Source organism: Colossoma macropomum, unplaced genomic scaffold (genome assembly GCF_904425465.1).
Source record: "Colossoma macropomum unplaced genomic scaffold, Colossoma_macropomum, whole genome shotgun sequence".
In the NCBI taxonomy this organism is placed as follows: domain Eukaryota; kingdom Metazoa; phylum Chordata; class Actinopteri; order Characiformes; family Serrasalmidae; genus Colossoma; species Colossoma macropomum.
Window position 1 is genome coordinate 3,406,431 of NW_023494788.1, and position 72,089 is coordinate 3,478,519.

The 72,089-nt window shown below is 39.9% G+C and overlaps 1 protein-coding gene across 1 annotated transcript; it reads right to left on the reverse strand.

The window, feature by feature from the left end:
* Window positions 1-1,604: 1,604 nt before the first annotated feature.
* cry2 (cryptochrome circadian regulator 2) lies at window positions 1,605-31,882 on the reverse strand. The gene is made up of 12 exons (XM_036568076.1): window positions 31,515-31,882; window positions 27,384-27,492; window positions 20,838-20,980; window positions 16,574-16,758; window positions 14,910-14,998; window positions 14,691-14,831; window positions 13,322-13,633; window positions 11,704-11,855; window positions 8,170-8,372; window positions 7,696-7,773; window positions 5,821-6,061; window positions 1,605-3,850 (listed from the first exon to the last, which is right to left on the reverse strand). Exons 1-11 carry the CDS (start codon window positions 31,670-31,672, stop codon window positions 5,829-5,831), a joined length of 1,803 nt encoding a protein of 600 aa, XP_036423969.1. The 5' UTR covers window positions 31,673-31,882; the 3' UTR covers window positions 1,605-3,850; window positions 5,821-5,828.
* Window positions 31,883-72,089: the final 40,207 nt, after the last annotated feature.

Here is a 72,089-nt window from a genome sequence, read left to right on the forward strand (position 1 = left end):
TTGAGTTCTGCTCAAGATTGTCACCACTGAAACAGTCACTACTGAAACATTTCGTAAATATGATGTTCAATCATTAATTTCAATAAAATAAACATAATTAGGGTACAGGGTCACTCAAAGCCAAGGATTTTAGTTTAAAGGTCAAGTCAGTTAAAAGTCTGAAATGTGATTTAAACCAGTTCAGTAAAATGATTCACACACACTAAAGGCTTGACCAGGCCACTGTGTAGCAGTGCTCTCTTTAAAGAAAACCTGAAATCAGCGCTGACCTTTTGTACCTTCTTACTTCCTGTCAGTGCTCGTATTAAACACGATTCATCATATAAAACTACTTAAGAGACAAAATTCTTGTTTTCCCTTAATCTTTATTCAAGGTAGTTACTTTTGCCCCGCTATAAAAGGTCATCTGATTTTTGATGACATCATTGTGCGCCAGCTCACCAGCCCACCAATCATGGAGAGAAAACACTCAGCTACCTCAAAGACCCTTCCCAATACAGTGTTTCACTCCAAAATGTGTCATGTCTGGAAGATGCACCACTATTTGCTATTCACGCATACTTTGAAGGGGAATTTCACCGATTTTCCAAAATTGTTCAAACAAAACAAGGTAAACAAAGTAACTCAGAGTGGTTTGACATGATCACGATATCTACAACACAAATATAGTAAAACAATAGTAAACCTGAAAAAAGAAAAAAAAAAAAAAAACAAAAAACTTTTCTTTGGGGACTATTTTGTCTTACAACACCCTGCATGTACCCCTCCACCATGACTGTATATAAAATATGTTCTAGTCAATGTACGTAACATATTCCTAACTTTTTCATCTAATCATTTTCTGTAAGGGGGCTTTTAGAGGTGGACGCCTGGTTCCTATCACCACCACTGTTCACAATTCTGACTCGGTTAGTTTCTCTGGAACAGAGCGTTTCACACCAAACTGCTCTGAATGACTTTGTTTACATCTTATTGATTTAATTATGCAAAAAGATTGAGAAATTTGTGAAATTCCCCTTTAAAAGTGCACCTATAATACCTCAATAATAGGGGATGGTCTAATTTAACGCATATATTTCTTTGGAATCTCACATTACTGTTATTTTATACCTTCTCATTAAACACATAAGTATTAATGTAAAATGAACAAATCTATATGTAAACCAGTTTTAATTGAGATCGATTTAGTGCAAAGAAGGGGAGGTTATGTACTGTAGCCATTAGTCTTGGGTGCAGGGCTTTGAGAGCCATTATCAGCTCATTAGAAATCCCACACCACACCATCCACGACTGCACTGATGAGCTCTATTTTGCTGTAACAGCACAGGACTGAGAGAAATACGACTGCATAAAAAGTCATAACCCCCCCCCCACAAAAAGGTATGAACAGCACAGGCCTCATTTAATTTGTACCGATATGTTCAACGTACAGTGTATTGAAAACCTAAGGTTTAAATCTGAAATCTTCATAAAAGATAGATAAAGGGAGAGCAGGGCGAGGCAACACCTTATATGAAAAACAAGCACAATGTCGCCCTCTAGCGTGGAAAAGAGTGCTGCATTAAACACACAGAAGACTTAACTCAGAATAAATACACATCAAAGTGCGTTCAGAAAATTTATTTGGATATATTGTAATCTACAGTAAAACAATGTAGACGCAATATATCGTGGAAACATTGTCTTTGTCGCTGACAGAAACATGCAGTGAGGAGGCTTCAATAAATTACTGCCTACAAACAGAGCAGCTCGCCATCCCAGCAGCGCTTCCATGAAAATAAACTCTTTTGTACAATACAAAAAAAGACAAAATAAATAAAGCTATTCCATTTAGCTCAAGGGAACTTAACTTATCATGAAAGTACATGTTCGCGTGGAATGTACAGGTTTTTTTTTGTTTTTTTTTAACTTTGGGGGCTAAAACAGCCTACAAATGGTCAATATCATCATACAGTAATAGATTCAGTCTTACTGGAAAACGTATATGATGGTTTACAGACACTGCAGTGCGGTAGTGTTTCAGAACGGTCTGTTGGAGTAGTTGAGACTGCAGAGTGGCTTTGGGGGAGAAACAACAGGTTGTGTGGTAACACTATAATAACGGGCCCTAGAAATAGCAGCATAGTCATCATGCAATAGTTTGTTAATGACAGTTAATCTAGAATTGCGTCCTGTGCATTAATAAGCGCTACCATTTGAATTACTACTCACCACTGACGAATCGACACAGTTAGTACTATAAATGCATTTTATAAATGTATTATGCAGTCGTAAGTCTTATGCAAAAGTTTACGCACCCTGGTCTAATGATGTTTTGTTGGTTTTCTAAGTGAAAATAAGTGAACACTTCCTCTACAGCAGGGTGTTAAACTCAACCAGTAAAAGGGCCAAATTAAAAATCTCAACAAATCCGTGAGCCAGATTTTATTTTTACTTTTTACATTTTGCCGTGACCCCAACTGCCCACTGTTTATTTAAAATATGCCAAAACTACAACGGCAAAAATACAGGCACTGGATAACTTGAACGATTCAAAAATAATTTTATATAAAACAATTTGCTTTTATTTAAAACAGACTCCATTATCTGCAGATCACTGTTAAACTTCTTTAAGTGTCCCCAATGTACTGTGGTGCTGTCCCATAGATCGTTGTTGGGGAGGGGGTGGCAGCACACATTACGCTGCAGTGCATGCTGGGAACTGTAGTGCAGCTCATGGTTAAATGGGCTAATATTAATAGAAAATTTAAATAATTTTGCGGCCCGAATAGGATTGGCCCACGGGCCTCGTGTTTGACACATGGGCTCTACAGAGAACACACTTTTGCACAATTACTGTTTATTTGGTGAATTTAAATTATAAAGGGGAAAAAAACTAAATGTGTCATACAAAGTTTATGGTACATTTAATACTTGTTTTTTTTTTGTTAAATTCAGCAAACTGTGCATTAAAATGTGCAGAAGTGTGTTCTTTGTAAAGGATGCGTTTACTTATTTACACTTTTTTTTTTATTTCCACAAAACGTCATTTGACTTGGGGTGCCTAAACCTTCGCACACGGCTGTAAGGCATAAAAATTCAAATGGTACCATTTATTAATGCATCTGACTATTATATAAAACTATTAGCTAACGATTAAGATGCTGTTTATCAGGGCCTGTTATTATGAAGTGTTGCTGGTTGTCTTTCTTTGTTTTCTTTTTTAAGAGCTACTGACACAAAACTTATGAACAGGCTGAAATATTATTTCCTCAACACTGAATAAAAAAACAAAAACAAAAAAAACTTTTTTGCTGCTTGTGTACACGGCAAGCATTTACTGACTTCTACTGTGTATGTCTTCATACATTATTGGTGTCAGAAAACGGCACGACAGCTTCCGAAAGCTCCCTATCTGCAGTTTGAGACAACGATTACGCAGGACGAGTCAAATCAGACTAAAGGTCATAAATATTGATTCACACCTCAAGCTGAATGACAATCAGATCTGTTTAAAAAGCTCTGAGCAGTTGCTGTATTTTGAGGAAATGCTAATATATGATGAACACAGAAACTCTTGAGCATCAAAGTCATGAAGACACGTTTGCAGCTGTTTCAGACTGGAAAATAAATAGAAAAGCAGCCTAAGAGACGCTGGGAGGAGACCAAAGGAAGCTGTAGCTCTGTCTAACGTACTGAACGGTAACAAACTGCAGTCTTTCAGTCACTTCATCAGTTTGTTTGCTGATCCTGTGTGGGTAGCGGCTGTATAGCTGCTGCTGTCGCATTTTCGGTCACGTTGGATGGTTTCGAGCTTCCTCTTTTTTCCCCTCTGTTCATGTCTGGTAGCCACTCTACTATCTGCATCTGCCTGTGTAGAAAAGAAGCAGTTTTTATTATAATCATAAACAAAGAGATTCTCCTAAAGAGATCAGCCTTCAGGAACCCCCAGCCAGCACATATGTCGGTTCATAAAGACAGAAAACCTTAAACAATTCAAAAACATATTAACCCTGAGAAGGGCTGATGCTGTTTTCCTATACATTTGATTTATGTTACATCATTATTTAACATTATTTATTAATTACAAATGCAACATTAGAATTACACAATGAGCTACGTGACTGATCATACAGTGATGCATTGAAATGGAAATACTTGGCTGATACCGAAACAGAAAATCGGGACACCGTGGGCTAAAACCAAATCCAAAAATCATTATTTTATGTAAAATTCTTTTTGATTTAAACTTAATAAAATGATTTGGAATCTACAGTATGTGTCACTAAATCCAACATCCTCAGAAACAGGGAACGGTTGGTCGTCCAAAGCAATTAATTCCATTATTTTTAGTGTTATTTTGCACTTTATTTGTCGTTTGTTAATTTTTCTGTCATTTTCATGAACTGGGGCTATATATTATGTTGCCAAGCTTGCAGAGACTTTCCCTTCTGCTTCTGTTCTGTGTACTGAGTGAGATGTGTTTCCAAGTGGTATCAAACCCTTTGAGCAGAAGTTCTCGGGTGTTGTATCTCCTCCTGATACTCGGCATGAACAGTGATTATAAATCTTTATAATGTGTCTCACAGAAACTGTGATTTAGACACACATGGCTGGTTTTTCACTGTTTATCTGCTGCTGCTCAAACTGTTTGAACCAGCGCAGGAGGCTGAAAGGAACAAAGAGCGTTTATAATGACTATTTCTTGTTTTCTTTACCATTCACATCATTTGTAAACTCTTAGATTTTGATAAATCATTGTAGGCCCATTCAATCTTTTAAACACACACACACACACACACACACACACACACACACACACACACACACACACAAAGTCGCTTATCTTGAAGTCAGGAAACACCCTGGAAAGGTTGCCAGTCATCTAAATAGGGTCGTTTTAAAATTTTGGGCTGTTCAGTTCATTCCTAGAATTATATTTACATTTCAACAGGGTAAACACAAAAAAACATGGCAACAAAGATCATATTTCAAGGAATTTTGGACCATTTCTATTGGTCCATTAATAATGAATTATTTATATAATGTAAACAGCAGCTGTTATTTTGGTGTAATGAATATTTTAAAACAAGAGTCAAAAAGAGTTTTGATAAGACGGCGACAACGGACTACCCACTGAATATCAATAATATATCTGAAAAGTTGGAAATATATTACGGCAGGCCTCGTATCTCATTAACATTAAAAATTGCATTACACTTGAGTGAGCAGCAGTGTTGCCAAACATGTGGCCTGAGGGCTGTGGAAGGCCTGATAAAGCAGTGGTTCTCAAACTGGTCCTCAAGGGCCCTTTTTTGCAGCTCATAGTGATACAGCAGAAATGTGGACTGTCTGGGGGTCCCTGATGACATGCTTGAGAACTATTGCAATAAAGTTTCTAATCCGGCCTGTCAAATGAATTTAGAATCCAAGTCCTAACTTAAAACCATCTTGTGGACAACATAATTGAAATAAAAGATCTTACATTAAAAATGGGTAAAATGACAGCACGTGTTATTCCACTAGGGGGCAATGTAGAGCATTCATATCAGATTTATGTTGAAAAATACAGTGATTTGCAAAAACAACTGAGAATGGCTAAAAACAAAAGTCCTGGCTGCACAGTATTCATTTTTAATCGTGGCTGAGACACCAGCGATGCACATTTAGGAGGAGTCGATGCGTTATCGGCCTACAAAACTGACTTTTAGGTCTGACCCACTCGACAACGTAATGTGGTCCATGCGAGACCCCTGGTGTACAGAGACACAATATAACCCATGATATCTCATTCACTCTGGTAGCTGAATCAAATGCTCTTTGTCTTTTTTGATTAGGTACCTGCGTGGTCACTGCTTGTCGGTGGTCTGCGGCGGCTGTTCGCTTGCTTTGGCCTGGCTGGTGTGCTGGACTTTGGGGTTCAGCGAGGTCCGGGGTTCTGGGGTCCGTCCTCGTTTTCTCTGGGCAGGGGGAACTGAAGCTGTTGCTGGAGGCTGGGGGTCGGGGTCAGGAGGCTGAGGCTGGGGCTGGGTTTGGGTTTGTTGGGACTGGGGCTGGGTTTGGGTGGAACTGGAGGGGACACCTGTAGAAAACACATCTGAGTGATTATAGTTGCACATACACACTACGTGCAAAAAAAGGGCACATCAAACACAATCATAGCAGTGGTTTTCAACTGTTTGAGGTAATCAATGCTCAGTGGAACAATACTGACTTTCTTTTAAAGCTTGTCTGGAAATTTACCTACGAGACTTCACTATTTAAAGAAGTCAAAAGGAAAAGCTCTCCCAGAGCAAGAGAACAACAACATAGTAAAAAAAAAAGCAGCCTTAAAAATAACACATAATACTGGTCATCATAAAATAAATAAATGAATAAACAAACAAATAAATAAATAAGTGAATAACAATTGTAAATAATGAAGACTATTTTGATTAATGTCATAATAATAATTGTGATTATGATTTTTATGTTTATAAAGTTCATGATTATACAACTGAATGATTATATGATTATAATATCACTGCTACTACAATAAAAAAATATTATTATAATAATTTTTGTAGTAGTATTGTTATGTGAATTTTGAAGCTATGCAATGATGATTGAGTCTGTGGATAAAATGCTAGACTTCAGTCTCTTTAGATGAAAACAGGGCCATAAGGTAATCTAAAAAGCTGTGCCTTAATTTTTGGACTGAAATGAATGGAAGTGAATGGAAAGCTTCTCCCAAATAGTCCCTCAGTGCCAAAGCAGCTCCCTTCCAGTGACACACGTTAGGAGGCAAAAGCTGAGGGCCTGGTGTACCCAAAGACGTAATAAACAAAAAGATCAATAAGAGCCACCATCCTTGCATTGTACTTCTCCAGCATTTTACAGGAAGGCAAGAAATGGTATTCTGTGCACTGGCTCCCTCTAGAGGCCTGAATGTGCTAGAACCACACTGCCTCATTGTCTAAAAACCATGTCTCCAGAAAAAAAGCACTCTTAACTTTAAAGTATGTTAGTGTGGCAAAGTTTTTTAGTCCAAGTAATTTCAAACCATTTCTACTGGTCCATGAAATGTTCACATAATGTAAAATGGTGTACATAATAAACTGAATAAACAGAGTGAGGAGGTTTTGAATCTAATGTGGCAGTGTGGTTATTTTTAAGAGGGCGTTATAGAGTAGGTACTGAAAGGGCTGGGTGTCGTTCAAGAAAGTTCAACGTTGATGCCAACAGACATCGATGCTGCATCCATCGCGTTTATGAATGTGGTCAACCACACTTTTTCATGTCTTTATTAATTTTTGACTGAGTACAGTCTGTGGCCAACATGAAGACGGGCAATTTGGAAAGCGGAGAGATTTAAAAAAAAACAAAAAAAACAAAGTTCACTGCTCATCTCTGCAGCACAGTGAGAAGTTTCTAAAAAATGCTGGTAATATCACTGAACAGAAGGAACTCATTCAGATTTCCAGTTTGGGCCGAGTCGTCTAGCTGTTGTCAGATTACATTACATTATCAAACACATGCAAAAGTTTGAACACTCCAGTCAGATAACATGTGAACACACTTAAATATGGCATTTTTCTGCCCATTTAGCGCAAAATTTTAATGATCTATTTATCTTTGGGTTTTCTCAGTTCGGAGTTTAGAATATTGGATTTTACTGTTGAACAGCTTCCGACATTGTATAAAAACAAACGTATGTGTGAAATGAGGAGATCTTACCGCTGCTGCTGGCCTGAGAGTCATCTGACAGCGGGGGCTCTGCCTCCTCCTGTATGGTGGGCACAGATGCTAGCAGACCTTAGAAAAAGAGAAACACAAACAAAAATAGGGATGCATGATGATATCAAACATACTGGTATCAAATTTGTTCAATTAGAATTGTAATTGTACAATTAATTGTAAATAATTGTAATGGTAATTAAAGTTTGTCCAAGTTTCCCCGTCTAGTTTTTAAGTTGGCTTAACGAAGCTATCGCAATAAAATCCCAGGAGATTGCGAAGGTGTTGCTAGGCCATTGCTATGGAATCCCAGGTGGATGCTAAAGTATTTGATGCGAAATCGTTTATTGTAGAGAATTTTTTCGTCATGTCTCTGCACTGCTGTCGCCATAGTACCATGGCCATTGTACATACATACAAAACAAGCAAGCACTGTGAAGAATTAACTGTGTTTGTGTGTGAAGAGTCACTCACTAAGGCCTCTGTAGTGGGAGAGCTGTTGGTAGACCTGCTTCATCCTCTCGATGTTGAGGCGGCTGCTCTCGGCGTGGTTGATCATGGGTTTGGGGTAGTCCACTCCCACCACGCAGTTGGCCGCCTTCTGAATAGACTCTGGCGCGTTCCAGGGCTCGTAGATGTAGCGGTTCGGATAGTCCTTCAGCTTTGGGATGTATCTCCTGCAGAATATCAGAATAACCAATAAATATATACGAGATACACAATGTTAACCGTTAAAAAATGTTATATACACACATAACGTCAGTGAAAATACTGTGAAATCATTAAGGCAATACTGTTTTAATAAAGTTTTATCCTACTGTGAAAAACTACAATACACCATAATATACTTTTCTGAATGTAAACACATTGAGCCTCATCCACCAACCACTTTTAAGAAGAAATTTCTTCTTAAAATCCACTTACGCAGTTTTCACGAAGATCCTGATGTTCACCCATGTTTTCTTATTTGGGAATTGTTCTTGGCTAAGAACAGAATCTACACTGTACACACTAGAAGGAACAAATGGGAACAGTTCTGCGCTCTAAGAATACGTCATGAATCTAACGTAGAATCTTTCTTAGGACCTTTCTCAAAAACGAATTAAGAAAAAGCTTGAGAAGATTTTGGTGAATGAAGCCCACTGTGATTTTTCTGTCCAATACAAAAATGAAGCTGCAGTTAAAAACATGTCCAGATGTGTATACATTAGAACAGTTTTTTCTTCCACTGAACAAACACAGAGATACAGCACAGCTCTTTCTTCCAGCTTTGACAGCGCAGTTTAAAGATGTAACGCAGCAAAGCGAAATCCAGCCTGTGAATGTTTACATTAGTGCTTATGCAACCCTGCATTGTTCTCTTAAACAAATCTGCAGCCCCGTTCTAGCATCAGAGCTCTAAACCAATTGCAGGACATCAGCTACCGACGCGTTTCCCTTCCTTTAAATGACAAAAGAAAAAACTTTATACAACCAGCCAATCTATAAACCAGGCATTGTGCAGTGTGTTTATTCAACTGACACAAAAAGGCAGCCAACAAAGAATCTATTAGAACAGTCACAGCAGACAGTTAGTAGTTTGCTAGAGTAGGTGTGACTCAGCCTCCTGCAGAACTCACTTCCAAACCTAGTTCAACATGACTGCGTTTACTATTCAAACGCTGGCAAAGATTCTGCTGGATCTGCTACGTAAGAGAGAAATTTTAACGAGAAAATGTGAACAATTTAAACAAAAATGTCAAAAAATAAAAATGCATGACGTGAAATTATACAATCGTGTGCAAAAGCTTGAACACTCCCAGTCTAACTGCACGCTTTCCCAAAAGTTTGGCTGCCGCCGATTAAATTAGGTTTTGTTGATTTCCTAAGTAAATACTAGCTGACACATGTGGGTCAGATCTGTCCATCAAGACCAAATTGAGTGTTTTGATGAATTAACCCTTAACAAACATAAATAACTGTGGTCAAAATAATACAGATCAGTCCTTCCCTGTCAAAGAAAGACTCACGACTGTGTTTTTAATAATCGCAAAGCATATTATTGTCTACAATCCGATATTTTGTCCTAGTCTTGTGGGGCCAGAATACATGTCGTAATAAGAATGACCATCTGGGGACAAACTGTTAAACTTTCAGGGCTGGATTTTGCCACAAAGAAGACTCGGCCCTCTCTAAAATCCACCACCTAACCGTTGGGCAGCGTGCTCTTAACGTCTGTTGTCCAATCAATAACACAAGTGATGCAAACTAGTGAGCAAAATGCCATCATTAACTCACTTCACTCTTCAGAATATTTCAGAAACGCCCTTCAGTTTAGTTTTGCTCAGTGCATAAATTTATTTAATGAAACTGCTACAAATACTTTGTTTGAAAACGTTAACTCGAGAAGAGGGATTTAACTTCTTTGCCAACTGGATATGGAAAGAGTGTAGTTTACCAAGCCTGTCTGGATGTTTACAACTTGTTTAAAAACACAAAAACTAATGGTCTTAGTGATACGTCCATTACTGTCCGTAATAAAAGGGCAAGAAAATTTTTAAATGCAAAGGAGATTCCAGCTGCTTGCGGGTCACAGCACGGAAACGGAAAGGAAAGTTGCTTCAGACGCTTTCAGACAGACGTTTAGGCTTTGTTCACACAGCAGGTAAAAGTGGCCCAAATCTGATCTTTTTCTTCATATGTGCCACAGGTGTGTGTCTGTGTGGCAGTGTGAACAGCAAAACACACCCTGAACCTGACATTTTCAATTCCGATTTGGGACGCTTTTCTATGTGGCACTGAAATCCGATACGTATCCGATAGGCAGCAATGCGACTCATTCTGAACAGCCAGACTGGAACTTATGCAATTCTGTACTTCAATCCAACTCAACATTCGCCATAATTTAGCGCTGCTGAGACTTGGGGTGATGTTTCTGTACAAAATGTGATCTTGAACACATTCTGGGTGATGAGCCCAGCTGTCAGTCAGTGAAGCTTCACGACGGCTGCTGTGATGCTGGCGAAGTTAAAACTGAACCCGCCGGGAGCGACTGGCGTTCGTTGGCATAACTGTTTACCTCTGGATGAGCCACGTGAAGCATTGTTCTTTTGCGCATGCGGGTCAGTTTAGGAGCTGATCTGTTCAGACTGATGTCGCATACAGATCACATTTAAAAGATAAGGTGAACAGCCAAACAAAAAAATCGGATTTGGTGAGAAAATCAGATTTGGGCCACTTTTACCTGCTGTGTGAACGTAGCCTTATTCTATCAGTGGCTTGATGGAACAGCTGTGGACGAAGTTCATACCACTGCTCAGTGGTGAGTACATGTAGTTATGTGTTTTTAAAGTTATTGTTGTTTTGCTGTCATAACGGGTGTTCTTGTAGCACGCTTATCAGTTTTAATGATCATTTAGCTTCAATACAATTTTTTCGTGAGCATCACTTTGTGTATCGTTGCAACTGTGAACAACAGAGGCCACATACAGCTGCCGATAACCCAGCGTCAGCCCAGTGATCTCTTCTAAAGCCAATCAATAGTGTAGTTTAAAGGTTTTTCTGTTGCAAGAAATGTAACCGCATGTAATGTGTCGTCCGCACATGTGAAAGATATGTACATGCTTAAAGTTTTGGGGGCACATTTCAGTGATTACAACTTGCATACATTCATCACGCTAGCAACAGACTTGTTTTCCACTGGACAACATCGAACGAGTGCACCACTGCCCATCATGAGGCGTTGGATTGGTTTAAGAAATTTCACATTCACTTTGTTCCACATCTAACCCAAAATTTCTCATATTTCTCATAGTTGTCCCCAGACATTCTTGATACGAATCACATTTGGCTCCACGAGACTACGTGCAGCCCTGCTGTAAACTTTGACATAATCACTACCAAACGTATCACAGCTTTGCTCTTTTTTTATCTCTGAAGTACAATAAATCCTTGCTAAGGCTGTACACTAAAAGCACTGTTGCTGTATGCAGTCCATCTTTGAGGTCTGTAGGCTAAAGACTGGTTTACCGTATGTAGTCCCCGCTGGGGTCGGTGCGGCGGCCGAAGCCCACTGGGCAGTAGCAGTGGAAGAACTGCTGGAAGAAGGCGCTGCATGAGAGCCACATCCAGCTGCCGGCATTCACACTCCAGTCGGCGTCCAGCAACAGCTCCTCAAACACCTGCCAAGGAGGAACACAACTCAGTCAGGTCCTTGCTATGAATGGTGTGCTTATTCAAACACTTGGCATGTGGCTTCCTTTATTGTTGGGTTTTTTCCCCACAAGTGAGTGCAGTTCAGGTCAGCAGGCACTTGTTATTGATTTATTTAACCAACAGTAACAATTAGGCTCATCTGATGCGTATAGTATATGACTAGTTATGTCTTTTTTTGGTTCAAAAAGGTAGTTTATGACACAAACTGAAATTGCAGCTTTGTTAGATCATGTTTGTTACATACTGAATAAATGCAACTGCAGCATTCAGGAACCATGTTATTGATGGAAATATTTTAGAGGATAGCCCAGGGGTCGGCAACACGCAGCTCTTTTACTGCCCTGTTGCGGCTCCACGGCAGAATTAGATTTGTAGGTAAAAATAAAATAATCCTCCTTTGCAGTAAAATAAAGCTTTGCTGATCGTTCAAAACTGTTTTAACAGTAAATGGTCTTAAACGCTGGAGTTAATATAGCCTATATCTACTAATTTACCCTTTAACCCTGAAGGTTCGTGTGCAGACTGCTGGCTCAGAGAAAGATTTATAAACGCACATCGATAATTTGGAGACGAATTAGCTTGTGTGTGTTTACAGCACTAAAAAGTAACAAAGTTTTAGTCTGTTTCTCATTTGACTTTTCCTGTCCCACCTTAAATGGTGCTGCAGTTACATACGTTTAAGGTGGAACTGGAAAAGTCGAACAAGAAGCTGGCGAATGGGATGCTGACTTCAGGCATGTGAAAAAATCTAACGTTAAAAGACATTTTACAAGAAACTATACTACTTTGGCAGAAATGTTTCCTGCTGGAGATGCCAGAAAAGTGGCTATAGCTGAGCTAAAGCTTAAAGCAGAGCAAAGCAAGCTTGTGTTTTTGTTTCTAATATATTTTTCAGTCTTAGCACATTAGCACAAACTGAGACATATTTACAGCCAAGATGTTAAAATGGACAAAGTGGTTTGATTTTTGTTGAAAGGACCCGGTATAGCCAAATGGCCCCAACTGAGCAAAATTAGAGAGAGAATTTGTACGACTTATCGTAGTGTTAAAGCTGTACTATATACATTTTGGGGATTTGGAGATCTCCTTGGCGGAAAAGCGTAACTGCACGCAACGTCTGGAAGAACGTATAGTAGTGTGGGTTGGGCTTCGGACCCTTTTCCAGAGCGAATGAATCTGATGTTTGCGGGAGTCTAGTTCTAACCACAATCTACTCCAGCAAAGTGACTTCTTAACTGTGAGTTCTTAAAGTGAGTTCTTAACTGGCTGCATCAGATGCAGTCATAAAAAATGGGGGTAAGGAAGAGGGGCAGCATGTGATTTGCAGGTTGAAATAAAGCAGGAAAGTGGGTTTCCAGGAGGAGGGTTAGTGACCACTGCATTATACAGTGCACCACATAACCCTGCTGTTTGCCTCTGAGCCTTTGCGTACCTTCGTGCCGCTCTCCCAGCTGATCCACAGGTCACCGCGGGTGAGGAAGCAGGCCACGGCGTGCCGCGCCAGGTGATGGATCCAGCCCTCCTGCCTCAGCTGGGTCATGATGGCGTCGATCCAGGGGAAGCCCGTGCGACCCTCTGCCCACTTAGCCAGCGCCTCAGGGTTGTGGTCCCAGGGAATCTGCACGCAGATGGGGTTCCCCTCCATGCGGTCGAAGTTGGGGTTGTTGGTGGCCGCCGTGTAGAAGAACTCCCGCCATAACAGCTGCCCGAAGAGCGAGAGAGGGGGGCTGGATTTTCGGCGCAGCTGGAAAAAGGAAGATCACAGGAAGACACATCCGATTCAACAACGAATGGCTTGTTTTAGAAGCTGTGTAACATTGGGTTAGAACGGGGGTGTCAAACTCAACCAGTAAAAGGGTCATATTAAAAAAAAAAAAATCTTAACAAATCTGTGGGCCAGAGGAAAAAAAATATTTTTATTTTATTTTTAATTAATGTTGTGCTATAACCTAAACTGGCCGTTGATTATTCATAATATGCAAAAACTTCTACAGCAAAATACAGACACTTGTAGACGGTGAAATATTACATGGACACTTCAAATATCCAAAATTTAAATGTCCCCAGGAGCTCAGTCTTTTAAACCTACCTGTTTGCTTGAACTAGACACCTGGCATCTTTTCTTTGCTGCGAGTTCATCAAGATTTGGGCTCAATTTCTGAGCTGCTGAGCTGACGTTAAGTGTTTATGTTGAACTGCAGCTGAAATGCATTTGGTGATAGGACTGGTGTGGAGTGTAGAATTGTGTAGAACTGAGGTGTAACCGCTGTCCCATAGACTGCTGTTGGAGTAGGACAGTTGAATCGCACACTGCGTTGCAGTGCATGCTGTGGACTGCAGCGCAGCTCATTGTGAAATGGGCTAATGTTATTAGAAAATTTAAATATTTTGTGGACCAGACAGGATCGTCAGATCAGGCCTGCGGACCTTGTGTTTGACATATAGGGGTTAGAAAAGTCAGGTCTGTTCAAAAAATTGGAAATGAGAAAGAAGGCTTGTAATGTGAATGTAGCCTTAATTCAACCCTGTCCCAGCTTTTTTTGGAATGTGTTGCAGGCATCAAATTTGGAAAATATTCTCTCTTTTGTGCTATTTTCAACTGAATACTTGTAAAAGAGTTTACAAATCACTGCTTTGTTTTTATTAACATATTACCTACTGTCCCAAATTTTTGGTTTTGGGTTAATACATCACAGTACAGAAGGGGAATGAGTTACCATTCAATCCTACCAACACACTATACAAATAAAAGTGAAGTAAGTTAAATGAAGCAGGTTCACGTATTAAAACATTATGCTTACCTTCATGTAGAGCTCTCGCAGGTGGTAGTAGAACACTCGACTCGACAGGCAGCCGAAACAAAGGTACGGACTCAGACCGGTGGGGTTAGCGAACAGCGAGTGGGCATTTATTCGAGGCCGCTCAAAACTCGCAACCCAGGCCTAAATAAACAACAAGCAAATACAGATTAAAACTCTAGGTTTAAATAACAAACTTACTGGATGGACAAAGTGACTCACCTTTCTGTCCAGGTGTTTATTAAGTCTCTCCAGAGCCTCCGTTTCACCTCCCTTCCATACTGGTGTGACGTCTCCCTGATTCTTAAACCCTGAGAGAGGAAACACCACATATTGAACACACAATTCATGTATTATCCAGGAGGAGTGTATTTTTCATGTGTGATAAAATATCCCACATATTGATATATCTGCAATAATAATCCACAATCAGGATCGTAATGAAATATAGCCCACTGCCGGCAGGAAAGACGATTATGATTACGCAACCTTTATGTAACAAGGTTATCACACATGTAGCCGGTTCAACGGTTAAAAGGAGAACCTGTTAATTAAGGCTGTGGGTGAAACTGATTCTGTCTATTCAGTGTGCACTCAGCACTGCTCATATACTAACACTTTACAACCTGCTCAGTCAGAATGGGCTGTGAAGGCCTTGAAACTCACACCTGCACCTCCACGACTGCAGGTGTATTTGGTTGATTATGTCAGAAGACACATGAAAAGACACGATGGAAAGGAGAACGTTCCAGTTCAGTCCCACCCCGCCCACATTTTTCTTCAGTCCCAGCACAGCTGATCCAGTTATCAGGTGGCCATTTTAACAGCCGGATAAAGCCAAAAATGTGGACTGGATCTGAAATCCCTGCACACTGGGACCCAAAGGTCTGCCTGCTTTGAGAAAAGTATGTAGTGAAACTGTTTTTAATTAGAAGTCTAGAAATAAACAGATCATAATAGGCCTAAAAAACAGGGCGATGTAACCACTCCAGTAAAACAACCAAGCTAAAGTGACTGGGTTTCATTCTACAGCAGGCACCTCTGCTCAGATCAGAAAAAGATAACAAATAATACTGAACATATGTACAAAATGTTTTATGCATTTTTACTGTTAAAACTGGGTTATTAGGAGCTGTAAAAAGCTGTCAGGTTGTGCTAAAGTAAATTCCTCACCGTCTCTGCTGCAGCGTGCGATTAACAGCTCAGGAACTGATCTTAACCTGGTGGTTAAGATCAGTTAAATTACAACACTATTTTCAAAAAAAGTTGGGATTTGGTGCAAAATGTAAATGTTTTTAGCATTACACAACTTTACCAGACTTTGTTGCCCCTGTCCCAGAATGATTTGCACATCATTGTATTCTGTTTTTATTTACATTTTGCACAGTGTCCCAACTTTTTTGGAAATGGGGTTGGATGAAATTTTAATGAAAATATTATATTTGTTTTCCAAAGGCCTCCACAGCTAAACTATAAGCTATAAGGACAAAAAAATAACTTTTCTTTTTTTTTTTTTAATGAAACACGTAGGCATGGCTTTGCAAATCACTCAGTTACAATTTAATGTGATTTTTCTTAAAGACTTTCATTAAAACAGTATATGCTCACAAAAAAGCATATAAACTACAAATATAAAAGATTGTTGGTTGGGGTGGGCATATAATTCATATAATTTTTTTTTGAAAAGGAGAAAGTTCTGTTCTTGTTCCCTGTATTATATTTATTTGTATTTATTCTAATGATATGCAGAGGTTTTACAAGCAAAAACGCACTTACTGGCAGGACAAATGGTTTTAAACAGTTTGCTTAGGTGCCTTTTGCACAGTCCAGTCCAGCTGCGGAAGGAAATTTAATGTGTAAATGAGTAAATGTAAATGCGGTCTCACCCAGCTCCTCCAGTGAGGGCACGCTGTAATGCTCATCATGATTGTCAGCGATTTGCGTCCGGCAGCTGGCCATCTGCTCCTGTGTGATTGTGGGCAACGGCTTCTTCGGAAGCTCCAGCCGGTTCACTATGGCCTGAAAGCGTTTGAAGGTGAGTGGAGGGCTGTTACTGTTCATCTCGATGATCCTGAAGAAAACACACAACAGCATTAGTTGGTACATTAGTCAGTTGTACTTCCAATTCCTGGCCACTTTATTAGAAACTCCTACCTTGTGTTTTCACACACTGGTCACTTTATTAGAAACACCTAACTTGTGCTTTCACGCACTGGCCACTTTATTAGAAACACCTAACTTGTGCTGTCAATAAACTGGTCACTTTATTAGAAACACCTACCCTGTGCTTTCAATAAACTGGTCACTTTATTAGAAACACCTACCCTGTGCTTTCAATAAACTGGTCACTTTATTAGAAATACCTACCTTGTGTTTACACTAACGAGCCACTTTATTAGAAACACCAACCTTGTACATCCACTAACTGGGCAATTTATACGAAACACCTCCCTTGTCTTTCCACTAACTGGCCAATTTATTAGAAACACCTGTCTTGTATTTCCACTCACTGGCCACTTTATGAGCTATACTGGTAAGAGTATCAGCTGGGGATTTTACACACGTCAGTGTCCAGCCAAGAGCAGCTCTGAGGTCAGAAACTGACCACTGATGAAGGGTTAGAGGACAGCAAACTGTGCAACAACAGACGATCTACAGTCTCTAACTGTACACCAGGAGGTGGAGTTACAAAGGAGAGGTTTTAATAAACAGCTGGTGAGTGTAGATATTACTGTAACTACAGTTACTGCAGTTACTACTAATAACCTCAACAATGTGGTAAAAATACAATCTATTACCAAAATAACCTTCAGGCCAGTACATTCTTACGGGACACGATTAATGAATGCATTTTCACTTTTTACTGCATTTTCCAGTTTGACCAGGTCACGGCACGCCATTCATTATCTATGCTGATAGTGTCTATCACACATTCCTGCATCTCTCACCCTCTTTCATCGACCAGAACGGCCACTGTCGGCCTCTTATTTATAGTCCTGATCTTATACAACGCCCCTCTATATCTGGGCGGGAGACAGCACGTGTTATTGGCTGATTTCCTTGGCGCCGTTTGGAGTCAGGAGGCTGCCATGTGTCTGGATGCGCCCGCGTGCAGGCAGCACATGTCCGCGACTCTGGATTACACACACTGTTATTCCACTCTCCTCCCCTGAACACGCCAGCAACCCGCCCACGGCACATGCGGCTCAGTGTGACCTGCAGTTACACCCGTCCGCCACCCGGTGGCGGCAGTGTGGCTGAGAGTGAGGACAAAGTGCTTCAAATTACACACACACAAAAAACCTGTTGGTGTTACTATACTTCTGAGTACTTCCACTGGATTCAAGGTTACTATAGCTAAATATTGCTGCCCATAGGCCTAAACCTAAACCTGATCTCAGCCTCAGAAACCAAAAGGGAATCTTTTGGCTTTTGTTTTGTTTTTTTAAAGGCAGTATTTGTGATGGAAAACACATGGATTGAGCAATGTCTTTTAATAAAGAGTGATATTTTTCTGAAGACATCTGGTCCTCACAAAAACCCCAAAGACACACACTCTGAGCTGGATATATTAAACACATCAATCACATTTATATAATAGCAATCACCTGCTATAGTTCAAGCATTATGAATACGCTAGTGCTCTCTCTGGTCTGGACAGTGCAAAGCAAGTTATATAAAACAGCCACCGCTGTTCGTCATTCCCTTTCATTGAGTAACACTTTACAGCAGCACGTGCCACTCCTGGCGTTACGCGTCACTACATCATGCTGCTGCACACTGTGATTCACTGGCAGGGCTGAAAAACATAGCTAGAAATTCATATCACAGTTATTCAGCCACTTCAGGAACAGCTCTACTTCATTTTACTGCCATTTTATCCTATTCCTTCAAGTGTATACATCTCAGAATCAAAATAAGACGAATACATAGTGACAATTTCCCGAAGGATTATGTTTAACTGTGGAAGCCAAAATTCGTGACCACATTTAAAGGAGAGAGAATTCTACTAATTTTTCAAACCTTCTGCATAATTTAAACACTTGTTGCACTGTAAACAAAGTCATATATTAGTTTTGATGTGAGGCAGTTCATTGTAGAGACTCTTACGGACTATTTCTTTTTACTACACTGTTAGAAATAAAGGTTCTCTGCAGGTACATTTTTTTGTTCATCAAGGTACAAACAATGTAAATGTTCTCTCAAAAGGTACAACAGTGGTTTTAAGGTCCAACTGTGAACCTTAAATAAGTTTTTCCAGGTGAAAAGTTCGTATTTGTACCTTTTCATAACCGAATGTTTTAAAACAGAACAGTAAAATAAAAGCCTGGAGACGAGACGGGGTGTGTGGAGTCAGTACAGCTTAGAGAATATCATTTCAGTGGATTATGGTACAGTTCTGTTCCCTGACTAAAGGTACTGAGATGTACCCTTGAGGGTATCACCACCCCAGTGACAAGAGGGGGACTGCCCCAGTGACAGTTTAGTACATTTATTTCTATGAGTGTGGTTGTGACAAGGGGTTGCCAGATCTATAACACAAATACAGACATTTTATTTACTATCCAAAACAACCAGTGAACCTACACGTGCCTTCTCAGCTTATATATGTAATGTTGATGGTAAAATAGTGGAAACTCTGAAAGTGCCAAGTTTGCTTCAGAGACTATTTTGCAACAAAACACCCCTCACAATGCTGGTGATGGTAAAATAGGGATAAATCTGGGGACTATTTCGCACTTTCTCTCAAACTGCTGAAAACAATGTCTCAGTCTTCAGGCAGAGTATTCATAACCATTTTGTCTAATAACTTTGTGAGGGAGCTTTTGGAGGTGGACGTCTGGTTCCCATCACCACCACTGTGAACAATTCTGAAGTTTCTCTCGAACGGACCATTTCACACCAAACCCCTCTGAACAACACAGTTTACATATTATCTAATTAATTATGCAGAAATTTTGAAAAAAAAAAAAAAAATTGGTGGAATTCTCCCTCTAAAATATGATTGTGAAGAAATTAAATTACTTATTGCTTTAATCGGAGACAAAATCTGATAATGAGGGAAGTATGTAACTCAGTACAAGGTTCAAAACCAACCTGGATTAGATAAAATATCTAATAAAAAATTAAGTCTGCAGCCTATGAATATATTTTTATTCCTCTGCTGGAGTTTTATCATTTCATTCACGTAAACATTCTAAAGTCTATTAGAAGTGCTTACATAATTATTAACTACCAAGCGCAGACACGTGGCCCAGGTTAGACGCGCACGTGATTACGATAAACTCTGTTTATAGAAATCACAGAGTACACCTCAGTGTGGAGAACTCTGAAGAAACAGACTGTACATATGACTGACTGATGTCAAAGTGAGTGAGCAAGATCAGAGTACTGTGCAAAAGTCAGAGACCACCTTTCATTTATCTCTTTTCCGCGCAAAAAACAGCCATTAAGCACAAATTATTCATTTTTCAGGAGATATTTCTGAGGAAATTAGATATGAGACACTCCACTTACATAGGGTAGGAGCAAGTCAAAGTGAAAAAACAGGAGTTTCCAAAACTGGAGCTTAAACTGCCCCCATCAGATAAGCAGCACTTAAAGCTCTCATCTTTGAGAGAGAGGAGAAAATCAAGCTGCTTCAGATCTGAAAACATCCACAGGTGTTTCTGTCCATCCTTCCACTGTGAGAAGACGACTCAGTGCTGTGGGTCTGAAAGGATGTGTAGCTGTCAAGAAGAACCTCACTGAGAAAAGGAGACGGACACATCAAACAAAGAAGCTGAACAATGGACTGACCACCCCAGAGTCCAGACCTCAACATCACTGAATGGGTTTGATTACTTCAGAAAATGATCAACCAGCTTCTAAGACTGAACTTTGGAGGTGTGTCTGCAGATTCTTTGAGGAACTGAAAGTGAGTCTCCTGAAAAGAATGGAAGCTGGAATGAAGGTAAAGAGTGACTCACTGAAAACACTGATTTTATATATTAGTTTTTGAGGCTTCTGTGTAATTTTTATCTTTTCCCAGATGCAAAAAAAAACAAAAACAAAAACAAAAACAAAAACTTGTACTTAATGGCCATTTTGAATGGAAGCTCAGGGGTCTCTGAGTTTTGAACAGTACTGTATGAGTGTTGTTTCACCCACCTGTCTGGACTGTAGAGCGTGTGAGAGTTCCTCACTATCGTCTCCACACCGAACTCCTGAGCGATCTTAACGATGGCCCCATCTCGATCCTTTCCGTACGGCTCTGGGTCATACTCAAAGGTCAACCGGGTCACATTCCACTCCTGAGAGAGAGAGAGCGAGAGAGAGAGAGCAAATCAACAATGGAGTGAGACAGACACATAGAAAAAAAATGGCAGAAAGAGAAAGAGAGAACAAACGAGTCCAAAAGAAACAGACAGCAGAGAGAGAGAGAGAGAGAGAGAGAGAGAGAGAGGAAATAAAGAAAGTTAGAGAAATAGACAGGAAAAAAAGAGAGGAAAGACAAAGAACGAACAATGAAACACAAAAGGCAAAAAGAAAGCAAGACAGGAGGACACACAGACAGAAAGAAAAAAAGACAAAAGGAGGAGCCAGAATGAAAGAATAAATGAACGAAAGACAGAAATAAAGACAGCAAAGAAGAAAAGATAGGAAAAAAGAAGGAGGTAAGGAGGAAAGAAAGGCAAAAAGAAAGAAAAGATAGAAAAACAGAGAAAGAAGGGAAAGAAAACAGAATGAAAGGAAGAAACAGAAGGAACGAATGAAAAATAAAAAAAACACGAGAGAGGGAGAAGCAGAAAGAGAGAAAACAGACAAAAAGAGAATGAAAAAGAAAGACAGAATGAATGAAAGAAATAAAAACAGATAAAAGAGAAGGAGAGAAAAGAAAGACAAAAAAGAATTTAAAAAAAGAATGAAGAAGAGAAAAAGAAAGAAAGAAAGAAAAAGAGAATTCAGTTGACTTCAGAAGGAAGAGCTGCTGTGATTGAATCCTCTGATTCTGAGAGAAATGCTTGACGCTGATGTTGTCAGCTCTGGTCTGAGAGCTCTTTCGAGCCTCTTTCATGTGGTCACAAAGCAGAGAACTGGATGAAAAAGTGATCAGACTGATGAAGTAAAGTGCCGGCGTGACGATGTCACTGAGACTAAACCCAAAAAGCAGAAGCGTACGGCTGCTGTCACAACGAAACCTCTGAGACTTTACAAGAAGAACTGAAAAAACATTCAGAACTCGAATGCATGTTAATGTAATCAGTGTTCGCTCAGTGTAGAGAGCAGCTGGAGTTCTCACCCGGAGGAAGACAGTGGAGTTTAAACACTGTTTATAACCTGAAAATAATGTGTATGAAATATTAATTCAGCTTCAAGATCTGATCACAGCAACATAAACATCCTTTTTATGTTATGAAGGACAGCCAGACACTAAAGGTGGGGCACCATCAGCACTGAGTTCACTATAAAAAATGATGTATTAATAACACCACACTTAACTTGTGTTACCTGTTTTAACAAATTCTGCGTTGAAAGTGACACAAAATGTGCCGTCTCCAACTGGACACACTGGTGTGTCCATTCAGAGAGAGAATGTGGTGTTTTTAACAACTGGTAACTGGAATATTATAAAGTTTTCGCTGTTTTAATATTCTTTCAGACTCCCACTGATGTTTTCTATGACTGCTTGCTTTCACTGGCTGAAATGGGCTTTTATCCTCTGTGCTCACCCCATGCAGACATGAAGAAGCCGCGGAGAGTCTTGCATAAACAGGCTCAATGCGATGATGACGACATCAACCTGCCCACCTGCTCCCCCTTAATACACATCAGGGATGAACACATGCACACGCTTCACTGTGAGCCAGCACAGCTCACCATTATATTAAAACAAGTTCAAGTCCAATTTGAACACGTTTGGAAAAACAAATACATATAAATTGTTGTATCCATCAAATTTGCTTAGGAGAGAGTCATTTTAAAATATGCTTGATCATAGAAATTATCCACTATCACTGTAGATTCATCAAGAAAAGTGAATTTTAAGCAATAATTACCTTAATCGAGTTTAACTCATATAAAAGTCCAGTAAGTTTTGTATGAGTATGTAACTCTTGTATTTTACTCACAGCTTTTCTTTGCTGGAAACGACCTAGCAGAACATTCAAGTGTAAATTTTTCGAACTACACGACTGTGTGTACACTGTGTCATAGCACAAATTAAAATATTGTAGCACAAAAACCCCAAAAATACATCTATAAAGGCAAAAATCCCAAAATGTAGAATTAGGAAAATAACAGAAACAGCATGTAAAATCATTTTAATATTCATTTTGTGAACGAGTTCACTTTGTCCACAGTAATTTACATCCACACAAGGGGATGCAACTTTTAGAACTGAAGTTGTGTTTTGTGCTTCACTGAAAGGGAGGAAACCCACACCAGCAGGAGCACACAGAAATGCATGTATGGTTGTAGAAATAACCTCAATCCCATTTCTTATTTTTACTCCTGCCCTTGTTTTCAAATGTCACCTTGTCCCTTGGAACGGAGTTACAAGGGGAAGTGGCTGAAATCTTCCCTATAAAATGGGACCCTCAAATAAAAAAAGAGCGTTACTTCATTAACAGCTACTAGAGCTGCTCTGTAGGTGGCCCTGCCAGTCTGCAGTGATAGCAGAGAAGGGGAAAATTCAGCTCCTCACTGCTGGGCTTTAGTTAGGGCATCATTTGCCATTATTTATTATCGCTCACCCCTAATTCTTCGGTGACATGAAGACGAATTCAGCTCTTTGTTAGCTTCTTGTTTGAATTGTACCGTTCCGCCTTAAATGGAGCAGCTGTTACATTCTGGCACTTCAAGCATTGTCCAGTTGTTCTTTTTTTCTCATAACTTTCTGTTTGGTCTCTGAAAAACCTCTGTTTGGAAGGCCATGTAGCCCTAACACTTCACCTTACCCCTCTATCTCAACAACAATCGGGACACCCAATCCCTAGGCGTGAACGCACACGAGGGCTAAGGGTTTTGTGGTAGGAGTGAGGGGTGAAACGGGATTGGGCCATGCATTTCAAAATAAGAAGAAAAACAGTTTATTAGGTAAGGCTCAGTGCTTTTTTTTCCCCATGTAATCAGCCAATCCCAAAAATGATACAGGCTAAATAGCACAATGGCAGCCTTTGGCCTGACTTATTCAGCAGGTAATGGTAAAATCATTCCCTTCACCTGACTACAACTTCGCAAGTCCTCTACTCATCTGCTTTCCAACACCTCTGACAACGGTGGAAGGTTATTAGCAGTTTTTGTGGTTCTCCATTCAATTTCAGTGACAGAAGGTGATGAGAGGAATTAGCTGTGGCACTATAATAACAGAGACGCTGATGTATCAAAGCTTTTTCAAAGCTTCTAATTTTTTGAGGTGGTCTTCAACCAAAATATCCCCCAAGAAGGACTTGTGATGACCCAATTTTCACTCCTGATGTAAGAAAGAACATCATGACACCTTGGCTAATAAGCTCCTATTTTAACCCTCCTGTTATCCTCAAATTTACTGGCATCTTTTATCCATGGGGTCAATTTGACCCCAGCAATTTAAACCTCCACGTGGTCCTTGCACTGCTACAGGTGTGGTTATGTTAGGTTAGGTTGAGGCTAACCTTAAACAGGAACTTTTTTTTTTTTTTCTGAAGATTACAAAATTGAATGTTATAGTTACCTCAATATCATCCAAAACAAACATGTATAAAATGTTGATATTCCTTATGTTTCATACAGCTAAAACAGTCAAACTGACCCCAAAGAAAAATGATGATGTGTACAAAATGTGTACAGGACACTGAAAACATCATGTTAGTTTTATGTTTACCCAGTTGTTCTCATAAAATTAGGAAACGTCATTAAATATGAAGGAATACGAAAAAAATGATGTCAATAATTATATTGAATGGGCTCAAATTGACCCCAAAGGTAATAGGAGGGATAATAAGACACAAGCCTGAAGCGTTTTGTCCTGAGGGTGCGTTCTCTAGCCAAAAACAATCCACTAACTCAATTCAAACAGCGAAAACAACAGGGACCTGAAAGGACATAAAAGCAGCAGTGAGGAGAAACTGTCTCGCAGGTGTCTTTACCTAAACTGTTACAAAAGGTTTTGGGGAAAATGAAGACTTAAAGCCATGATTCAGAATGTTATCAGTGCAAACAGCATAGCATTATTGTCATAAACAGCACTCACAGGGCTGGGCTTCATCCTGGAAATGGCAAAGTGCTGCGATAAGACTGAGAGCAAGCTGTTGTTTTCTCCTAAAGTCACGTTTATGAAAGATATTTTATAAGAGGTGAGCAATTTGACAGTATTTATTGTTGTGTTTTCCAGAGCTGTTGTGGATATTGTCAATACTTAAAAACACTAAACAACCACAACAGGGTCTTTGTCACGAAACGACCTCAAACTACGTCCATAAATATCTGAGTGTCATAATCACACAGACAAACAACATTCATTTAGTTTAGTAGATTAATTCGCACTCAATATGATATTTTTCATTTTTAAAGATTTTTTTTGCTTTTTTTTCAACCTTAATTCTCATTACTCCAATGTGCCCACAAATCTGTTTCTCATTACTAATAAACGTATTTCTTTTTTTAAATGTTGTTTATATTTTTTATTACTTATCTTCAAATCTTGCTGTTTGATTACAGAGAATTTGGTCACTTATTTTGGAAAATATTACTAAAAGTACATTTTTAATTTAATTAAATCATTCAGGTTTATTCCATATCATTCCACCAGGTATCACTGCTTGTATATCCAAAGTATATCCATATAATAATAATAATAATAATAATAATAGGTTTGAATGATTTTAATTCTTTCAAGCTGGGTCCCAGTATTTGTCATATTTGTGAGATTAACTACCTTTTTCATCATAAGGAGAGAGGAATTAATCCTATTTAACTGGATTCAGTTTAGTGTATGAATCACAGTATTCATAATTACTAATGCTATAGTGTTTTTTAGCTCTATTAGTTCTTCATCTGTTCCAAATATTGGGATACATACTGAGTATAGAAGAAATGTCTTAAAGCACTGATATATTTTGCCATTTTTCCTGCCCCATAAATACTGACTATATCCACGATATACTCAGAAAAACACACTACTTTATCATATTTATCATAATATTAATAAATATCGTCCATCTATCCTCAGCAATGCCAACATCAATGATAGTTTCCTGAAAATGCTCATATCAAAACCTTCATAAAGCGATTAAAAGTTTAGCCAAAAAAGCTAATGTCACTAGCAATTCATGAAAATCTAGTTCAGTCTAAAAAACGTCGCAAACAATGAATGTGTTTTTAACTGAACTAAAAAGGTTGCTAAAATTTAATGAAACAGTCAAAAGCTAATGCAACTGACAATGAATGAAGGTTTAGTTCAGTCGAAACAGCTAATGTTGCTAACAATGAAACTGCTCAGTCAAATAGCTAAGGTTTCTAGCAATGAATGTAAGTTTAGTTTAGTTAAAAACTAAAGCTGCTAAAAATGAAAACTGTTCAGTCAAAATAAGCTAAGGTCACTAAGAATAAATGACAGTTTAGTTCAGTCAAAAAAGCTAAATGTTACTAGCAATTAATAAAAATCTAGTCTAGTCAAAAAAGCTAACGTTGCCAACAATGAATAAAAGTCTAGTTCAATCAAATAAGCTAATATCGCTAACAGTGACTGAAAATGCTCAATCAAAATATGCTAAAGTTGCTAACAATGAATGAAAGTCAATAGCCAGAAACGAACATTATGAAAATAAAGTCATGCTAATTGGTAGCTAGCAGTTTCCATTAGTTGTTAGCCATGACGTGCGGTAACCTACATCTGTGAGGCTGTAGGGTTTAGACGACACTGTTAGGAATAGTTTTCACCATCAGCCTCACAACTACAGTCCTTCATCTTCATCAGTCAGTCTGAATTTAATGTGGAACAGCTATTATAAGGTAGCGGGCAGAGGGAAACAGGCCAAAGCTGACTGCTGAAGGAGAGACTCTGACACTTACCCCATATTATGGGCTTTAATTAAAACGGCCAGTGCCAGAGCAGCGTCACTGCACTGAATCCATCAGCCTGGAGGATGTCCACCACACTGATCAGGAGGTGGACCAGCGAAATTCTCACCCACACATTTCCCCAGCCCATGGCACGGGCCACTATCACAGGAGCAAGCAGAGCTCCGTATTATTGTTGTAAATACCCCATAATTTACTCTACATACTGGATATATGCCTGTTTTGTGATGACCTTTAGGACTTATTTGTCTTGTATTTAAACATATTTATTAATTGAATACTTATGCACCAATTTAGCCAAGATTAATGCCTCATGTGTCCAAGTGTACCTGGCCAGTAAAGTGATTCTGATGACCAAACTGCTCATAATTACCTTTTTTTTTCAGGATATATTCCAGTAAGAGTCGACCCCAAAAGCCCTCCCAGTCACTAAAGGCTGGTTTCCCTAAGACTAGGACAACCAGAACTACATCAATAGTGAAAATCACTTCTAGAACCAAGTCACATTTAGCAAAAACCCAAAGTTTTGCATTTGACAGCCAAATGACCAAATCTACTGCACTGTATGATCAATTCATTCAGTGAAGTGAACTGGAGCCTTAGAGGGTAAAGGCTAACAGACAGAGACAGTTAGATAAAGATTCATAAACTGACCTTGAACAGCCTGGGAAACACATCTGCGGGCTGCCCTCGCACCACGAACAGCCTCGAGTTGAGTTTCCTTAAACACGTGTCCAGATCCTCTAATGACTCCAGCAAAAACCTGTAAGGTTACAAAAAATGACAACTCTTAGTCTAAAGACAATGTAAAAAAAATGATCTGACTCTACTTTCATAAACTCAATCATTAACTGGCCCCGGTGACCAGGCCTGACCCATGATCCAGTAGTAAACTTACATAGTTAAATCATGCATTGCCTTCTTCGGTGCTTCAATTCAGACATTAAAAAAAGGTTTAATTCTTAGGGGGACACTTACCCAGGCCCGTACTAAGACTAAGCCTGGGCTACAAAAGATTTTCCAGGCTTATAACCAGTTGAATTGCAATTTATGCCAAGACTAGACTTCATCTGCAGTCTGAAGGCTGGTTTCCCAGACACGGATTAAGCCTAGTAATGGACTAAAAAGAAGTGCCAATTGTGAATCACCATTGAAAATTCTTCTCAGTCCAGGATTAGCCTTAAACGCCCATGTCCTACATTTCTCTTGTATTTTTATTTCCCACTAAGGTCCATATGGGACGCTTGTGTGGTTTTATGTACCAAAAACAGTCATAATTCATTTTGACATCACCATTTTCCAACCTCTCTTTATCCCTCAGCATTAAACAGGCTGTTTGTGTTGTTGTACTTTTGTTGTACATAAAAGACTGATAAATGTAAACAACCACTGTTCTGTCCTGTATTCTGCATTCAGCAATTCAAAAAGCAGCCCAGGTTGAAACATTCCTTATAACCTCTATGTCAACAGGCAAATGTATGTTAATGTAAAGGTATTTTTGTGACATCATATAAACAATGAGTTTTAAACAGGCTGTTTCTGCACTGTATGGACTGGAGAGAAAACTGAATATTTTGCAATTTGAACAATATTTATGTTCTACATCAAACTCCTATTTCAAAAAACTGAGAACAATTTGGTTTTCCATTACATGGGCCCTTTAACATGGGTCTGCGAAATCAGCCCTGTATAATCAAGACACTTATGACATGAAATGTTTAGAATATGCTGCCTGATGTCTGAGAATATTTTGAGACAGGATTCTGGCCAAAGATTTTTTTAATCCATTCATAGCAAAATGGTAAATGCAGGGCATTGTAAGGCAAAACTGTACTCATATAATCCTTTTTTCCCCCAAATTTATCACTATTTTACCATCATTAACATATAAACACTCAGAAGACATGTGTAGGTTCACTAGTGATTTTGGACAGTAGATAAAACTATATATTTATATAAAGCATTTATATAAATACTATATTTGCATTGTAGGCATGGCGACCCCTGGTTCCTATCACCACCACTGTAAAGAAATCTGAGTCAGTAAGTTTCTCTACAAACCATTTCACATCAAACCACTCTGAATGACTCTGTTTACATCTCAACCTCAAGTCTGTTGGATTTACTGCACTATTTGGGTGCAGAAACTGTCATTTCCTGATCTATGTGGAAACCTACTAGGAATGCACCAATAAAATACATAAAAAGTATTGTGTTATATCACTACTAGTGCGTTAGATTAGGGCACCATAAAGCACAGCTTTTGTTTAGTGTTTCTGTGCTGCTAAGAAACCAGTGTGAATGGATCTAAACTCCACTGCACCGTTCTAAAGCCTCAGATACTGTGCAATAAACTGTAAACGGAAACATCACATTACCATTAACATACCTGCTTATTTATGCTGTTTTAATAAAATGTAGTGAATCGAGATTCTACTGCCTGGCATCGAACTTAAATCTTGTGAATCATTCCATCTTTATGACCTATGCACCCTTACAAAAGATGGTTCTTCAAGGGTTCTTTAGAAAAAGCAATGGTCCAACTCCAAACCATGAGCTCTATATAGAAGCATTTCATGCTCATATGACCCTTTGCATGGTGAAATGGTTCTACACAGCACCAAAAGAGATTCTTCTAGCTTTATAGACTTGACATTGTAATAAGAGCAGAACCCTTTCTGATGCTATATAGAACCATATACAGCACAATCTCTATCAATCTGAAGAACCGTTTCACCACGCAAAGAACCATTTAAGCATGCAAAATGGTCCTATATAAAACTCACGGCTCTCAATGGAACCATTGCCTTTACTAAAGAACCCTTGAAGAACGTAGCAGGGCCGCTTGAAACTCAGCAGTCACGTGACATAGTTAGCAACCAACTTCATTAATTTTCACTCCCTTTATTTTGGTCATTTGTGTCCACTGCACCGGCCGGCATATAATACTGAAAACAGAATGACGCAGAAAACAGTGAAATCAGAAATTCGTGGCGTTACATAAAAATCCAAGTGACCAAGTGGGCGTGAGCAACGCGGCTAGTCCGAGTTAGCCTCTCAGCTCCTTTTCTGAATTAATTATTAATACATTTATGTCATAAATCGTCGAAGGGTAATGCGGGATGATCAATAAAACGTTAAATTATGTCGTTGTTACTAAAAACGTTAAGGTGGCGTTGCTGATACAGCTAGCTAACCTAGGTTAGCTAACGAAGCAACGTGTGGCTAAGGCTAAAGCTATGTTTGGGGTCTAGATACAAAACATAGAAACGGATTTTGTTTACATCTTGTAAATCTTTATTCTTGTGGATGTAAATACGCAGGATTTCGCTCGTATGAGCAGAAACGCCTTACTTAGCTATCTAACTTAGCTTGGGCAACCAGGCGTAAATTCGTTTCTTATCCGCCAGCTTTCTAATTCCATTTTACGTTCCACCTTAAATGGCGCAGCAGCGGAGAGGCGGCGTACATACGCAAGAATGCAGCTGCCGCACCATTTAAAGTGGAACGGAATATTCGGATTAGAAGCTGGCTAATAATAAGAAGCTATCCTCAGCCTAGTGCTTAGACAGTGGATTGGCTGTTGCTGCATCAGCTAGGAAGGTAGTTGGGGCCTTATAATATAAACCCAGGCCGTTTTATACTACCTTGCATTCCAAAGGTATAAGTAATATAATGGCATTTAAAGGGGAATTCCACCGATTTTTCTAGATGTGTGCATAAGTTAGTGTTTAAGATGTAAACAAAGTCATTCAGAGTGGTTTGGTGTAAAATGCTCCTTTCTAGAGAAACTTGTTGAGTTAGTATTGTTCAGTGATGGTGATTGGAACCAGACGTCCACCTCTAAAAGCTCCCTCACAGAAGATTGATATAATGGCTCTATAATTACGAATATGCTGCCTGATGCCTGATGTTGTTTTACTTACGTTTCTAGAGAAGGATTCGGCCTAAAGCTTATACTTTTAAAAGCCATTAATGACAGAGGGGTACATGCAAGGCGTTGTGAGGCATAATAGCCCACAAAGATAATGTATTTTTCCAGAGTCATCATTTTAACATATAAAACCTCAGAAGAGACGTGTAGGTTCACTGGTGGTTTTGGATAGTGAATAAAATGGCTATATCTGTGTTGTAGACATGGCAACCCCTGGTTCCTATCACCACCACTGTAAAGAAATCCGAGTCACCAAGTTCCTCTACAATGAATCCTTTCACATCAAACCACACTGAATGACTCTGTTCACATCTTAATGATTGAATTACACAGAAATTTAGAAAATTCTGTGGAATTCCCATTTAACGCTGCGCGATGTGGGCCAGTGTGGTGCGTAGAGTAGTGTATTACCAGTGTATCCGACTGCGCATGCGCATATCAATTAGTATAACATAGTAACTTAGTGTTTTAAGCGTTTTATAGTGGTTCTAATGTTAATTCAGTACAGACTCCGCTTAATATGACTATTTACGCCCTGATAACCTTTAGGCTATCAAAAAAAATCCTGATTATTATTTTAACACTGATGTTTTCTGATAAGGCCATTCAAACTATCCTGCCTGTAGTCTTAATACGAGGCTGGAGTTGGCTTCCTACTCACTAGCTTCTTGCTCAGGTTTCCCTTTCCACCTTAAATGGTGCAGCAGTTACATTCTGGCTGCACCATTTAAGGTGGAACGGGAAAATTCTAATAGGCAGCCGACTTTAGCTTCATCAGAACACCGGCTAGCCGTCACCCACAAACGGCTGCCAGAGTGCAAAACCACGCAGCGTTAGCGAAGCGCACTGACCTCCATCGGTTCACCCCAACGTTGGCCGAACCGGCGAACCACGGATCCAGAATGTAAACGCAGCGCACAGTGTCGGCGCCGTTCAGCGCTTCCTGCAAAGCCGGATTATCGTGGAGCCGCAGCCCTTTTCGAAACCAGTGCACGGAGTTCACCACCATAATCGCGCCTTAATCCGTCCTACGACATCCGTCCGAAGCGAGGCGAGCCTCAAAAATGCTGAAAAAGTCCAGGTCGGGTCGCGCTGAGCGTTTCCTCCCACTACAGCCTCATTAGTCCCCGTACTGTTGTTATTGTTGTTGTGGCTTCCACCAAGTTTCTCATCAGCAGCGACGCTGGCACCCACCAGACGTGATGACACAACTGCGCGTACCCGTCCCCTCCTCCTCTCATTGGTCGGAGCGTCCGTACGTCACAGGGGTATTAAAATAACCGCGCTGCCATTGGCTGCTCGGCGTGTGCACGCCCCGCCCTATCACGTTTTCTCCGTATGTCGAAAAACAGAAAGTGTCCGTTTTCTGATTTGAATATCCAAAAACAAGAGCTCGTTCGGCGTCGGCTAACAACGCGTTATAAAAATGCATTTAGAGCGGACCAAATCGCGCGTGTTCATTATGCAACGTAGCTCATTTGCATACGGGTTTATGAATATGCAATAGTGTGACGCACGTCGTTGAAATGTACGGAGAAACCCAACACTCGCTCACTTCAGCATCAAGTACTTTATGTCCTTCCGCCCTCTGCTGGTTAGTTTTGGCACTACATATTTTGCTTTCAGGTTTTGTAACTATTATAATCTGGAGTTCTTATTTTCCTTTGAATATCAAATGATGTTGGCGTTTTTACAGAAAATAAATAATTAAAACACACAGAAATCCAGAGTTAGAAAAATTAATGGCTTTATAATTGGCTCAGCTCCACGGTGGACATCATAGGGTGAAGTAAGGTACTTGTTGTCTAACACTGGCTTGAGTTAAACTTGTGGCAACTTATCTGGTTACAGCTATGTATTTGAGTTATATTATATCATTTCTGTCCCTGGATTCCTTGAGAAGTGAATATTCATGTGAAAAATGGAAAAGAAATTTGCGTATTTGTGATTGTGACATTTACCAGCTCCTCTAAAGGGGATTTTTTCTAAATTTCTCCATAAGTTTATTGGTAAGATATAAACAAAATCATTCAGGGTGGTTTGATGTGAATATTCTGTTCTAGGGAAACTTATCAAATTAGAATTGTTCACAGTGGTGGTGATAGGAACCAGACGTCTGAAAAGTTGAATGCCTCTAAAAGCCAAAAAAGTGTTTACATTTAATCTTTATGAATATGCTGCCTGATGAGATAAACTTTTGGGCCACAATGTACTTTTTAAAATCCATTAATGATGGAAAGATGCATGTGGTGTGATATAAGGTAAAGTAGTTCCCAATTAAACTTTTTGTTTCTGGATTTACCACTATTGTACCATTATAACATTACTTATAAACACTCAGGAGACTCGTGGAGGTTCACTGGTGGTTTTGGATAGTAAATAAAATGGCTATATTTGTGTTGTAGTCATGGCAACCCCTGGTTCCTATCAGATGACTTTACAGTGGTGGTGAGTCATAAAGTTGGCAATGAACCATTTCAAACCAAACTGCTTTTAATTAATGTGTTTATATCTCAATGATCTAATTATGCATACATTTTGAAAAATCAGTGGAATTTATCTTTAAGTTTGGTCTGTAGTCTCACAGCTTTTCAGAGTATCACTACTGTTCTACGATCAGATTCCTGGATGTTTACTGTGCTCTTAGTCACAAGAGGCTGACTATAAACCGTAACCTTAAAGCCCTCTGAGCTCAACTTTGAAAGGAACACTGCAGTTTCAACCAAAACTCAATCACTACAGAAGCTATTGTGCTGTTGATTCAGTGCTGTTATGTGTTTTGACTCAATGGATTTTATGTTCTTTAATTAAAGAGACATTCCACCAATTTTTTAAAAGTGTGCATAATTAAATGGTTGAGATGTAAACAAACTCATTCAGAGTGGTTCAGTGTGAAATGTACTGTTCTAGAGAAACTTACAGGGTCAGAATTGTGCACAGTGGTGGTGATAGGAACCAGACGTCCACCTCTTAAAGCTCCCTCACAGAAAGTTACTACATGGACTGCTTATGAATTCACTGTCTGATGCCAGCATTGTTTTATGGTAGTTTTGAGAATGTTTTGGCCTAAAATGTACTTTATAAAAAATCATTTGATGGCAGAAGGGTATATGCACAGTGTTAGGAGACAAAATAGAAAACATATATTATCCAGATTTAGCATAATTTTATCTTTATTAAAATTACATACACAAAACTCATATAAGTTCACTGGTGGTTTTGGATAGTAAATAAAATTGCTATATCTGTGTTGCAGACATGGTGACCCCTGGTTCCCATCACCACCACTGTAGAGAAATTAGAGTCTGTAAGTTTCTCAATAATGAACCATTTCACATAAAATCACTCTGACTAACTCTCAACCACTGAATTATGCAGATTTTTTTTAAAAAATGGGTGGAATTCCCCTTTATGTACAGGAAACACATAGTGATTAGGTTGAATAACACAGGAGTAGTTCTGAGACACATATGACTATCCTGCTTTCCTGTTCGTCACTGGGTGGCGCTGTAGGCTCATATTTTGAGCTCTGCGTTGAGGGAGGTGTTTTGAATAAAAGGCCTGAAACTGTTCCACTCAGTTTCCACTGGACACCTACCAGCATCCTTTGTGAGCACCAGCAAGGTTGATCCTGGCCTGCATCGATTAAGATTATGAAATAAATGATTAAAGAAGTCCTGGAGGCAGCTTTGAGCGTGATAACAGCGAATATGGTGTACGTGTATGTTTCAGTGTGGACGCTGCTCCTTGACAGTCTCTGTTGTCTTAATTCCTGACTGGGACTTTAAAGGGCCCATCTCACATTTTTATTGTGTTTCAAATTTTCTCTGATATTTGTGTGGTTTTATTTACCAGAAATCATTTTTAAGTGACCATTTTCCATCCTTTCTTTATCCCTGGTTTTGTTTTTGTGCCTTTTGGACTAAAACATGTAAATGAGCTCTGTTCTGATTGGCCCTGTATTGTGCCTCATTCAAAAAGCAGCCCAGGCTAAAACACTCCTTATAACATCAGTATGAACTGAAGGCTAAACTGCTGCACACCCTTAAAAACGATGGTTCTTTAAGGGTTCTTTAGTAAAGAAAATGGTTCTATGTAGAACCATGAACACTCACAGCTTAACATGTTCTTGGAATTGTGCAAACGTTCTTTAGGGTGATGGAAAATGTGCTGTATACAGTTCTATATAGCACCAAAAAGGGTTCTTCTATTGTTATGATGCCAAGCTTGTAACAGCAGAAGAACCCTTTTTGGTGCTATATAGAACCCTTTTCAGAAAGGTTCTATATAGAACCATCTACAGCAAATTCTCCATCAATATGAAGGACGCTTTAAGCATGCAGATGGTTCTTTGAGTGTTCATGGTTCTATATAGAACCGTTGTTTTTATTAAAGAACAATTAAAGAACCATCTTTTTAAGACTGTAGGCTGGAGTGAGGATATAGAGTTGTGTGGAACAGTTTGGTTCAAACTACATGTATTGTGTGAAAACACACTTCTGCACACTTAAATGCACAAATACTGTTTTTTTGGTGAATTTGGGAAAAAAACTGGATTGGATGGTGAAATAAACATAAAACGAGGCCTGTGCGAAAGTTATGGCTCATTTTATTTTTATGTGTCATTTGTTTTCCAATATGTTAAACTTGTGCACTAAAATTTGCAGGAAAAATGGTATATTTAAGTATGTTCTGTGTAGAGGATGTGATCACTTCACTGATAGTCACTTAGAAAATCAACAACAACATGAAATTTGACCAGGGGTATTCGATCTTTTGCATATATTAAGAATAAGTTACCCTTTTTAGTCCCACAACAGGGAAATTTCACCTCTGCATTCTAACCCATCTGTGTAGTGAAACACCACATACACAAAAGTGAACACACACTAGGGGGCAGTGAGCACACTTGCCCAGAATGGTGGGCAGCCCTATCCACAGCACCTGGGGAGCAGTTGGGTGGTTAGGTGTCTTACTCAAGGGCACTTCAGTGATGTACTGTCAGCTCAGCGGATTGAACCGGCAACCTTCTGGCAACAGGGCTGGGCCCTAACCTCCAGCCCATGACAGCCCAAAGGTGGTGTATATATATAGCTGTTGTCGGAACAAAACCCATCTCCATTTTTGTCGTTTTTTAGTTTTTGACATAATTTGAAAATGCCTGTTGTCCTTTACATTGTGAGTAAATTCCATGATGAATGGATCAAAAGAAACGGCCCAAAATGATTTGGAAAAAAGTCTGGTTCCACTGACTTACATTAAAGGTAAGTATGTTTTTTCCCTTTCCTGTAAAGTTACCATTTTGGAGATATATATATACATATTGTGGTCCAGCTCAAACTTTTGCATACAGTTTATTTACATATGTTATTTTTGTGACATCACAAAAATGGTGAATACAAAACGGGCTGTTGTTGAAGCTTGGTTTCCATATACAGGCCATATGGACTGTTATTTTTGAACAGTGGTCAGGTACAACGTCAAACTCTCAAAGTAAGTAAGGAATATCTGTTTTTCTATGATATAGGCTCTTTAATGACTACATCTTAATGCCTGTTATGAGCTCACGTTATGGTTTCAGTCATCCTTGACCAATATGCACATACAAATGCAAAGACTCCAAGGTCTTATGCATTAATAAAACGTAATCTACGCTCTGAGCTGAATTTACAATGAGTTTTGAAGCTTTTAATACTCATGTCTGAGAGGTTAAGGACCTGCCTCAGCCCTCCTCAGATGCACAGGCATGAAAGAGGGTCTGCTCATTTGTTATATGTTTTTCAGGACTGCCAATCCAATTTCAGATATGTCATGCACTTTGATCAATAATGGTAGATCCAGATTGGGCTTGGGGGGGGGATTCCAGACATTTGTTATGAATTACCTGCTGAAATTCAGGGTGTTAGAAGCTTTAAATTCAATCACTCACAAAGCGGAGGTGAAATCGCTGACAGGCAGAAACTCTGCACCGCACTAAGCCTCCAGAACTCTGGATGTATCTGATGATATCGAAGAGCTCTCCTGCCGTAATCCCTTTTTATTACAGCCCACCGTGAGGGGACAGCCTGAATAGAAAACTTTTAAAATATGCGTTAATGGGGGTGACTCTCCAACATGACCTTTGGTTCACATGCTTATTCAAAAACTGGGTACACAAATCCAGGCGTAATGCAAGTTTATTACCCAGGAAAATACCATCATGTCAGCAAATTGCTTTGGCACTGAGGAAGAGATTCTTACAAATATCTCAGGGACATCACTAATGCATAAGCTCCGTCAGCCATGACCCCCCTAATGACCCTCCCCTTCCTCTGAGAAGTGATAAAACTCTGATTCTTACTGAGATACAGTTACTGCGCTGCCTCTATCGCTGCCTCTGAAGTGGATGAAGAAGGTGATATTTCAGCTCATATCTGATCTCGCTTCTGATAAAAAGCTGAAGCGTGCTGAGAAGACGCAGATTACAGAGAAAAAGCATGATCATCTCCTTAAAACTCAAGAATGTGAGTATAGTGGAAGGGTCGGCAACCCAAATGTTAAGAAGAGACATTTTGTCCTGTCAACAAAAATCAAACCACCTTGGTTTGACAACATTTTATGTCCATTTTACCATCTTGGCTGTAAATATGTCTCAGTATGTGCTGATGCAGTAGTATAGGCTAAAAAATGTAATTTAAACGAAAATGCAGACTTACTTTGCTCTGCTTTAAGATTTGGCTCAGCTACAGCTGCTTTTCTCGCATCTCCGGCAGGAAACTTTTCCGCAAAAGTAGAACAGTTTCTTGTAAAATGTCTCTCAACGTTCAATTTTTTACAAGGCTGAAGTCGCTTCTCATTAAGCAGCTTCTCATTTGAATTTTCCCCTTACACATTAAATGGTGCCTGAGGCACCAGAATGTAACTGCTATACCATTTAAGGTGGAACGGGAAAATTCGAATGAGGAACTGAATTTAGCTTCTGATTAAACATATCAGGAAACTAACTGGAACTAACTGTGCTTATAAATGAAAATGAGTCTGAATTTGTCTCTAAATTATTGATTTTTGTCTTTAATCTTTCTCTTTGCCTTTTCGTTAGCTACTAGCTAGGCAAGATTGCTGTTGCTATGGTGGCCAGCAGTTCAGGCCCCACCTTAAGGGTTAAAGGGTGAATTAGCAGATATAGGCTACATTAACTCCAGCGTTTAAGATCATTTATTGTTAAAACTGTGTTGAACGATGAGCAGAGCTTTATTTTACTGTTAAGGATGATTTTTACCCAAAAATCTAATTCTGCTGTGGAGCCGCAACAGGGCAGTAAAAAAGCCACATGCTGCTCTGGAGCTCCATGTTACTGACCCCTGGTACTGTGTGATCAAATCGCCACAGAAAAGCCAAAGAAGTCCAGTCATTAACACAAACTCTCCGAAAAGACGTGAGAAATTGGATTTTGGGTTTTCAAAATAATAAGTCGCTGAAGTAGAAGCTTCCTGAAGTGGTCTGCTTTAAGGATGTGCAGCGTTTGAAGGACAGCAAACATTTAACTAACTGAGTTCAATAAGTTCAATACTGTATAGTCTCTGTGAATCCAAGAGGGTCTTTCTGTCCTCTTTCCTGTCTCAGAGCACGTGTTTACACTGTCAGGTAACATTTAAAGCCCTATTTGACCTGGACATTCTGTAATTCAAGTAATTACTGATGCAATCTGTGATTTTAATCCAGTATGAATCTGCAGTGTGTGTAGTTTTACAGTCTGACGGTAATAATTGTGGAGCGATTTTAATCCAGTATGAATCTGCAGTGTGTGTCGTTTTTACAGTCTGACGGTAATAATTGTGGAGTGATTTTAATCCAGTATGAATCTGCAGTGTGTGTAGTTTTACAGTCTGACGGTAATAATTGTGGAGTGATTTTAATCCAGTATGAATCTGCAGTGTGTGTAGTTTTACAGTCTGACGGTAATAATTGTGGAGCGATTTTAATCCAGTATGAATCTGCAGTGTGTGTAGTTTTACAGTCTGACGGTAATAATTGTGGAGTGATTTTAATCCAGTATGAATCTGCAGTGTGTGTAGTTTTACAGTCTGACGGTAATAATTGTGGAGCGATTTTAATCCAGTATGAATCTGCAGTGTGTGTAGTTTTACAGTCTGACGGTAATAATTGTGGAGTGATTTTAATCCAGTATGAATCTGCAGTGTGTGTAGTTTTACAGTCTGACAGTAATAATTGTGGAGCGATTTTAATCCAGTATGAATCTGCAGTGTGTGTAGTTTTACAGTCTGACAGTAATAATTGTGGAGTGAATGGTGTTCTGTAATTGGCCGAACCTGGTTCTCGCTCAGTAATAGTACTCCTGTTCCAATCCACCTCACGCTAATGGAGTAATAAAATCTGCTAATAGACTCAGCCATGCAGAGTGTTGTTTTTATTATTGAGCGTGATGCGAATGACAGGAACATCCAGGCTATGACCTTTCAGTCTGGGCTATTTGTTTGAATTTGGTGGAAATTACACAGATACTTTGTCCCGTATCAGTCGATCAATCAAAACTTCGACAAATCACATAACCCAACCTTATCTGATAAAACTAATCCAGCTCCGATAAGACTTCTCCGATTCCTAGATAGAAGGCTGCCCTTGAAAGCAACACCCGAATCTTCTAAGGCACGCGGGCTTTGAGGGAACAGGTGTGTGCTCCATGCCGTATTGGGTTTAATTCATGTCTTGCCAGGCCAGTGTGTCACTGCCAGGTAACACACGGCTGATTTATTGGACGTCTAACAGAGCAGGTCTGGAGGCAGAAAGCAGCGCCGCTTCTCGCACAGATCTAATATGTCTTTCAATATTACAGCAATCCTCCAGTTTATTTGGCATGAGAGGACATTTAGCACCAAGCCATTTTTAAAATTTTAATTACACTTCGAATAGGGACCCCAGAATACATGCACATGCCAAACTGGGTCTACAAATGAACAGTGACAAAGAGAAGAAAGGGTATTAGTCATGAGTCATAGGGTGAAACTATACTCCACGCTAAGCACTTGTGGCTCAAGGGGAAAAACCTGGGGTTAAGAGGGGAAAAACCCTGAAGTTTCCTGACTGGTAATCATTTTTCATTCTGTACAAAAATGTCAATAGGCCTCAGCGCAGGTGTGGCCCGCTCTTGAGCCCTCCAGAGTTTGTCCAAGACAAATATACATGAAGGTTTTTTTCTGTCTCTCTTGTTTTCTTGCTCTCACAAGTGATCGTTCAAAAACAACCTTTGTGTTAGACGCAAGGGAGGGAAATGTCATGTTGGCAAGACTGATGTTGCACGAGCCATTTAAAGCCAGTGACCATCTGTGAACACGGTTTCTGAATGACGCCGGGCTTCTATCTGGTTCCACTGGGCTGACCATCAGTCAGACCGCTGTACCAGCAGTGCTGCAGGACGATTCTTGGCAAGGGCGGCTTAATTAGGCTCGTCATTCACTGCAGCGTCTTTCAGGATGGATGAGAGAAATTAGGACACTTCTGAGAATTCTGAAGTGTCGTCCTTCAACTGACCGCCAGAAATGTACCTGTAAAAGAACTAAGATTGAGGACAGAGAAGAAAGGATGCTGTTGAATAAGGACAGGTGCTTCGTGAGAGCTGATTAGTTCAGTTAGCCCTCTGCCTAGTGGTGGTGATTAGCCTTTAGTGCTGTCGATCTGCTGTGCTCAGATCAAGGAGATGAGATCTGGACCCAGATTCAGCCTTGAAAAGGTAACAGGAATGCCAGTGGAGTTTAGGTGTGGGTAATATAGTGATATATCACGACAAATGATGCCACAACACAATTCAGTTTCAAAGCAATTTGTGGTATGTTAGTATGTAACACTGACCACCTGCATGTTTCATTAAATACATTAAGATGAGACCCCAAGTGACTTGACTTGAAGTGAGCTATCTAAAGTTTTGCCCTGTTGTTGGGAGATCAAAAGTTTGGGTCTCACTTATTATAGCCCCCTTACAGGTTATCTGTAGATGTTTAAATTATTATTAAACTATTTAGTGATTCTCAACAGAGTTAGGGTCAGGGCCCTGAAGGCTGGAGCGCAGACCACCATAGCAACACAGACAACAATTTCGTCTGCTAGTGAAAAAAAAGGAAAAGAGAAAGATTTAAGACGAACATTGATAATTTGGAGATGAATGGACTTATTTGCATTTATAATCACTCCAGCTGGTTTCCTGATACATTTAATTTACAACGAGAAACTGTCAAACATTAAAAAGTCACAAACAAGAAACTGTTGTCCTTTTTAGGAAAAGTTTGCTGCCAGAGATGCGAGAAAAGTGGCTATAGCTGAGCTAAAGCTTAAAGCAGAGCAAAGTAAGTCTGAATTTTCGTGTATATTATATTGTTTAGCCTACTCCATGAGATTAGCATATACTGAGACATATTTACAGCCAAGATGGTAAAATCTTACTTCAATAAAAAGGACATAAAATGTTGTGGCTCCCAAGGTGGATTGATTTTTGTTGAAGGGACAAAATGGCTCTTCTTAACATTTGGGTTGCTGACCCCTGGTTTTGAGTTAGGGAAAATTAAGGCAAATTTAACAGATAATTAGTTGAATGCAAGTTAAATGCAAGATAAGCGAAGCATCTACAGTGGGCTGTCCAAATAAAGTATTACCCAAGTTTAAATTCCAACAATGCAAGGACTATGACTGGCCCTGGAATTGGAAGTAGTTGTGGAAAATATTCAACAAAATGAATAAAAAATGTTTTGATTTTTTAAAAGCATGCACAGGTAACCAGGTAATGCAGTAGCTGAGTAATCCAGGCCTCTGATTGGCTTCTTTTCACCCCCCAAACCAATTTTTATCTTCTATAAATGTCATTCATGTCCATGAATATTGATAGGCCAGATATATTCTAATGATCTGCACTGATATTACTTTCATAACAAATACAACAAAGTACAATATGATAATTCTCAATAAATAATTTAATCACAAACAATTCTTCTGCCAAGAAATGTGTTTTGTGTACATCTGGCTACGGCTGCTAAGCAACATAACGATCAAGAATTATTACATATATACTTGGCACATAAAACAAAATTCAACATCATACAACAGCTTAGAATGTGGCTCAGCCAATCTGATTTTGGAACCCAGTGAGTGTCATTTACATGCACTTAATAATCCGATCAATGCGTTTATATGCACTTGGGTAATCACAAATGGGAAACTCTGGGTCTACATGAGTCAGACAGTAATCAGATTTCTGCTTTGCAACCAGCCAATAAACTCACAGAAGAAGACGTGATGTAAACATAATGTAAAACTAAAAATCCACACCGCAGCTTTTTTTTTTAAACACCGCACCACTTTACCTGATAATATAAACATACATCATCTAGAAGATGAAGAATATTTAAATCCTTCATTTCGTCAGGCATGTATTTGGTTTCAGCATCGCTCCACAAGTGTTTTGCTGCCATCTTGTGGCAACGCTGCTTGCTTATTTCTGGTACCGCTGTCTGTTTTCGCACAAGCGCAGACTGAGAAATCTGAAAGAAATCAGAGTAAGAGTTTACATGCACTGAGAAATCTGATTACTGAGCTAAAATCTCTTTAGACCTTACTCCGATTTCAGAATTCAGAGTATGCTGTTTACATGACCATTTTAATGATCAGAGAACTGCAGAAATCCGATTATGATCGGATTATTGAGTGCATGTAAACACTCTCAGTGTTTCATAATCATGTTTTTGCTCTTCACATTGTGAAATTATCAGACCACAAAGTGATCTGACAGTTTCACAGACTATAGCTTTTGTAGACCTTATTTCACTGAACATGCATTTAGCTTTTGGTTCTGTTATTGTTAGCCCTGTGCTAAGCACTTTGGTTTCCATGCTTACTAAGGCCTGTGAAATTTGACACATAAGTCATGAGTTGTGTCGTATTGCATTATACTCATTTTCTATATTTCAACTAGGTCACCCATACTCACAACAAGCATGTTAAAACCACCAGAAAACTGGAACTGTGCTTATTTATTGTCCATCAGTCCAGTAGTTTTATGGTTTTTGGTACCTGATCAAGATTGGACAGGACCTAAAGGTACTAAAGGCTCCTCTGTCTTTGGTGACACTTGCAGTTGAAGCTAACGGACACTTAGCAAAATTCTTTACGTTTCCAGGTGAAGATAAAGTCACTATCACTATTAAAACACCAATAAGACAACCAGAATATAAAACAGAAAGGCATGTTAATGTGTTGATTGCTATTTTTAGAATTATTACAAAGAGTACAGAGTTTACAATGGTGACATAAGCTCATTAGGAAGCTAACGCTATTAGCATTTATGCTAGCAGATTGACCAAGGGTCATATTTTCACATTCAACAGAGGAAAATATGAGCTTTCTTTGGTTCTACATTCTGTGTAATGGTAGACGTGTATTAGTGTTAAGCTATAGTAAGAAAGATAGCTAATCTCTCAGTACATACTAAGTTATGTAGCAAGCAACTAATTAGCCAGATTAGACCGTTTAGAGTGGGATAAATTGACCAAAAATGTAATGGACAATTTAATCATTAATCGCAGCTGTTATGATGGCTCCAGCTGTGTCTCTTAGGCAGGTGGGAAATGAACTACAGCTAAAACTGAGTTCTGTTGGTTTTGTTTTTTAAAGTGTACTTGGAAAAACGGTGTATTGTATCTGTGTCCCAATTCAGGGGCTGCATCCTTCGGAGGCTGCTTTTGAAGGTCGATTGTGTCACAGCTTCGTGACTAGGTGGCCCTATTTCAAAGCTTCCTTCATTTGAGGCCGAGAAATGTGTCCTTCTTTTCCAAGGCAACAAAGGATCCAACGGGCGGATCCTTCGCCAGCCAACATATCTCGAGGTTCAATGTGTGCCGGCGAAGATTTGAGAACATGGCAGCATCAGCAGAGGAGCAAACGGCGGCAGAGGAGACACTTTAAAATGTAAGTATTGGGTTTAAACTGAGTCGAATAGCGAACGATACAAATGTTAAAAAACGCCAATGTGGTCTGAAGCACAACTTGCGTACAACTTTTTGTTTTGTTTTAGGTAGCAAGGATCAGACAGAGAGAAGCATCTTCAGCTCTAATAAATGAAAAAATGAAAAACTAAAATCAAAGTTTTCTGAAGAACTTTTAAGGAACTTGACAGGAGCGGTGTTTCGTGATGCAATGTTAAGGGCAGGTACACCGGTTCTGTGACGCAAACAGGAAATCCGCCATAGAGCAGACGGTCTCATTTTAGTTCAGCCTTTGTGGGTCTACGCAGCTTTTGAAAGACATGTCTTCATAGACCGCATCTTTCGAAGGATGCAGCTCTTGGATTGGGACACAGCTTGTGTCTATTCCTATTCATCAGAAAACTTGAGAAAACAAAATATCACAATGTGTCTTTTTGTCATGAAAATGGTATCAAATATCAAGTATCGTGATTATATTTTTGCCATCTTGCCCCTAATTCACATAGGAAGTAATAAAGCATAGCCAAAGTCATGCTCCCACAGTGCACAGCTAAACCACCAGTACTGAATTAACTCCAACAAGCTCTGTGTGCTCTGCAGGTGCAAAATCCAAATCTGTGGGAGTTTAATTCAAAAGCAATGATTTCACCACAGATTTATCCACAATAGTGCTCATCCGCCTCTCCGGCCCGACGCCTGCTCCGCTGAGTGTTAGAGAAGGAGACGTGCTGGTTAGGTATTGAGCAGAACGCAGCAGCAGATGGTGGGAAGGCAGGCTCCTGAGGTGCAAGGCTCCAGCCTTCAAACTCACGCCTCTGGCAATGACTCACAGTTAATGGTCCAGTGATTAATTTCGCTTTTTTCGTCTCTCTCTCACTCTGGCTAAATGGCAGGGGCAGCTGGTGGGGGCAGAGGAATTCGTCTCTTCCTGTTGCTCTCTCAGAACTACCTTTGTCTGCGTGTGAACTCGTAGCTGGCATCGAAAATACTCCACAGCTGCTGCTTCTCTCTAAGATGATGGCAGAGGAAGGGCTCTGGTTCAGAGTAAAGACTCAAGGCTGGTTTCTGCCATGCAGATGTTATGCAGGCTGGCAGCTTTGGAGCTCGATGTCTCTCCTCTCTATGCTTATGTGTCAGAAAACAAATACTGCAGAACTTACAAATGTGTGTGCGTTTGTGGGTTTCGCTCAACACCTAGTGAGATGCTGTGCTCCCAACTGTTATACGTGGAGGTAAGCAGCTGTCTAGGTAGGCAACACTTTTACTGAAACCCTTACAAAACAATTTATTGAGACACTGTAATTAGAGAGTGACTGCATTGCCAGCTAGCCAGTTATTCCCATCACCTGTATGTTGTTGCTTTCATTATCCAGCCAACAACGGGACTGGAACCATGTAGTGTCAGTTATCTAAGCTCAGAGGTTAGTTAGCTGAGCATTACACCAGCCTAAGGCAACAGAGCCATCCAGCATGCTAATCTGCAAATGCCCTCGATGTATCACTACATACTATGAGTTTCATCATCATCCAGCCAACAAGATTGCAGCAGTTTCACAGTCTAGCAGTAATTATGTATATAGCTGGCCATTTGAAACAACAGTTTAAAGCAACAGAGCTAGCTATCTTGCTAGCATCACCACTCTATAATTACCCTTGATTTAAAGTTATCTTTGACATTCCAAATCATAATGAAATGGCATTTGTATAGTTTTATAACAAAAACAAGTAAATCACTACATATAGAAACAGTCCACTTTTTAAGATTTCTGTGGGACATCTTGAATTCATTTTTTAAGAAAGCTTGTCACACTGTGATTATGAAAATACATAAGGATGCCCTAAAATATCTCCCAAATAGGACACCTTAGTAGGCAGCATATTTAAGATGTTCTGGAACCGACAATGTGGACATTCTGGATCATACAAAACAGACATTCTGGAACCTACAAAACAGACATTCTAGAACCTACAAAACAGACATTCTGGAACATACAAAACAGACATTCTAGAATCTACAAAACAGACATTCTAGAACCTACAAAACAGACATTCTGGAACATACAAAACAGACATTCTGGAACATACAAAACAGACATTCTAGAACCTACAAAACAGACATTCTGGAACATAAAAAACAGACATTCTGGAACATACAAAACAGACATTCTGGAACCTACAAAACAGACATTCTGGAACATACAAAACAGACATTCTGGAACATACAAAACAGACATTCTAGAACCTACAAAACAGACATTCTGGAACATAGAAAACAGACATTCTGGAACATACAAAACAGACATTCTGGAACCTACAAAACAGACATTCTAGAACCTACAAAACAGACATTCTGGAACATACAAAACAGACATTCTAGAACCTACCAAACACATTCTAGAACCTACAAAACAGACATTCTGGAACATACAAAACAGACATTCTAGAACCTACAAAACAGACATTCTGGAACATAAAAAACAGACATTCTGGAACATACAAAATAGACATTCTGGAACAAACAAAACAGACATTCTGGAACCTACAAAACAGACATGCTGGAACCTACAAAACAGACATTCTGGAACTTACAAAACAGACATTCTGGAACATACAAAACAGACATTCTGGAACCTACAAAACAGACATTCTGGAACATACAAAACAGACATTCTAGAACCTACCAAACACATTCTAGAACCTACAAAACAGACATGCTGGAACATACAAAACAGACATTCTGGAACTTACAAAACAGACATTCTAGAACCTACAAAACAGACATTCTGGAACATAAAAAACAGACATTCTAGAACCTACAAAACAGACATTCTAGAACCTACAAAACAGACATTCTGAAACATACAAAACAGACATTCTGGAACATACAAAACAGACATTCTAGAACATACAAAACAGACATTCTAGAACCTACAAGACAGACATTCTGGAACATACAAAACAGACATTCTGGAACATACAAAACAGACATTCTAGAACCTACAAAACAGACATTCTGGAACATACAAAACAGACATTCTGGAACATACAAAACAGACATTCTAGAACCTACAAAACAGACATTCTGGAACATACAAAACAGACATTCTAGAACCTACCAAACACATTCTAGAACCTACAAAACAGACATTCTGGAACATACAAAACAGACATTCTAGAACCTACAAAACAGACATTTTAGAACCTACAAAACAGACATTCTGGAACTTACAAAATAGACATTCTAGAACCTACAAAACAGACATGCTGGAACATACAAAACAGACATTCTGGAACTTACAAAATAGACATTCTGGAACCTACAAAACAGACATTCTAGAACCTAGAAGACAGACATTCTGAAACATATAAAACAGACATTCTGGAACATACAAAACAGACATTCTAGAACCTACAAAACAGACATTCTGGAACATACAATGTAGAGATTCTGGAACATACAAAATAGACATTCTGGAACATACAAAACAGACATTCTAGAACCAAGAAAACAGACATTCTGAAACATACAATGTAGACATTCTGGAGCCTACAAAACAGACATTCTGGAACCTACAAAACAGACATTCTAGAACCTACAAAACAGACATTCTGGAACATACAAAACAGACATTCTGGAACTTACAAAACAGACATTCTGGAACCTACAAAACAGACATTCTGGAACAAACAACGTAGACATTCTGGAACATACAAAACAGACATTCTAGAACCAAGAAAACAGACATTCTGAAACATACAATGTAGACATTCTGGAGCCTACAAAACAGACATTCTGGAACATACAAAACAGACATTCTAGAACCTACAAAACAGACATTCTGGAAACATACAAATACAGACATTCTGGAACAAACAACTAGACATTCTGGAACATACAAAACAGACATTCTAGAACCACAAAACAGACATTCTGAAACATACAATGTAGACATTCTGGAGCCTACAAAACAGACATTCTGGAACATACAAAACAGACATTCTAGAATCTACAAAACAGACATTCTGGAACATACAAAACAGACATTCTGGAACAAACAACGTAGACATTCTGGAACTTTCAAACAGAATTCCTGAAACATACAAACAGATATTGTAGTTCAAGGCAGACATTTTAAAACTTATAAAGCAACATTCTGTGAAATCTTCACAGCAGATTTTCTAGAATCTTCCAAACAAATATGGAATGTACAATGTAGACATTTTGGAACATACAACTGAGACATTGTAGAACCTACAAAGTACAAATTCTAAAACTTCATTACAGAATTCTTTTGGCAGTTGCTTGCCAAGCGCTTTGCTTTTGAAAAGGTTTGATGCATCAGAGCCATAATTTACCGTAACGGCTTCCTTACACCTATTATTACCCACACTTATTTAGTCCTGTCAGGCAAAAAGCTCGGCAGTAATAGCAGGCTGCGCTTTTTCCTGCTGGAGCTTTGAGTGTTAGTCTTTGCTGATTTAGCTGGAGGGAAGATGAGTTGAAAGTTTAGGAAGTGTGGCTTGTTATGCATCTCTCTCCTGCGCTGTAATTAGCATAGCCGTGCCAAGGCATCGAATCTGCTGTATGAGTGGGCAAAAGATTTAAGAAAATCTGAACAAAGGCCTTGACTGTTGAAAAGCTGAAATTAGGCAATATTAGCGCCCTTCCTATGGAGAAGGCCTTACTCCGGCACTTAAAAGCAGCGTCAGAATGCACTTTTTAAAGAGATGGGCTCAAGAAGACACACTAAAACAGATGAAAAGTAATATACAGCATTTGCAGCATATTCTCAGCTCCTGTGCTTTGAGTTTCTCTGGCTTTCCCCGGTGCTCAAAAGTACTATCATCCATCAAACACTCCACGTAGTGAGGACTATTAATCAATGCTATCAGTAAGAGCCAAGAGTTATTTGTCTTCCTCTTGGATCAGTCACCATCCTTGAATCTTTACAAGCCTGAAAGTTTCATTGATTGCAGTTTCGTGAGTGCAGGTTGCGAAACAAGTTTGGACGTGAGTCTGCATCATTATTGTAAAATGTAACTGCATTTAAATGACTAAATGAACCCCGGTACACAACATCCCAGGCTGAAAAAGCATTAAATGGCAGTGCTGAACTTTATGAATAGCTGTTTGTGGGCTGGCCTGGCCCTGGCTGATCACTCAGGCCGATTAGCCCTCAGACAGGATGCTCTGACATGAAGTGAGTTAAATTAAATGGGAACATGCTGTAAGTAAAAAGCTTTTTAATTAACAGCCTTCTTTCTCTTTCGGTGGCTAAGCAGACAATAAAGATTATTTGTTGTGCAGACACACAGCCAGGAATGTGGCTTTGGCCTGCTTTTAAATCAGCACATCACCTTCATGTTGGGGTAGCGGAAACAAAAGCCCCTTACAAAGATATATAAGGGGGTACTTAGTGTTAGAGGGTATTTCAGTGGAAACAGTTATTGGTAAGAACTTGAAACTTGACATAATACAGACACTATGTGCTAAAAACCACCAAAGGCTGTATTTTTAAGGTGCTTAAATGTTATTAGCTATGCTAACATTCACTTTCTTTTCAAATTGCAAGTGATAAAATGAACAAGCATATGTTTATTTAACAATTGTTTATCATTGATTTTATTTATTATTATTAATATTGATATTAGAGTCTGATTGCATTGCCAGTTAACAAGTTATTCCCACCATCTGCATGTTGTTGCTTCCATTATCCAGCCAAAAAACAGGATTATACCAACATAGTACCAACTATCTAAGCTAATAAGTTAGTTAGCTGACCATTAGAAACAGCAGCCTGGAGCCATCTAGCATGCTAACCTTCAAATACCCTCAGTGTGTTCCTACATGCTATCAGTATCATAATTATACAGCCAGCTAAGGGATTACAACAGTCTAGCAGTAACTATGTGAGCTAATAAGTTAGCTCACAACTAGCTGACCATTCAAAACAGCTTAAGGCAACACAGCTAGCCATCATGCTAACCTCCAAACATCCTTGATGTACTCCTGCATGCTATCGCTAACATTGTGTCAGCAACAACAGTCTAGTGCTATCTCAACAAGATAACAAGATAGTTAGCATTTGAAACAACAGCCTGTGATGGAAGATCTAGCCAGCATTACGACCCTGAAAATGGCGTTTGTAAATCACGATACACTGGCTAAAATAATTAACTTTTTAAGATTACTGAATCGCTTCTTTTGGACAACTTGAATTAAATTTTTCAAGAAAGCTCGTTACACTCCCTGCTGAAAAAACAGCATCTGAACCAGCATGAATTCCATGCTGGTCTAAGATGGTTTATGTTAGATTATGCTAGTCCGAGCTGGTTTTTGCTGATCTGAGTTTGTTAATGCTGGTCTAAGCTGGTTTATGCTGGTCTGAGTTGGTTTATGCTGGTCTGAGCTGGTTTATGCTGGTCTGAGCTGGTCTGAGCTTGTTAATGCTGGTCTAAGCTTGTTAATGCTGGTCTGAGCTGGTTTATGCTGGTCTGAGCTTGTTAATGCTGGTCTAAGTTGGTTTATGCTGGTCTGAGTTGGTTTATGCTGGTCTAAGCTTGTTAATGCTGGTCTCAGCTTATTAATGCTGGTCTGAGCTGGTTTTACGGTGGTCTAAGCTTGTTAATGCTGGTCTAAGCTGGTTTATGCTGGTCTAAGCTTGTTAATGCTGGTCTAAGCTGGTTTATGCTGGTCTGAGTCGGTTTATGATGGTCTGAGCTGGTTTATGCTGGTCTGGCATGGTTTATGCTGGTCTGAGCTGGTTTGAGCTGGTTTATGCTAGTCTGAGTTGGTTTATGCTGGTCTGAGCTGGTTTACATTGATTTATGCTGGTTCAGCTGGTCAGCCAGCAGCATAATCATGGTTGACCAGCACACCTACATCCAAAACAAAGCATATGCTGGTTTTGTTGATAATCAGCCATGCTGGTCAATGCTAGTTTTTCTACCTTTACCTACAATATAGCCCTACTGATAAGGATATTTTGCGTATTTTATTAGATTTTTGTTATTATTATTATTATTATTATTATTTTATTATCTGAACCATTACAGCCCTGTGATGGACTGGTGACCTGTCCAGGGTGTGTTCTGCCTTCCGCCCAATGACCGCTGGGATGGGCTTCAGCATCCACTGTGACCCAGAAGGAAAAGCGGCTTAGAAAATGTGTGTGTGTGTGTGTGTGTGTGTGTGTGTGTGTGTGTGAACCATTACATGAGAGATCTTGTTTATCTGCCCTATAGAGCTGTATAGAGAGACATGGTTCATCTGATAACGAGGAACAAATATCACAAACCCCATTTCTGGAAATGTTGGGACATTTGGTAAAATGCAATAAAAACAAGAATCTATAATTTGTTTATTCTTAACAGACAAAAGTACAAAGAAAATATTTCTAATGTTTTCACCAAACAACTTTTTGGTGTTGCAAACATCACCTTTCCTGTTAATTACACTTTTTGATCTTTTAATCTAAACTAAAGATTCTAATTGTTCCAGTTTTGGCAAGTGGAATTTTTGCCCATTCTTCTTTGATACAAAACTTCAGCTGCTCATCAGTCTGTGGTTATTTTTGTCTTATTGGTTACTGTTTTGCTGAAATGACCATGGACTTCCTGGAAAAAGACGTTGTCTTGATGGCAGGATATATATCTCTCTAAAATCCTAAGACATACTACAGTGTCACTGGTACCTTCAGACATATGCAAGTCACCCATGCTGTGCACTCCCATACCATGCAGTTGTTTGCTTTAGCACTTTCCACTGATAAAAATCCGGATGATCCATTTCGTCTTTGGCATGGAGAACTCAAAGTGTGTTTTTCCCAAAACCCAGCTGAAATGTGGACTTGTTTAACCACAGCACATGTTTCTTTTTTTTCCTTCAGACCATCTGAGATGAGCTCGGGCCCAGAGAACTCGGCGGTGTTTCAGCACAGAATTGATGTGTGGCTTTCTCCTTGTGTAATACAGTTTCAAGTTCACCGTGTTAAGTGACAACGATTCTCTGAAGTACTCCTGAGGCCATGTGGCTTTATTTAATACAGCAGCATGATGGTTTCTCACGCAGTGTCATTCAACAATGGTTTCCAGCCTTGCCCTACATGGACTGAGATTTCTCCAGATTCCCTGAATCCTATCACAATATTATGTGTGGTTGATGGTGAAAGTACTAAATACTTGTTGCACTGAGAAATATTCTTTTTGAACTGTTTGACAATTCACTGACAAAGTTTGGCACAAAGACTGGTCCTTTGGTCGATGCTCTTATTGTACCCAATCACGATACTCTCACTTGTTACCAAATCATCTGCTTTTTCTCGAAAATTTCAAAGCAGCTCAACTTGAATATTCTATACCCTTCTCACTCCCATATTGCCCTTATCCCAACTTTTTTTGCCCCTGTCCCCACTTTTTTTGAGGCTACAGTTGTTATCTCATGACATGCTTTACTTTGCTTTATGTTATGTTGAACTACAAGCAATTCTGGACTATTACAGGTTAGATGTGTTGCAGGATTAGATCAGATTCATTCTTTTATCTTCTCCAATATCTGATCCAGCATTTTCTGCTCATATTGAACTGATGCCAATACTGGGTATCCGATAGGTGGACTCTCTAGCACATTCTGTAAATTTTGCAGTTTAACACAGTTCTTATTTCTTTGATTTAAATCCTTCTTATTGTGTTCAGTACAATAAGTTCAGTTCAGTTAACAGTATAGCAGCTAATTTGTCTTATTCTGTTCATTGTCTGTCTGACTGTGTTAAGCTAAATCATTTACATTCATGGCATTTAGCAGACGCTCATATCCAAAGCAACTTGCAATTTAATCATTTTACACAGGTAGGCGAAGGCAGTGTTAGGAGTCTTGCCCAAGGACTCTTATTGGTATAGCGTAGGGTACTTGCAATTATTGCGATTGAACCCCAGTCTATGGCGTAGAAGGCAGAGGTGTTACCCACTACACTACACCAACCCTACACCATACCCCATGTGGACAATAAAGAAAGAACTGAGTGTCCTCCAGCATTTTGTTGTTGCTTATTTGCAAAACAGTGCTATTAATTGCTATCGAGCGTGTGGGTACACTGGTCAAACACTGCCACATATTGTCCTGATCATCGCATCCAGTGACAAAGTAACACAATACAGTTCACTTCAAAGGAGATACAGTTGCTGGAGTTCAGCCAGTGTGCTTGTTTAGCCTGCTGTTGACCGCATGGATGGACAAACAGCAGAAATCAGTGGAGCGATCACTGTTCCGCTGTACTGGTGAGGTTTAGAGGAGCAAGAGCAGAACGTGGCTGCGTTCACTGAGTGTACACACCTCAAATGGGCTCAGCGTTTGATGCAGTATGAGATGACACCCAGTGGGGGTTGGTGAAATTCGATGCAGCGCTTTGGTTCTAACTCCTTTGATGAGAGTGGACCTGTTGGAACAATGAGTTTAGAGATTTGGAAGGGAAATCAGGCACTGAATGAAGTTCTGCATTGAATTTATTTAAGTCAAATATGTGCATCATGTTATGCATGAATGAAATGAATCACCACAATTGTTTCTCCCAGTTTACTTACCTTTGGATATAAGTGTGTTAATGTAATAGATTTTATTAATGTTAAACTGATCCACTAAATTCAATGTATCATTTTTTGTTAGTGCAATGCTGGAGACTGTAGCACATCTGGAGTAACATGTTAAAGTGTAAATAAGTTAATATATCCTCTACAGTTTCTATGAACATTTATGTATTTACTGAGTTTAACATATTGGAATAAAATAAAACATGAAATATAAAATGTGCCATAACCACATTTTAGGTTTTTTTTTTCCCCAATATGTTAAATTCAGCAAGAAAACTCTGTAGAGGTTGTGTTATTATGAGGAAGTTATTTTCACAACATAGCATAATTTGACCTGGGTGGCATGGTGGGGCGCTGTCACCTTACAACAAGAAGAGTCTGGGTTCAGCTCCCTGGCCGGGTAACCAGGGTCTTTTCTGTGTGGAGTTTGCATGTTCTCTCCATGTATGTGTGGGTTTCCTCCAAAGACGTGCAGTCAGGCGAATTGAAGATGCTAAATTGGCCCTAGGTGTGAATGTATATGTCGGTGTGTCTGCCCTGTGATGGACTGGTGGCCTGTCCAGGGTGTTTCTTCTGCCCAAAGAGTGCTGGAATAGGCTCCAGCTCCCTCTGCGACCCAGGAGGATATAAGGCTTAGATAATGTGTGTGTGTGTAATTTGACAAGGTGTGCCCAAACTTTTGCATACAACTCTATGTGACAAACTTTTCTCCATTTTCAGTGTCAGAAACACTCAAGCCGGTCTATTTGAGGTTACTTCAACCGATGCTTGTGAAGACTGAAACAAAGTGAAAAGTCAGAATTGTTCACAGTGGTGGTGATAGGAACCAGACGTCTGAAGAGTTTAATACCTCTAAAAGCTCCTTCATAGAAATTGAATACATGAAATAGTATATACACTGCCTGATGCCTGAGACATTGTTTTATTATAGTTTTGAGAAATTCCAGCATGAAATACATTTTTTATCATCCATTCATGGATGCAGGGCGTTGTGAAGCGAAATAGGCTTCAACATTGCATATAGAAACTCAGAAGACTCGTGTAGGTTCACTGGTTGTTTTGGATAGTAAATACAATGACTATATGTGTGTTGTAGCCATGGCGACCCCTGGTTCCTATCACCACCACTGTAAGGAAATCCTGTAATTTTCTCTACAATGAACAATTTCACAGCAAACCACTCTGAATGACTCTATTAACATCTCAATGACTGAATTATGCAGAATTTTTTAAAATGTTGTGGAAAAACACAGTTTGAGACAAGTATGTGATAATTTAGGCATGCAGTTAGCATGATACGTTCATGACTTGTTAGCTACATTAGCCTCGTAGCATCAGTGTAAAACTAAAGAAGCAAACTTCAGACACCAACTGTGTCTTGGCTGAGCGACTACATTTGAAATGAGCAGCAGATGCTGGAGCCGGTGGACAGTGGTGTGGGCAGCTGCCTAATGTCAGTAATGGGGCCCAAGGAGAGCTACTTTAAAACAGAAATGCATAAAATAAATGACTCTTTATTACCATCATCATTACAATAGTCAAGCCCAGACTATTAGACCGTGCTGCTTTGCATACAAATTGTCCTCAGACTCTGACCTTTGCCAAAATCCACAATCAGCACCCAATCTGTAATATCAGATGATGTGAAATAAACTCTCTCTGTGTATGTTTAGCACTTAAGACTGCACAGAGCAGCAGATATCATTCAAAGCTCTTCTAGAAGCAAAATTTATTTTAGTTTTAGGTCACATTTCCACATAGAGGGTCCAAAATGTACATTGTCAGAGGATGTCACAGACAAGAAAGTAGCCCAATGTCCAGATGCTGTAGCAGTGCCTAATGGATATTCTATTGCACTGAGACTGACTGATTACTGAAGTCTTTGTAACGAACCAAATCAACTGTGCTCTTGCATTTTCGTTGTGAAATAATCCAAAGTACTGCATTTCATCTATCAAAGAGACTATTACTGTCATTTTGCTTGACTATTTGAACTTTATTGACCGTTTGTGAAATCTCTTAGCAACCACGTCTCTCTTAGCAACCATCTATAATCACTGCTTCCACCACTGAGTGAAGGGAAAACTTGGACAGAACTCCTCGGGACAAACCTGCAGTGAGAATGGCGACGGCAGTAAATTAGTCAGAATTATTAGTCCTAAGAAATGGTGGAAAGTGGAACGTGGCCCACCTATGATTGCTCGAAGACAGTGGTCGACAACCCTGGTCCTGAACAGCTAGCTCAAACCACAATCTGCTACACCAGCTCCAGCTTAACTTCTTCAGAAGTGCTTGTCTGGCTGAATCAGATGCATTAGAGGTGGGCAAGGAGAGGTGGGGCATGAGCTTAAATGCAGGTTGAAACTAAACTCTGCAGGATAGTAGACCTCCAGAAGGAGGGTAGGTGACCATTGCTCCAAGGCAGGGGTCAGCAACTTGCATGTGGCTGTTTTACTGCCCTGTTGCGGCTCCATAGCAGAATTTTTCAAGAGGATCATCCAAACACAGTTTTGTCAATAAATTGTCTTAAACGCTGGAGTTCATGTATAACTGCTTATTCACCAACCTTTAACCCTGAGGATTGGTGTGCAGACTGCTGGTCATGTAGACAACAATCTTGCCTAGCTAGTAGGCTAACGAATAAGCAAAGAGAAAGATTTCAGGTGAAGATTGATAATTTAGAGACGAATGGACTTACTTGAATTTATAATCACTCCAGCTCGTTTCCTGATACGTTTAATCTGCAACGAGAAACTGTCAAACACTAAAACATCACAAAGCTTAAGTCAGCCTCTCGTTCGCCAGCTTCTCATTGGAATTTTCCCGTTCCACCTTAAATGGTGCCTGAGGTGCCAGAATGTAACAGCTGTACCATTTTTAAGGTGGAATGGGAAAATTCAAACAAGAAGCTGGCAAACGAGAAGCTTCATAAAAAATCGAACGTTGAGAGACGTTTTACAAGAAAAGAAAAGTTTCCTGCTGGAGATGTGAGAAAAGCAGCTATAGCTGAGCTAAAGCTTAAAGCAGAGCAAAGTAAGTCTGCATTTTCGTTTAGTTCATAGCACATACTGAGACGTATTAACAGCCAAGATGGTAAAATGGACATAAAATCTTGTGGCTCCCAAGGTGGTTTAATTTTTTGTTAAAAGGACAAAACGGCTCTGCTTAACATTTGGGTTGCTAACCCCTGCTCTACGGTATTTAAACTTAGCTTAATATAGTCAGGTCCATAAGTATTTGAGGTTATTGTTATTTTAGCTGCCTACCACAGTATATTGTTGAAATTAAATAATGAATATGAGCTAAAAGTGCAGCCTTTCAGCTTTGATTTGAGGGTATTTACATCTAAATTAGATGTATGAATTTCAACCATTTTCATAGCCACCCACTCCCCCCACCTCTGTTGTAAATCCTTTGCAATCAATGACTGCCTGAGGTCTGGAACTCATAGACATCACCAGACGCTGGGTTTCTTCCCTGATGATGCTCTGCCAAACTTTTACTGCAGCTGTCTTCAGTTCCTGCTTGTTCTTGGGGCACTTTACCTTCAGTTTTGCCTTCAGTAAGTGAAATGCATGCTCGATTGGTCTGAGGTCAGATGACTGAGTTAGCCATTGTGGAACACTCTACTTCTTTACCTTAAAAAAATCGTGGGATGCTTTTGCAGTATGCTTCAGGTCACCGTCCACCTGCACTGTGAAGTGCCGTCCAAGGAGTTCTGAATCATTTTGCTGAAATTGTATTAATAATATAATAACCAGTCAGGCATAACATTATGACCACCTCCTTGTTTCTACACTCATTGCCCATTTTATCAGCTCCACTTACTATATAGGTGCACTTTGTAGTTCTACAGTTACAGACTGTAGTCCATCTGTTTCTCTGCATACTTTGTTAGCCCCCTTTTACCCTGTTCTTCAGTGGTCAGGACCCCCATGGACCCTCACAGAGTAAGTACTATTTGGGTGGTGGATCATTCTCAGCACTGCAGTAACACTGACGTGGTGGTGGTGTGTTAGTGTGTGTTGCACTGCTACGAGTGGATCAGACACAGCAGTGCTGCTGGAGTTTTTAAACACTGTGTCCACTCACTGTCCACTCTATCAGACACTCCTACCTTGTCAGTCCACCTTGTAGATGTAAAGCCAGAGACGATAGCTCATCTGCTGCTGCACAGTTTGTGTTGGTCATCCTCTAGTCCTTCATCAGTGGTCACAGGACGCTGCCCACAGGACACTGTTGGCTGGATATTTTTGGTTGGTGGACTATTCTCAGTCCAGCAGTGACACTGAGGTGTTTAAAAACTCCAGCAGCACTGCTGTGTTTGATCCACTCACACCAGCGCAACACACACTAATACACCACCACCACGTCAGTGTTACTGCAGTGCTGAGAGTGATTCACCACCCAAATAGTACCTGTGTAACCCTCTGTGAGGGTCCATGGGGGTCCTGACCACTGAAGACCAGGGTAAAAGGGGGCTAACAAAGTATGCAGAGAAACAGATGGACTACAGTCTGTAACTGTAGAACTACAAAGTGCACCTATATAGTAAGTGGAGCTGATAAAATGGACAATGAGCGTAGAAACAAGGAGGTGGTCATAATGTTATGCCTGATCGGTGTATAATATAATATAAAATTGCAGAATGCTTTTATTATCACTAATGTTTACTATGAGTTCTAAGGGTTAATACATCATTCCATTTAATAGTGATTTTCACATGTAATGGTGTTTTCTAGTGTCAGTACACTTGAAGTTCCATAACTTTCGGTCTGTTTTCTGAGAGCAGTTTCAGTGTTGTGGCAGGGAGGCTTGTGTCACTGTGAATACTGAGCGAGTCTGCACTCAGTGAGCCATGGAGAGTCTCTGACATCTCCTCTCTCTTCCTTCATTGTGCTCTTGGCCTGTTTCCATTAACCTAACTGCATCTAATAGCATCTTCTGATAAACAGCACAACTTTTCCTCTGCCCCTTTCTCTTTCTTTCCTCTCTCTCTCTCACTCTGCTCTTTTTGGCCGTTCTGCTCTGTGGGATGCTCAGCCGCTGCTGTGTCACTACACTAGCTTCCCTGCTGCGAGCTGAAAAGCCTGATTTTCCTGCACAAAGGGGATTACTGCGACGGCAGCTTGAGCCTATAGAGCCCAGCATCTTCAACTCCGCCGCCCAGCGGGACAGTTCATGCCAGAAAAGCGCTCAAACTTGCCGTGATGCTGTGTTGTGTACGGGGCAGGCCACTCGGGGGTCAGCGTTCTTTGATTAGGCCTAATCCTGGAACTGACATGAATGGTTCATTTTACAGTCTTTATATAATTTCCCCCTCACCTCAAATGCCATGATATATTTGAGGTCTGGAATTTGCTTCGTTATCGTTGTTATATTTTTGCACTGGAGGCTAATGTAGATAACAAGTATTGGAAATATATTAGCCAGCATCATGTGACCTACATGCATAAATCATCACACTTGCATCAAACCATGTTGAACTGTTAATTATACAACAGTTAGTTCCGGTCATGCAAGCTGATTGGTTGAGCAGCGTTCTAACCGTGCTGTTTTTTCACCATAACATCACAGGGTTTTTCACGAACACTGTAGCACTCCGCTGAGACGCTGTTGCTAAGCAACGACTTTGATAGCTGTAGGAGATGCTGAAGCCATTTGAACGTTTTTACTTCTTACTTTGCGCAGAAACAGAAAATGGACACTTTTAAGATCACATTTGACCGACAGCCAAAAAAATTGACAAAACTAAGCTAAACTTGATATTGCAGCAGTTTTATGGCTCAGTCTGATTTGGGCAGACTCTGAAGATCAGACTACACGCTTGGCGAATGGTATTCGGTTTGTTTTCAGTTTGTTCTGGTGTTCTTCTGTCACAACTGCCAACTGAAAAGCTGCTCAGTGGTAATGAGAGTTTCAGAATTTAGTGTAAGGAGCTGGAGATCGAACAATATATCACTCTTTACTTAAGCAATAGAACACGAGAGGGAGTGTGTTATCATGAATAATCCGCGACCAAATCACAGCCGTAATTTTATTTCACGATAACGCACTCCCTCTCGTGTTCTATTGCTTAAGTATAGACGTGGTCATGTGGTATCTGACACTGTATGACATACTGTTAGTGGGAAACCTTTGGGCCTTGTTGACCTTCAGAGAAGGCTTAATGATTTCTGGTAACTAAAAAGTACATATCTGTGATTTCAGCTGGTCTGAGTGGATCAGACACAGCAGTGCTGCTGGAGTTTTTAAACACCTCAGTGTCACTGCTGGACTGAGAATAGTCCACCAACCAAAAATCCTGCGTCCTGTGACCACTGATGAAGGACTAGAGGATGACCAACACAAACTGTGCAGCAGCAGATGAGCTATCGTCTCTGATTTTACATCTACAAGGTGGACTGACAAGGTAGGAGTGTCTAATAGAGTGGACAGTGAGTGGACACAGTTTTTAAAACTCCAGCAGCACTGCTGTGTCTGATTCACTCACACCAGCACAACACACTCTAACACACAACCATCACATCAGTGTTACTGCAGTGCTGAGAATGATCCACCACCCAAATAGTACCTGCTCTGTGAACAGAGACTCGCTGGCCAAAATAATGCTTTGCAAAACGGTCAAAACTCCTTAAAACACTAAAAGCAAACTTTTCCATCAAGCACTATAACTGACTACCAGGGGAGTAAATTCCTTCAATTACTCCCTAAACAACAACCAAAACCCCTACAAAATACAGGTTTCAGTTTCACAGGTTTCAGCCTTCATTAGTGCAGTAAATCAATACTGTTCTGTCACAGTGTGAAACCTGTTCCCTTCTCTTGGGCAGTTTTACCAGAGATGTGTGTCAGTGCAATGTGCTGTATAACTACAAATATACAAATATATTCTTTTTTCTGTATTCTTCAAACAAAGACAAGAGAGGTGGAGGGCAACATGATGCCAAACTCTATGCCTGAGTAAACATGAACTGAGGGTTAGACTGTGTCAGAGGGGCCCAAAGAAGGTCCTGCAGACATTACTGAGCTGAAATTCAGATAAAACAGTCATCAGCCATGGCTTGTCCCTGACAGAACATGGAAGGAGTGTCCAAACTATCTTCACGCTGCAGCATTCAGGAAAGTCTGACATCGTGTAAATCCATTACATCTCCCTCTACTGACAAACACTGTCTGCAGCCTACTGTATGTCATCTTTTGGGACACTGTTGCTTTCTACTATTTCTACCTTTTTTCCAGGAGTTTCTGAATATCTTTCTGGTGGATGGGAGTGTGCAGTAAAGTTATAGTGTCTCTGGTAGAATCGATTGTCTGGATTTTTCACAGTAGGTATGTGTGTCATTTTTAAATCAGTTTTATCTAATGACAGTCTTCCCTTTTATCTGTCTCTCATCTAAAAGACACCTGTCGAAAAGCTCTTTTATCCATGCTTACATCAAAATGACTGATGGTGCACTATGTAGTTCACACAGGTGCTGAAGGTATTTATAACCATGAGAGTGTTTTCTATGCTGTCACTGTTTTCCTTTTGTTTTGCACAGTTATCAAATGATCTGTGTTAATTATTCTGTAAAAGTTTGTGAAAAGTGACTGAGCCTGTAGAGCCCAGCATCTTCAACTCCGCCGCCCAGTGGGACAGTTCATGCCAGAAAAGCGCTCAAACTTGCCGTGATGCTGTGTTGTGTACGGTGCAGGCCACTCGGGGGGTCAGCGTTCTTTGATTAGGCCTTATCCTGGAACTGATATGAATGGTTCATTTTATGGTCTTTATATAATTTCCCCCTCACCTCAAATACCATGATATATTTGAGGTCTGGAATTTGCTTCGTTATCATTGTTATCGTTTTTGCACTGGAGGCTAATGTAGATAACAAGTGATGAAAACATATTGGCCAGTTAGCATCATGTGACCTGCATGCATAAATCATCACACTTGCATCAAACCATGTTGAGTTGTTAATTATACAACAGTTCGTTCCGGCCACGCAAGCTGATTGGCTGAGCAGCGTTCAACAGCGTTTTTCACGAACACTGTAGCACTCCGCTGAGACGCCGTTGCTAAGCAACGACTTTGACAGCTGTAGGAGACGCTCAAGCCATTTGAACATTTTTACTTCTTACTTTGCCACAAACAGAAAATGGACACTTTAAGATCACATTTGACCGACAGCCGATTTGGTAACTGTCATCACCACTGAGCAGCTTTTCAGTCGGCGGCTGTGACAGAAGAACATCTACCTGGGATTAGCCAGAAATAAATCGATATTGGTCAATTATTGATCTAGCAAAAATTGACAAAGCTAAACTAAACTTGATATTGCAGAAGTGTTCTGTGTTCATTATTCCATAAAAGTTTGTGAAAAATGACTGAAAGTACATGTTTGTGTTACCACATTTGCAAAAGGACACTTCTGCTTTGCTTAGACAGTGACAATGAAGATTAAGTTGACTCCAGTTCCATTAAGTGTGTTTTAGTGATCAAGAAAAACTGCGACCTGCTACCGGCTGGCACTGGCTCTGACAGACTCTGGAGGTGTGGCTATGTGGACCGCCACACGCAAAAGCTCATGCTGGACACTGACTGTGTAGTTTAACCAGGTTTCAGTCAGCAGCTCTATGCCAAGACTAGGGTAATATTCTAATTTCTAATCTCATGATTTTTAATTTTCATCATTCTGTTCAAAATATACTGTTTTAATCATGTTTCTAATTTTTATTCTCCTGTAATTTGTTGCTGTTTAAATTATAACTTGCCTTGCCTCGCCCTGCCTTAGATATATGTTAATGTCTGTCACAAGAGTCAGATGAAACATATTGAATGTAATTTACTAACTTTAAAAGTCTGTTTTCATCTAGAATGGCCAAATAGGGGGCAGTCATGGGCTGGAGGTTAGGGAACCAGCCTTATGACCAGAAGGTTGCTGGTTCGATCCTCTGAGCTGACAGTAAGTGACTGAAGTGCCCTTGAGCAAGACACCTAACCCCCAACTGCTCCCTGGGCCCTGCAGATAGGGCTGCCCACTGCTCTGGGCAAGTGTGCTCACTGCCCTTAGTGTGTGTGTATGTGGTGTTTCACTGCCCAGATGGGTTAAACGCGGAGGTGAAATTTCCCCGTTGTGGGACTAATAAGGGTCGCTTAATCTAATGTTTAAGTGCAGTAGTGTTAACTCAGCGCTAACATACCCTTAGAAACCCTGTATGGGTGCTAACACAAATTAGCATTATCACAAATGTAAGTTCTTTTCATTTTTTGACAGGTTTTTGATATTTATGGTCCAAACTGAAGTTCTAGCTCTAATAGTCACAGTTTGCCACTCATAAAACAGACATACTGTAAAGAGCTGTAAGGCTAATGTAGCTAACAAGTGCTAAAACCTTATACACCACTGTTTAGCATTTTAAAAGATTTATAAGCATGCAAAAACCCCAAGTCTTCGGTTTGAGGAAGGAGAGGTGACACTCTTTGAGGGAGCTGATGTTCCTCTTTGTGACTGGAGAGCCGTTTTTCATTTAGCTTCGACTCCATTAGCTCTCCATCTCATTTAGCCCGGCTGTAATGGATGTTGACATTGTATCTGCCTTCGGTCTGACGCTGCGAGAGGAATCAGGTTGAATGGAGCTTTTTGAGATGCAGTAAGGAGGGTACAGATCAATACACTCCACCTCATTCAGTCCTGCACACATGCTCACCTTCATTTCCATTCGCTGTAGAACAGAGTGGTACAGGCCCAGAGAGCTCCTGCAGCACTTCCATCACAACCTTCCACTGTGCTGATAACATGCCTGTCTAATATGTACAGGGATTTAATGTTGTTGTTGGCTGTCAGTCTGACAGTGAAGAAGAGATATTAATCCTGGACGGGTGAATGTCAGTGTAGTGACTTATCACACTAATGCAATATAAAATGCTGTCTCTTAATAAAAGAGATGTGCTGTCCAATTAAAATGTAATTACACAATTATATATTTTATTAAAGAGTTAGCTACCCAGCAAATTACATTTACATTTAATTTGTATTCTGCATCAACTTCCAGACCTCTTTTGTTTCTTTTGATGTCAAGCAATGTCTGAATTTACATCCCATACACACAACAAACACTTTTGATCCAACTGAAATCATAACCAGAAGGGGAGCCATTGTCACTTATGGAATCATAGGTGGTTGCTAAAGTCTTGCTAGGCCTGGTATCCCAGGTGTTGGCTAAGATGTTACTAGGCCATTGCTACAGTGTCCCACATGGTTGCTAAGGTGTTGCTTGGCCATTGCTATGTTATCCCAGGTGGTTGTTAAGGTATTACTAGGCTGATCATTTCTGAGTGTTAAGTCTACAGTCAGGACCAGATGAATCCTAGACTATGTTCAGGATCTTCAGTGATGAATTCTTACTTGAACCCTGCTAGATAACATACATATACAAATGACATCTGTCATGCCATGTTTATGGCATGTTATGCAGCATGGTTCAGAATCAGAATCAGAAACAAGCTTTATTAGCCAGGTTTGCTTGCACATACAAGGAATTTAGTTTTGGTTACAGGAGCTCACAGTGCACAGCATCAGACAGACATTTACAGGTAGTAGATAAAAAATAAAATAAGATCAAATAAAACACACATTCCTACCATCAGTCACTCATACACACACAGTCATACCTGTAAACCTTACATTGTGCAAAATATGTGTCTTACATTAAAGTGCTGTTCAAATACGATGCTACCTAATTTCCACTGGCAGGGAGATTTATCTCACTACACTTAGGCCCAATCCCATTTCAGCCCTCGTCCCTACCACCTACCCCTCCCTTTTGCGTGTTCATGTCATCGGGGTAGGGTGTCCTGATTTTTATTGAGCAAGCGACCAAAGAAACCCACAAATGTGAATATTTTCTTCATTAAAAAAATACAATAACCATTGTATTATCTTCTTCCTTTCAATGTATTATGGCCCTTTTCTTCATAACAAGCATACAAATTGCCAGTATTATGCTGATGTCTCGGTAGCTAGTTAGTTAAATTGCAGCAGTCACATTCTGGTGATTCAAGTGTCAGAACTGCTGCTCCATTTAAGGTGGAATGGGAAAATTCGATCAAGAAGTTGGTGAATAGCTGACTTCAGCTTCATATCACCGAAGGATTGGGGGGTGATGTCAAAGGAGAACCACTCACAACATAATGTAAAGACTCTTTACCAATTTGAGGGCTTATCATAAAACCTTTACATCATGTGTACTTTACAAAAATGCTTCTCCCAAAGAACCATCCATTTTTTTGGGAACCAAAAGTGGTTCTTCTATGACAGAGGTCAGCAACATGCAGCTCCGAGCCACATGCGGCTCTTTTACTGTCCTGTTGCGGCTCCTCAGCAGAATTAGATCTTTAGGTAAAAATAAAATAATCCTCCTTTACAGTAAAATAAAGCATTTCTGATCGTTCAACACAGTTTAACAATAAATGATCTTAAACAGAGGATTTGATATATAACTTTTAATTCACCCTTTAATCCTGAGGATTGGTGTGCAGACTGCTGGTCACCATAGCAATGCAGACAAGAATCTCACCTAGCTAGTATCTACGAAAAGGCAAAGAGAGAGATTCAAGGCGAACATTCATAATATGGAGACGAATGGACTGATTTGCGTTTCTAATCACTCCAGCTGGTTTCCTGATACGTTTAATCTGCAATGAGAAACTCTCAAAAATTAAAAAGCCGCAAAGCTGACGCAGCTTCTCGTTCGCCAGCTTCTAGTTTGAATTTTCCCGTTCCACCTGAAATAGTGCCTGAGGTGAAATGGGAAAATTCAAACAAGAAGCTGGCAAATGAGAAGCTGACTTAAGCCTCATAAAAAAATCAAACGTTGAGAGACATTTTACAAGAAATTGCTCTACGTTTGTGGAAAGGGTTCCTGCCAGAGATGCGAGAAAAGCGGCTATAGCTGGGCTAAAGCTTAAAGCAGAGCAGAGTAAGTCCGCGTTTACGTTCATATTATATTTTTTAGCTTATACCAGACTAGGACTTTAGCACATACTGAGACATATTTACAGCCAAGATGGTAAAATGGACATACAATCTTGTGGCTCCCAAGGTGGTTTGATTTTTGTTGAAAGGACAAAATGGTGCTTCTTAACATTTGGATTGCTGACCCCTGGTCTATGGTATCCCAAAGAGAACTGACTTCAAAAGTACAAGTGTTGACTATGTTTTTGTAGCTAATTGAAACTATGAAGACTGTAAAAGACATTTTTCACTAATGGTAGCTTGATTACACTTACAAAAAAAGACTTTTGATGTAACAGGCGAAACAGGGAGTGTCCAGGCTCCCCTTAAACAGGCCCTGGCTACCAGGCCACCCCAGGAGTTACCATACAAAATGCATACAAAGTGGCTTGTAAAGACTGCAGTATTACAAGTCAGGCTTCTTTAAAAGCCCTTCTTCCAAAACCTGTAGCTTTAGCTGCTTCCTTCTAAAGTTTTCTGACAGCACTGAGGCAGACGAGCACGGATAAAAAGAGCATGTTACAGTTCTTCCATAAAATAAAGAGTCTTCTCTGTGACATTTGTGAAAACAGGATTACAGTCTAATGCTCAGACGGCATAGGGAGAGAAATCTACAAGATATGAACACCTGATATTAAATATTAAGCATGGCCTTTTAGTGCGATGCAAAGTGACTTTATCGGAGGAGACAGGAAGGAAATTGGTTTACGCTCAAATATGCCCAAGCAAAGGGAGATTAGACTACAATACATATTCAAATGCTAATGCGGGGCATTTGTCTGGGAGGCGGTGGTCCGTAATATTTGACTTTATAGGGAGCATCGCAAGTGCTAACTCAGGCAGGAGATTAGCTGGTGGAATGAATGCGTGTGCGTGTTTCATTTTAATGTGTTGCACAAGCCCAACCACATAGCCTATGAATACAATTACACAGCACTCGCATTCGCCAGATAATCAATGCTGAGCCACTGCGCAGGGTGTTGTGTAATGGGCCTAATTACACCCACGTGCAGGTGTTCCTCCGCACAATAACAAGTGCCTGCAGGCTTGGCGTTTATGAATGGATTTCATTATCGATGTGTGAGCATTCATATGCAGATAGGTCAAATGTAAGGCTGTATGAAGCTGAACTGCTGTCTTTTTCTTCATGAGAGAATGTGATAATTTCTTTTTGGGTCTTTTTGTAAAAGCCTTTGAGGCTTCTGAGGTTCCTGAACAGCTGTGGAGGAGCGCAGGCGCACACAGGTGAAAAAGCACAGAGCTTTTATAACAGCGCATAATACGACTTCTGAGAGAGAGGGGGGCGGCGAGAGAGAGAGGGAGAGAGAGAGACAGAGAGAGAGAGCGAGAGAGAGAGAGAGAGATAAGAGAGGAGAAAGAGGGCGAAAGAGAAACAGACAGAGAAAGAGAGAAAATGGGTAACAATGACAGAGAGATAACAGAAGACAGAGAGGGTGAGAGAGACAGAGAGAGAAAAAGGAGAGAGAGGTGATAGGAAGAGATAGGAATAGAAAGGGGACACAGAGAGAGTGAAAGAGAAAGGGAGAGAAAAAAAATAAGGAGAAAGAGAGAAGGAGAGAGAGATAGAGAGAGAGCGAAAAGAGGAAAGAGGCAGAGAGAAAGAGGAAAGGAGAAAGTGAAAGAGAGAGGGAGATAAAGAGAGAAAGTGAGATGGAGAGGAAGAGAGAAATAGAGCGAGTCATACTGTAGAAGCACTCAGCAGCTACACTGGGTCACCTCAGCCTATACATTAAATAAATCAAATAACTATATATGCATATATATATATATATATATATATATATATATATATATATATATATATATATATATATATATGAGTGAAAAAAACAACAACATTAAAACCTCTATCAATGTCTATTAGCAGAGCTTATCATCAAACACAGTGCACTGAGTGCACTGACTCCCCACAGCACCCCACTGCTTTAGAGAGAGAGAGAGAGAGAGAGAGAGAGAGAGAAGGGACAGACAGAGTGAGAGAGAGAGAAGAGGGGATAAGAAGAGATAGAAATGACTAAAGGACAGAGAGGGTTAGGAGGGTTAGAAAGATGAAATAGAGAGAGAGACAGAGAAAGAGAAATATCAGGGGGGAGAGAGAGGGAGAACGAGTGAGTGAGAGGGAGAGATGTAGTCAGCATTATAGTTAATATAATAACTATTATATATGACAGACTGTTATGAACATTTGTAGAAATTAACATTTGGGAGAGAGAGAGAGAGAGAGAGAGAGAGAGAGAAGGGAAGAGAGAAGGGACAGAAAGAGTGAGAGAAAGGAAGAGAGAGACAGGGACAACTAAGGGACAGAGAGGGTTAGGAGGGTTAGAAAGATGAGATAGAGAGAGAAAGACAGACAAAGAGAAAAATCAGGGGGGAGAGAGAGAGAGAGAGAGAGAGAGAAAGAGAGAGAGAGAGAGAGAGAAGGGACAGACAGAGTGAGAGAGAAGGGAAGATAGAGATGTTAGATGATAGAGATACTATTTGGGTGGTGGATCATTCTCAGCACTGCAGTAACACTGATGTGGTGGTGGTGTGTTAGTGTGTGTTGCGCTGGTCTGAGTGGATCAGACACAGCAGTGCTGCTGGAGTTTTTAAACACCTCAGTGTCACTATATATATATATATATATATATACATATTATTTTCACTTATCAGTTTTAAGACCCATCCTGACGGGTTTCCTCTCCGCACTTGGGTCCACTCCCTGACCGTCCCGTGACAGCAATAAATGAACGGAGGTCTCTGACTTTTACTTCTCCTATAAAGATACCACTTCAGAGATATAAGGTTTTGCTGTGACATTGATGTTAAGGAATAACTGAGGTTTATGATTTGTGTCCCAAAAATAAATGAGCTCCTCCTGCTGCAGTGAGAGGTGAACGGGAGAGTGAAGGAGCGGTGGGGAGCTGTCCGCGGTGCTGAAAGCTGCTGCTGGCTCTGTGGAGGTGACGTAAAGATGAGGAAGCACACTGCGCTTCGGGTCAAACCGCTCTTCATCCCCATTAACCGCACTCACTGACTGCACCACCACCCGCAGAGCCAAGCATGCAGACCCTCATTAGAGGCCATTAAAACCACTGAAGAGCCCGGTGATAAATATCAGCTGTGACTATAAAAAACCAGAACTTTGCCTCTGAAGATTTTTTTCTTGTTTAATTCCTTTACTCTGGTATCCGAGTGTTTACAAATGCAGACATAACTTCGTCATTAAATTAATAATTTAGCTGATAATGACTGTAATTTAGATAAACCCAGCTAATTAAGTTTCAGATAAGTGCTTTCCAATTTGGCTACTGCTCAGCGCTGATAAGTTGTTAATGGAAGGTAGTAAAATAGTTCTAGAGCACAATTTTTAAACAGAACATCCTCTCCATTAAGATTACACAGCACTGAAAACACAGACAACCTTCAGCCCTCAGAGGACTCGAGAGAGAGAGACATGCAAAGAGTTTGAGAGAGAGAGAGGGAGACAGAGAGATAGAGAGAGAGCGAGAGAGAGAGAGAGAGAGAGAGAGAGAGAGAGAGAGAATGGCAGAATTAGAATGGGAAAGATGGAGAGAATGGAATGTGACAGAAAAGTAAAGAGTGAGAGAAAGAAAAAGAGAATGAGTGAGAGAGTGAGAGCAAAAAAGAGAAAAAATAGCAAGAGAAAGAAAAAGAGAGACAAAGAAAGAGAAAAAACAGAAAAATAAAGAGAGATGGAAAGATAGTGTGAGAGAGATAGACATAGAAAGAGAGAGAAAAGAGAGAGTGAAGCAGTGAAAACGAAGGAAAAGAATTCAGAAAGAGAGAGAAAGAGAGAATGGCAGAATTATGAGAGAAATAAAGAGTGAGAGAGAGGAAAAGAGAGAATGAGAGCGAGTGAGAAAGAAAGAAATGGAGAGAGAAAAAAAATAAAGAAAAAGATCAAGACAGAGAGGGAGAGAATTAGAATGGGAAAGATTGAGAGAGTGTGAGAGAGAAATAAAGAGTGAGAGAGAGAGAGAAAGAGAAAATGAAAGAGAGATAGAGAGAGAGAATCAGAATAGGAAAGATGGAGAGAGTGTGAGAGAGAAATAAAGAGTGAGAGAGGAAAAGAGAGAATGAGGGAGAAAGAGAAAGAAATAGAAAAACAGAGAGAAAGAAAGAGAAAAAGGTAGCGAGACGAAGAAAGAAACAGCAAAAGCAAGAAAAACAGAGAAAAAGAAAAAGAAAGAAAAAATAAAGAGAGAAATGGAAAGATAGAGAAAACATGTGAGAGATACACATAGAAAGAGAGAGAAAAATAGAGTGAAACAGTGGAAAAGAAGGAAAAGCATTCAGAGAGAGAGTGAGAGAGGGACAGAGAAATAGAGGCAGAAGAAGAAATAAGTAGAGGAGGAAAGAGACAGGGAGAAAGAGAGAAAAAATAGAGAGAGGGAAATATTCAAAGCCTTTTTCTCAGAGCACATTTTGTTTACTTTCTCATCCAAAAAAAAATGAGAGAGAAAGGAAGAAAGAATGAAAGAAAAAGAAAGAAAGAAGAAAGAAGAGTGAGAAAATGACAGACTTTGGATGTTACATTCACAGCAAAAGTCATCCTGTTTGCTTCTATTAACACTTTCTCTCTCTCTCTCTCTCTCTCTCTCTCTGTCTATCTATCTATCTATCTCTCTCTCTTTCTCTCTCCCTTTAACATTACCTTTCACAGAATACAAACTCACCCTCACGTCTCTGTAACGACTCTAAAGTCCCACCAGACAGTTCAAAAAGAGAGAGAGAGAGGTAGGGAGAGAGGGTGAGAGAGACGTAGGGAGAGAGGGAGAGAGAGAAAGAGAGAGAGAGAGGTACAGAGAGAGGGAGAGAGAGGTAGGGAGAGAGGGAGAGAGAAAGAGAGAGAGATAGAGAGAGAGAGAGAGAGAGAGTTTAGAAACAGTGCGAATACAGACACAGGAGAGAAAATGAAGAATGAAAGATGAGAGAGTGAGGGAGGGAAAGATAGGGAGAGTAATAGAGAAAAAGACAGAGAGAAACTGTAAAAATGAGGGAGGAGAATGACAACAAGAAATAGAGAGAGAGAGAAGAACTGAGTGAGGGAAAAAGAAGAAAGAGAGGACTTAAGATAAGAGAGTTTAGAGAGAGAGCGCAAACAGGGGCAAGGAGAGAAAATGAGGAATAAGAAAAAGAGAGGTGCAGAGAGAGAATGATAGAGTGAGAAAAGGAGAAGAAAATAGATAGGAAAACCCAGAAGGAGAGAGAATGGAATAGATAGAGTTGGGAGAGAGAGAGAGAGAGAGAGAGAGAGAGAGAGAGAGAGAGAGAGAGTGCAAATAGAGAAAACTAAAGACTGAGAGAGCTTAGAGAGCGAGAAAGAGATGGAGAGTGTGTGAGAGAGCAAGAGAAAGAAAGAAAGAAAGAGTGAGAGAAAGAAAGTGAGTGAGAGAGAGAGATAGGGAGAGAGAGAGAGAGAGAGGGGGAACTGAATGAGGGAAAAAGAAGAAAGAGAGGACTTAAGACAGGAAGAGAATTTAGAGAGAGAGAACGCAAACAGGGGCGCGGAGAGAACATGAGGAATAAGAAAAAGAGAGGTGCAGCGAGAGAATGATAGAGTGAGAAAAGGAGAAGCAAAATAGAGAAGAAAACCCAGAAGGAGAGTGAATAGAATAGATAGAGTTTGGAGAGAGAGAGTCAGAGAGTGCAAATAGAGAAAAGAGGGAGAGAGCTTAGAGAGTGAGAAAAAGAGAGAGAGAGAGAGAGAGAGAGAGAGAGAGAGAGAGAGAAAGAGAGCAAATAAGGGGTGAGAGAAAGGAAATGAGAGCGAGAAAGAGAGGGAGTGTGTGAGAGAGTTTAGGGAGAGAGAACAAATGGGGCGAGGGAGAAAAAAACAAGGTATACAAAAATGAGAAAGAGAGAGAGTTTAGAGAAGAGAGAGCGAGAGAGTGCTAATAGAGAAAACTACAGAGGGAGAGAGAGAGAGAGAGAGAGAGAGAGATTAGCATGCAGAGAGAGTTGGAGGTGGAGATATGTGTGAACGGATGGCAGTTACTTCTTGGCATCTAATTTGGGCCGCAGTAAATGAGAGGAGGCGGCAGAAGAAGAGAAGAGGATTCTAACAAACAGAGCCTCTGCAGCTCCTGCCCTTTAGCAGAGGATTTTCATTAGCACTAGCCTTCCATCAGCTGCCCAGCACACAAACAAACCCTGCCCTGGCTTCGGCGCACCTATAGCAGAGCCAGGCTGTTATTTTTGGTCCCTTTTTCTTTCCTGGAATTGTCGAGCTCAGCAGTGGAGGTGTATTTAGAGGCTGGTATTTCGGGACATAGACCTGCAGCTGAAATGTGAAATGCTATTTGATGGGCCACTGAAAGGGTAAGAGAAATGGCAATTACAGTGACGCTCCACAGTACTGCTGCCAAAGCAAGCAAAGCTAACACTAACGTCACAGGGATTCAGACGTAATAACCCCTCTAAAGAAGACCCAGACATAAGGAATCAGTTCAGTTCTAACAGAGGGGAGCTCCCAGTGTAGTGGGGCCCAGCAGATCGATCCATGCTCCACCCACAAATGCATTCTTTTGTAAATACCATTTCTTGTTTGCTAGCTTTACAGATAGTTTCGTTCAACGTAATGAAAAATTGTAGCACATATACTAAAAATTCTTAAGTTTGAAGCACATTGTTAACAACGGTTGGGCAGTATAACACTAATAATATGTACTGTGGTGTTTAAAACTGATGCCAGTATTTAAAAATGACAACAACAGTGAGTGGGTTTACATGCAGTCAATAATCCAATCAAAATAGGATTTCTGCAGCTATCTGATTGTTCAAATGGTCATGTAAACTGCACACTCCAATTTCTTAGATTGGATTAAGGTCTAGAAATGGGATTAAGAAATCT

Coding starts and splice junctions, on each gene's coding strand:
- cry2 (XM_036568076.1), bottom strand. CDS start 31,672: ATGGTGGTGAACTCCGTGCACTGGTTTCGAAAAGGGCTGCGGCTCCAC. Junction 8,373..11,703: donor CCCAGCGGGGACTACATACG/GTAAACCAGTCT, acceptor GATATTCTGCAG/GAGATACATCCCAAAGCTGA. Junction 6,062..7,695: donor CTCTCAGGCCAGCAGCAGCG/GTAAGATCTCCT, acceptor TGTTTTCTACAG/GTGTCCCCTCCAGTTCCACC.